The sequence below is a fragment of the Schistocerca americana genome, chromosome 1 (assembly GCF_021461395.2).
Source record: "Schistocerca americana isolate TAMUIC-IGC-003095 chromosome 1, iqSchAmer2.1, whole genome shotgun sequence".
Lineage (NCBI taxonomy): Eukaryota > Metazoa > Arthropoda > Insecta > Orthoptera > Acrididae > Schistocerca > Schistocerca americana.
In genome coordinates this window covers 1,170,564,084-1,170,636,172 of record NC_060119.1, presented here as the reverse complement: position 1 = coordinate 1,170,636,172, position 72,089 = coordinate 1,170,564,084, and the positions used below count along the sequence as shown (strand labels likewise).

The window sequence follows — 72,089 nt, the reverse complement described above, 5'->3', positions numbered from 1 at the left end:
GCTGGTGTCGATCGCCATTCTTTGCCACTACGTGCTGGTGCGTTGAAGATGGATTTTTTTAAAAAGAAGACCTTCCTTGTAACCTCCTCCCCTGTTTGTGGTAGACGTTATTCTGTTCTTTACTGACAGGGGAAACGCCTGTAGTGTTGAGTGGCGAAGGGTTTTTCTTTCTTTTTTGTGGTGTGGGACTTTTTCTTCGGTTTAGGGCACAAGTGGCGGTGGCATTACCTTATCCTTTTTTACTTAATCTTAGGTATGTTCAGGATTGCGAGGAACTTAGTAAAAGAAGTCCGGGTCCGGCACTTATTTTCACTCGTCGCCGCTGATCAAACATGAAGTCCCGTAACAGCTGATACTCCCATCAATAGTTCCTTCCCTTTCCTTTCCTTTCTCCTCACTTCCACCTTAACTTACATAAGACACAGAGGAAGGTCGGGTGGTATGGCACACGTAAACTTTCACACAATCATAGATTTTTGGATGGTTTATTGCAACATCCTTCACACTAAACAATAGTTTGATAAGTTATTTAATAGAATTACCAATCTCCATGTCATACGTTAGTTCCCCATACGTTAGTTAATTTTTAAAAATTATTGCCACTCAGTGCAATTTGGTTGGTTATGTGTTTGGAGTATTGTATCGGAAATCAAATTTCAAAGTGCACAAACATTAGTTTTGTTCCAACCAAGTTTTAATTGTATTCAAATGATTACAAACGTGAACTTGTCCATTAGCTCACCAAGTTGATCAAAGAATCTTTCAGCTTTTTCCTTGATGAAACTTGCTGCTCGCTGAAAACTCGTGAATTCAGCTCTTCTCAATTAAGTCTTCCCGTCTTTTCAAGAAACCATGGTAAAAGTCACTGTAAGCTTTCATTTTCGTCTTATTGAACAGATCATTTTTCAGTTGCTCTCCATGCTTGTACATTAGATTTGAAAACTCATCGTTAATGAAAAGAGATAAGCTGGTGATCAAAACTTTGAACATGATCGTAAAATACTGTTTCCTGTTTATCACTGATTGTTTTCGGAAAAAAACATTACTTTCTAAACATGTTTCATGACTACCTCTGTAATTTCCCGTAAAACCTTAAATCTAACACCTGATGTATTTCTAGAAACTGAAAATTTCTCATTGGCTTCCTTGATTGACAGTTCAAGATGTCTCTCTTTTTCTACGGCTTCCTTAATTTACTTTCATTCTGTTTATATTCTGATTTCTCCATCGGAAAAATTAAGCGTTTATGCTGACTATTTGTTCGATACGAACCGAAATTTCTGTGCTGCCTGGTACAACTCGAATGTACTGTTGTGATAGCGTGACGTTCCTATTGTCTTTACTTCGGCTACACATTGTCACAGTCTGCAATACAACAAAAAATAGAGAGTAACGCCAGTTTCGTCTATGGATACCATAAAACTGGGACCTTACTTACATACCAACGAAAGCGAAACCGTTCAGAGCTAGATTTGTGCACCGGAAAACTTACTAAGAACGGATGGCTTGTCTCCACACCGAAACCACATTGTTGTTATAATTCAGAAATGCGTCAGTGGTCTCGTTCCCAACATAGTTCTCAGTACAGTCGTGCGACAGGTGCTCTCACTAGCGGTAGAGAATTGAAACAGATCCTGTAGTACTCAGTCCGCTCTCCGATGCTACGTGATCTTCCCCTACCGTTGAGAATACACTCCTGGAAATGGAAAAAAGAACACATTGACACCGGTGTGTCAGACCCACCATACTTGCTCCGGACACTGCGAGAGGGCTGTACAAGCAATGATCACACGCACGGCACAGCGGACACACCAGGAACCGCGGTGTTGGCCGTCGAATGGCACTAGCTGCGCAGCATTTGTGCACCGCCGCCGTCAGTGTCAGCCAGTTTGCCGTGGCATACGGAGCTCCATCGCAGTCTTTAACACTGGTAGCATGCCGCGACAGAGTGGACGTGAACCGTATGTGCAGTTAACGGACTTTGAGCGAGGGCGTATAGTGGGCATGCGGGAGGCCGGGTGGACGTACCGCCGAATTGCTCAACACGTGGGGCGTGAGGTCTCCACAGTACATCGATGTTGTCGCCAGTGGTCGGCGGAAGGTGCACGTGCCCGTCGACCTGGGACTGGACCGCAGCGACGCACGGATGCACGCCAAGACCGTAGGATTCTACGCAGTGCCGTAGGGGACCGCACCGCCACTTCCCAGCAAATTAGGGACACTGTTGCTCCTGGGGTATCGGCGAGGAGCATTCGCAACCGTCTCCATTAAGCTGGGCTACGGTCCCGCACACCGTTAGGCCGTCTTCCGCTCACGCCCCAACATCGTGCAGCCAGCCTCCAGTGGTGTCGCGACAGGCGTGAATGGAGGGACGAATGGAGACGTGTCGTCTTCAGCGATGAGAGTCGCTTCTGCCTTGGTGCCAATGATGGTCGTATGCGTGTTTGGCGCCGTGCAGGTAAGCGCCACAATCAGGACTGCATACGACCGAGGCACACAGGGCCAACACCCGGCATCATGGTGTGGGGAGCGATCTCCTACACTGGCCGTACACCACTGGTGATCGTCGAGGGGACACCGATTAGTGCACGGTACATCCAAACCGTCATCGAACCCATCGTTCTACCACTCCTAGACCGGCAAGGGAACTTGCTGTTCCAACAGGACAATGCACGTCCGCATGTATCCCGTGCCACCCAACGTGCTCTAGAAGGTGTAAGTCAACTACCCTGGCCAGCAAGATCTCCGGATCTGTCCCCCATTGAGCATGTTTGGGACTGGATGAAGCGTCGTCTCACGCGGTCTGCACGTCCAGCACGAACGCTGGTCCAACTGAGACGCCAGGTGGAAATGGCATGGCAAGCCGTTCCACAGGACTACATCCAGCATCTCTACGATCGTCTCCATGGGAGAATAGCAGCCTGCATTGCTGCGAAAGGTGGATATACACTGTACTAGTGCCGACATTGTGCATGCTCTGTTGCCTGTGTCTATGTGTCTGTGGTTCTGTCAGTGTGATCATGTGATGTATCTGACCCCAGGAATGTGTCAATAAAGTTTCCCCTTCCTGGGACAATGAATTCACGGTGTTCTTATTTCAGTTTCCAGGAGTGTATTAACTGCAAGAAGAATATTCTCTATGAACCCTCATTTCCCCGAGAAATATAGAGAACGAAATGCGAACGGCAGTTAGCAAATATGTAAGGAGTAACTGGGGAATAGATATATAAATGATCACTTGTATTAAAATTTTGATTAAGTGTGAATTCATCATTCGTATAAATAGACAGACTAGTTTAGTGGCAGTCTAAAGGATCAAAATATGACTAGCAATTTCAGTAATGTCGTAAGAAACTGGACATCTACGTTACTTACACTACTGGCCATTAAAATTTCTACACGACGAAGATGATGTGCTAGAGACGCGAAATTTAACCGACAGGAAGACGATGCTGTGATATGCAAATGATTAGCTTTTCAGAGCATTCACACTAGGTTGGCGCCGGTGGCGACACCTACAGCGTGCTGACATGAGGAAAGTTTCCAACCGATTTCTTGTACACAAACAGCAGTTGACCGGCGTTGCCTGGAGAAACGTTGTTGTGATGCCTCGTGTAAGGAGGAGAAATGCGTACCGTCACGTTTCCGACTTTGATAAAGATCGGATTGTAACCTATCGCGAATGAGGTTTATCGTATCGCGACATTGCTGCTCCCGTTGGTCGAGATCCAATGACTGTTAGCATAATAAGGAATCGGTGGGTTCAGCAGGGTAATACGGAACGCCATGCTAGATCCCAACGGCCTAGTATCACTAGCAGTCGAGATGACAAGCAACTTATGCGCATGGGTGTAACGGATCGTGCAGCCACGTCTCGATCTCTGAGTCAACAGATGGGGACGTTTGCAAGACAACAACCATCTGCAGTGATACTAGGCCGCTGGGATCCAGCATGGCGTTCCGTATTACCCTCCTCAACCCACCGATTCCTGATTATGCTAACAGTCATTGGATCTCGACCAACGCGAGCAGCAATGTCACGATACGATAAACCGCAATCGCGATAGGTTACAATCCGGTCTTTATCAAAGTCGGTTACATGATGGTACGCATTTCTCCTCCTTACACGAGGCATCACAACAATTCGACGACGTTTGCAGCAGCATGGACAATCAGCTCGTAGACTATTGCTGCGGTTACCCTTGACGCTGCATCACTGACAGGAGCGCCTGCGATGGTGTAGTCAAAGACGAACCTGGGCGCACGAATGGCAAAACGTCATTTTTTTCGGATAATGGTCGCATCCCTGTTTGGCGACATCGCCCTGAACGCACATTCGTAGCGTGTATTCGTCATCGCCATACTGGCGTATCACCCGGCGTGATGGTATGGGGTCGCATTGGCTACACGTCTCGGTCACCTCTTGTTCGCATTGACGGCACTTTGAACAGTGGACGTTACATTTCAGATGTGTTACGACCTGTGGCTCTACCCTTCATTCTATCCCTGCGAAACCCCACATTTCAGCAGGATAATGCACGACCGCATGTTGCAGGTCCTGTACGGGCCTTTCGGGATACAGAATATGTTCGACTGCTGCCCTGGCCAGCACATTCTCCAGATCTCGCACCAATTGAAAACATTTGGTCAATGGTGGCCGAGCAACTGGCTTGTCACAATGCGCCAGTCACTACTCTTGATGAACTGTGGTATTGTGTAGAAGCTGCAGGGGCAGCTGTACCTGTACACGCCATCCAAGCTCTGTTTGACTCAATGCCCAGGGGTATCAAGGCCGTTATTATGGCCAGAGGTGGTTGTTCTGGGTGCTGATTTCTCAGGATCTATGCACCCAAATTGCGTGAAAATGTAATCACATGTCAGTTCTAGTATAATATATTTGTCCAATGAATACCCGTTTATCATCTACATTTCTTCTTGGTGTAGCAACTTTAATGGCCATTAGTGTATTTTTCTTCAACCATCATCTTCACTTTCATGTACATGAACTAAAATTTCAGACAGTTCACTTCAAAGCTTTTTCTTCACTGGGCATGCCGGGACGCTCATGAAATGGCCATCGTGCGGAGGGATCTCCTAGCAGATAACCGTTGAATGAAGTGAAGCCACCTAACCACTGCTCCTCTGCAGTCGCTCGCTGTAAAGAGCAGACTCATCACCACTAATCTTGCAGAAATAAAAAACGGTCTCACTTCCTGCCATTCGGCACTTGTGTTGGCACCTGTATACAGTGCTGGGGAGGACTACATATGTCCTTCCACCAGGACTGAGATAATAAAAGTACTAATGTGATTATATTGTGTCCCAGTTTGGTCATACGGCTCATTTGCCTAGTTCTTCATGTTTTGTTTTGAAAGTTATGTACCAGTTCTGATTCAGGGTCGAGGAGCGTACGTGCAGTGCTCATTATAAAACAAACCTTTGATAATGACAGTATTATGAAAAGGATAGACTGCTAGTCGCCATATAGTGGAAATATTGAATCGCAGACAGGCACAACAAAAAGACTGCTAAAGAGATAACTCTGGCCTCGGCAGCCAGAGGCAGTGATCATGTGTGTGAGAGTTGCATTTGCGTGAATGAATGTGTGTGAGTGTGTGTTTTATAATTCAGAGACAGGCTTTTTGGCGGAAAGCTTACTTATTTAGCAGCATTTTTATTGTGCCTGTCTCAACATTTCCACTATATGACGAGTGGCAATGTATCCTTTTCGTAATACTGTCATTATTCGATCCTAGATTTTCCAATATTTAAACGTTTGATCATATAAGATGAGCGAGTGCAATGCTTGGTCTTTTCTCTGATTTCTTAAAATCACTGGTCGTTGGGATTGGCCACAGTGAACAGCAATAACGCCGTCACACTGAGAACAACAAGCTTAATTGAGCACCAGATTATGTTTATTACTAGTTGGTTGCCTAACCATGTGACGGTTGTAGGACATTGTAAGAGATCTTGGAGTCTAAGTTAACACTAACATTAAGCGATACTTATTTGTTCTGGCAAAAATAAATTGTGTCTAACTTTAGTACTCTGTCAGTACAGGCTTTCCTACAGCTATACAACATCTACATCTACATGACTACTTTGCAGTTGACAACTAAGTGTGTGACAGAGGGTTCTTCGAACCATCTTCAGACTATTTCTCCACCATTCCACTCTCCAAGAGAACCTAAACCGTTCCGTAACAGCCCTGAGTTCTCTTATTTTATTGTGATGATCAGTTCTCCCCTATGTAGGTGGGCGACAGTAAAGAATTTTCACACTCAGAGTAGAAATTCGGAAAAAATATCCCGCCACCGTTGCGCTTTTGTTGTAATGACTGCCATCCCGACTCGCTTATTATACTCGTGACACTCTCTTTCCTATTCCGCGTTAATTCAAAACTAATTGCTCTTCTTTGAACTTTCTCGATAACCGCCGTCAATCCTATCTGGTAAGGATTTCAAGCAGCACAACAACACTCCAGCGTAGTACACTCCTGGAAATTGAAATAAGAACACCGTGAATTCATTGTCCCAGGAAGGGGAAACTTTATTGACACATTCCTGGGGTCAGATACATCACATGATCACACTGACAGAACCACAGGCACATAGACACAGGCAACAGAGCATGCACAATGTCGGCACTAGTACAGTGTATATCCACCTTCCGCAGCAATGCAGGCTGCTATTCTCCCATGGAGACGATCGTAGAGATGCTGGATGTAGTCCTGTGGAACGGCTTGCCATGCCATTTCCACCTGGCACCTCAGTTGGACCAGCGTTCGTGCTGGACGTGCAGACCGCGTGAGACGACGCTTCATCCAGTCCCAAACATGCTCAATGGGGGACAGATCCGGAGATCTTGCTGGCCAGAGTAGTTGACTTACACCTTCTAGAGCACGTTGGATGGCACGGGATACATGCGGACGTGCATTGTCCTGTTGGAACAGCAAGTTCCCTTGCCGGTCTAGGAATGGTAGAACGATGGGTTCGATGACGGTTTGGATGTACCGTGCACTATTCAGTGTCCCCTCGACGATCACCAGTGGTGTACGGCCAGTGTAGGAGATCGCTCCCCACACCATGATGCCGGGTGTTGGCCCTGTGTGCCTCGGTCGTATGCAGTCCTGATTGTGGCGCTCACCTGCACGGCGCCAAACACGCATACGACCATCATTGGCACCAAGGCAGAAGCGACTCTCATCGCTGAAGACGACACGTCTCCATTCGTCACTCCATTCACGCCTGTCGCGACACCACTGGAGGCGGGCTGCACGATGTTGGGGCGTGAGCGGAAGACGGCCTAACGGTGTGCGGGACCGTAGCCCAGCTTCATGGAGATGGTTGCGAATGGTCCTCGCCGATACCCCAGGAGCAACAGTGTCCCTAATTTGCTGGGAAGTGGTGGTGCGGTCCCCTACGGCACTGCGTAGGATACTACGGTCTTGGCGTGCATCCGTGCGTCGCTGCGGTCCGGTCCCAGGTCGACGGGCACGTGCACCTTCCGCCGACCACTGGCGACAACATCGATGTACTGTGGAGACCTCACGCCCCACGTGTTGAGCAATTCGGCGGTACGTCCACCCGGCCTCCCGCATGCCCACTATACGCCCTCGCTCAAAGTCCGTCAACTGCACATACGGTTCACGTCCACGCTGTCGCGGCATGCTACCAGTGTTAAAGACTGCGATGGAGCTCCGTATGCCACGGCAAACTGGCTGACACTGACGGCGGCGGTGCACAAATGATGCGCAGCTAGCGCCATTCGACGGCCAACACCGCGGTTCCTGGTGTGTCCGCTGTGCCGTGCGTGTGATCATTGCTTGTACAGCCCTCTCGCAGTGTCCGGAGCAAGTATGGTGGGTCTGACACACCGGTGTCAATGTGTTCTTTTTTCCATTTCCAGGAGTGTATAAGCAGTCTCTTAGGTAGAGCTGTTTCATATTCTTTTCTGCGAATAAAACGTAGTCTTTGGTTTGCGTCAGCCACATTATCTGTATGATCTTCCAGCTTAATTTGTTTGTGATTGTAATTCCTAAGTATTTAGTCGAATCGACAGTCTTTAAATTTGTGTGATTTATCGAGTTATCGAAATTTAGCGGATTTCTTTTTGTATTTATGTGCATGACTTCGCATTAGTCCTTATTGAGAGATAATTGCCACTTATCGCACCATTCAGATATCGTGTCTAAGTCATTTTTCCATTGATTTTGATTTTCTGATGACTTTGGTAGTCGGTAAATGACAGCATCTGCAAACAAAGAGTGTTGCTCAGATTACCTCCTAAAGTCTTTATGTAGATTAAGATCAACAGAGGTCGTATAAGATTTCGTTGGGAGTCGCCGAATACTACTTCTGTTATAAAAGGCTCTGAGCACTATGGGACTTAACATCTATAGTCATCAGTCCCCTAGAACTTAGAACTACTTAAACCTAGCTAACCTAAGGACATCACACAACACCCAGTCATACTTCTGTTATACTCGACGATCTTCCGTCGATTACTACGTACTGTGACCTTTGTGAGACTAAATCAGGGGTCAAGTCGCACAACTGAAGCAAAACTCCGTAGGCACGCAATTTGGTTAATACCCTCTTGTGTGGAACGGTGTCAAAAGTCCTCTGGAAATCTAAAAGTATCGATTCAACTTGACATCCCCTGTCGATAGCACTTATTACTTCGTACGAATAAAATGTAGTCGTATTTCACAACAATGAAATTTTCTAAATGCATGCTGACTGTGTGTCGATAGACCGTTACCTTCAGATAGTTTATAGCACTCGAACACAATATATATTCCAAAATCCTGTTGCAAATCGATGTCAGTGATATGGGTCTGTATTACAGTGGATTACTCCCATTCCCTTTCTTGAGTGTCAGTGTGACCTGCGCAACTTCCCAGTACGGATTGTGTATGATCGCTAAAAATGTGGCTTTTGTATCAGTATCGTCTGAAAGATATCTTATTGGTATGCTACAGGGTGTTTCAAAAATGACCGGTATATTTGAAACGGCAATAAAAACTAAACGAGCAGCGATAGAAATACACCGTTTGTTGCAATATGCTTGGGACAACAGTACATTTTCAGGCAGACAAACTTTCGAAATTACAGTAGTTACAATTTTCAACAACAGATGGCGCTGCGGTCTGGGAAACTCTATAGTACGATATTTTCCATATATCCACCATGCGTAGCAATAACATGGCGTAGTCTCTGAATGAAATTACCCGAAACCTTTGACAACGTGTCTGGCGGAATGGCTTCACATGCAGATGAGATGTACTGCTTCAGCTGTTCAATTGTTTCTGGATTCTGGCGGTACACCTGGTCTTTCAAGTGTCCCCACAGAAAGAAGTCACAGGGGTTCATGTCTGGTGAATAGGGAGGCCAATCCACGCCGCCTCCTGTATGTTTCGGACAGCCCAAAGCAATCACACGATCATCGAAATATTCATTCAGGAAATTAAAGACGTCGGCCGTGCGATGTGGCCGGGCACCATCTTGCATAAACCACGAGGTGTTCGCAGTGTCACCTAAGGCAGTTTGTACCGCCACAAATTCACGAAGAATGTCCAGATAGCGTGATTCAGTAATCGTTTCGGATCTGAAAAATGGGCCAATGATTCCTTTGGAAGAAATGGCGGCCCAGACCAGTACTTTTTGAGGATGCAGGGACGATGGGACTGCAACATGGGGTTTTTCGGTTCCCCATATGCGCCAGTTCTGTTTATTGACGAAGCTGTCCAGGTAAAAATAAGCTTCGTCAGTAAACCAAATGCTGCCCACATGCATATCGCCGTCATCAATCCTGTGCACTATATCGTTAGCGAATGTCTCTCGTGCAGCAATGGTAGCGGCGCTGAGGGGTTGCCGCGCTTGAATTTTGTATGGATAGAGGTGTAAACTCTGGCGCATGAGACGATACGTGGACGTTGGCGTCATTTGGACCGCAGCTGCAACACGGCGAACGGAAACCCGAGGCCGCTGTTGGATCACTTGCTGCACCAGCTGCGCGTTGCCCTCTGTGGTTGCCGTACGCGGTCGCCCTACCTTTCCAGCACGTTCATCCGTCACGTTCCCAGTCCGTTGAAATTTTTCAAACAGATCCTTTATTGTATCGATTTTCGGTCCCTTGGTCACATTAAACCTCCGTTGAAAACTTCGTCTTGTTGCAACAACACTGTGTTCTAGGCGGTGGAATTCCAACACCAGAAAAATCCTCTGTTCTAAGGAATAAACCATGTTGTCTACAGCACACTTGCACTTTGTGAACAGCACACGCTTACAGCAGAAAGACGACGTACAGAATGGCGCACCCACAGACTGCGTTGTCTTCTATATCTTTCACATCACTTGCAGCGCCATCTGTTGTTGAAAGTTGTAACTACTGTAATTTCGAAAGTTTGTCCGCCTGAAAATGTACTGTTGTCCCAAGCATATTGCAACAAACGGTGTATTTCTATCGCTGCTCGTTTAGTTTTTATTGCCGTTTCAAATATACCGGTCATTTTTGAAACACCCTGTATCTGTGCTAGAAGTTTTGCCTTTATTAAGTGCTTTAAGCTGCTTTGCTCCATCGATGATATCCACTTCTACAAGGGTCCTTCAATAAGTAATGTAACACTGAGCTGTGCTGTGGCCCACGTTGGTGCTGTTTGTAGGTTTCCGTCCTCTGTTGGAGCCAGACGGTATCGTTTAGTTGTCTTGGTTACGGTTCTTTGTCTTTTTCTCGTGCTGACTGGCGCCACTCGGTTCCGCAAGCGTTGCCTGTCCGCCAGTGGCAGCAACGGCGGTTATCGATGTGTAATAACTGTTGCCCTATCTTTGGGGCGACGTGGTTTTTTTGCCGTGTCGTGTGAGTGTGGGAGTTCGGCTGGGGACTCAGGAGAAGCCAGGTCAGCGTAGTGCGAGAAACACGCCGGGACCGCCGAATGGATTGGCTGTGGTCACGAGGATGCACGACCTCATCGTAAACCGGGTCCAGCAAACTTTAAGATGGGTGCATTTCAATTGAACTAGAGAAACCTCCACCATTGTGAGATCTCGCGATTCTCCAGTGACTTGGGTTCGTGTTGCTGCTCGTCGTGTCGCTGAGGCGAAGAGCAGCGATTGCAGTGCTTGGGGATGGCGGATCTGATTAGCTTTCCCCGGCTTCTTATTACTATTTACTGCGTTCAACTTGTTACAATTTGTTAAGTTCAACTAGCGGTATTTTTCCTTTCCTGGTGGCCGCTAACGCCGCAGTTACCTGCCCTGGGGGTCAGTGTATGTAACGCTTGCGTACATTTCCTCGTCTTGCCGATGGTGTCCGGTAAGGCGTGTAGTTTTCACGGTTTTCTTGATTGTAGGCTGGTTGGTAATGATAATGAGCGTATGGCATTGGTGGCCGGGAGACCCCTCGCGGGGCGGTTCGGCCGCCGCTCCACAAGTTCTTTAACGCCTCTTCGGCGACTTGCGGGTGAAGGAGGATGAAATGATGATGAAAGACACACAACATCCATTAATCTCGAGGCAGAGAAAATCCGTGACCCCTCCGGGAATCGAACCCGGGATCCCGTGAGCGGAAAGCGAGAACATTACCGCAAGACCACGAGCCGCGGACGGCTGGTTGGTGATTCTTCTACTCTGGTGATATTGATTTCTTTCTCGTTCTGGGCGCTCTAAACACAGTATTCTGGACGTAGTGCAGACAGCCGATTGCGGCTTTGGCGTATTGTTCCATAGTTGCATTTGGATTATCGGACGTCAGGTAGCTTCAGCAAGATTACCATTAGTCATTCGTTAGACTGCCACCAGTCTGAGTTACCATCTTGTGAAGTAAATGCAACACTTGGCTGCCTATCTAATCGCGAAAGTGTGTGTTGCCGGAACTTCTCAGAGGTTGATTCCTGGAGCACCATCTGGGTCAGTTGCTTGTTTTTTTAATTAACTTTTGCTATGGTATTTACTATTTTACAGCAGGTTTCTAATTTTTTTATATTATTGCCGTTCCTGGAGTCTAAGGCCTTCAGCCGTGATTGTGGTCATTTGCCTTAAAATTTTAGTTTAGTATTTGTATTTTAGCAAATACCCATAAAACCTTATTTACTGCCATTCCTGGCGTTTGATGCTTTTTGCTGTGTTTGTGGCGACTTCCCTTTAACATTTCAATGCCTGTAATTTGTAAGTTCCAGCGAGGTTTAAACAATTCTTAATTTAATGCCGTTCCTGGCGTGAAAGGCCTTCTGCCCAGACCACAGTGGCTTATCTGTTGCATCTTTATTTAATGGTGATTTGCTAAATTGTAAGTCACTGAGAACACTATTATTTACACTGTTGTTTATTCCTTCGTTAATAACGTGTGGTATTTTTATTTATTGTTGAGTCTGGAATTACTGGTTTAAAATAAATTATGTGTAATTGTAAAAGGCAACCAATAGTAACTGATTACGGCGCCGTCCACAGTCGTAACCGAATCCTGCCTTCCCTTGACCACAACCACATTTCAAACACTTTTTTTCTGAAAAGAGATTGTTTTCATTCAGGATCCCAATGCAGCGCATTATTCGTTACTTTTTTGGCTACGAAATCCTGTTTTTCAAAGTAATCTCCGTTCAGTGCGACGGCTTTACGCCACGTTACTGGGAGGGCCTGTAAGTTCGCATAGTTCCACCCTACTGATCGATGCTGGTGCCAACATCTTGCTGCATTTATATTCGCCCTATAAATCACGTACTGCTTCCCGCGGAGTGCACCCTTCATTGGGCGAAACAGGTGGAATTCGGAAGGTGGAGATCCCGGCTGTAGCGTGAATGACGAAGAACAGTCCAGTGAAGTTTTGTGACCTTCCGAGTGCCCATACTTGGGTGAGGCCTTGCGTTGTCGAGAAGTAAGAGAACTTAGATTGCATTTTTGTGACAGCGACTACGCCGAAGTACTTTCTTCGGTTTCCTGAGGATAGAAAAACACAAATTCAGAGTTGATGGTTGCACCGTGAGGGAGGACATCAAACAGAATAATCGATGCAGATTGCCAAAACACCATCGACATTACTTTACCAGCTGAGAATCGGACATTGAACTTTTCCTTCGAAGGAGAGGTGGCGTGGTGGTACTCCATGGATTGCCGTTTTGTTTCTGGTTCGAAATGATGAAACCTGCTTCATTTACTATGACGATGTTCGTTAAAAAACATCACGGTCAGGCTCTTAAAGTACAAGCAATTCCACACTGATGCCACTTCGTTGTTTTTTCTGGTATTGTGTAAGGAAGTGAGGAATCCAACGGGCACACACCTTTTGGTACTCAACTGATGGACGAGTTTCTCACCACTACCAGCACAGGTGTCCAGCTATGAAGCGAGGTGTTTGATTTTGATCCGTCGACCACCTCGAATGAAAGTGTCCGCACCCTCCAACACTGCAGGATTCACAGCTATCTGTGGCCGGCCAGCGCGCGAGAGATCGGAAAGGTCTGCGGGACCTTGTTGTGATGATGACATTTGCCTCGGCCAAAGACACACGGTGCTTTGTCCAGTTCCAAGTCTCCGTAGACATTCTGTAATTGCTTACAAACATCTGCCATGCTGTCGTTTTTGGCCTAAAGAAACTCAATGATAGCTCCCTACTTGTAACGCACTTCCGTACCAGACGACATTTTGAGGGCTACGTGTAGCGCCTCCGCCTATCGGAACTTCATTAAATTATAGGGGCTGAAGCGGGAATATTCGACGATGTCCCACAGGAAATGCAACACTTTTGCAACTGTATTCGGCTGAGAAAAGAAACTGTGTTGCATTAATTATTGAACGTCCCTCGTAAGTTACTCATGTTGGAAGATGTCCTCGATTCGAGTTCTGCAACATTTATTTAGTCATCTTTGGTGGAGGAACTTAAGAAAAATGTGTTTAGCAACTTCGTTTTGGTGGCACTGACGTCGGTTATATTACCATTGGCATCACGCAGTCAAGGTACAGGTTGTGTCTTACCGCTGGTGTACTTTACATGTGACCAGACTCTCTCCTATATTTTTGTTGCGTTCTGTCGTGAGAGAAAAAAAAATCTTTTACCATTCGAGCTGCCCTCCTCCGTATCCGTTTAGTGTCCCGTGCTATTCCTCATTGATATAAGTTGTTGTTCAAATGTGTGTGAAATCTTACGGGACTTAACTGCTAAGGTCATCAGTCCCTACGCTTACACGCTACTTAACCTAAATTATCCTAAGGACAAACACAAACACCCATGCCCGAGGGAGGGCTCGAACCTCCGCAGTCCATGACTGCAGCGCCCCAGACCGCTTGGCTAATCGCGCGCGGCATTGATATAAGTCCCACACACTTGGGTGACATAATAAGATAGGGCTACAAGTGATTAGCAAGCTGTCCCGTTTGTTACCCTACTGCGTTTTCGTAGTGAAGCCTGCCGTACAAATTGTTGTACCTAGGTGCCTTTATTAGTTAACTTGCTCAAACTGTGAATCCTTGATACTGAAGTCACACCACCTCTCCTCACATCATCTTCCACAGTGTATAATTTCACATTTCGTACACCATTTTACCTACTTGAAAATCTTATCAACATGTAACTGAATATTTCTGCAGCTTTTTTCAGGCACTTTTTTCTTACTGATACAATAAAAACAGAATAAAGGAAAAATAATCGCACGACGAAGGAACTATCCGAATGAGACAGAAGTCGGTACAGGCATACAAGTAATTATTATTTCAGAACAGTTGGATGATTTATTCCAGTAAAAGAGCCTCACAATTGTTCCACATCTGGCCCTTATGCAAGCAGTTATTCAGTTTGGTATTGATTAATAACGTAGTTGGGTGTCATCGTGAGGCCACATCGTGCGAAATTCTGTCAACTTCACGTGTTAGATTGTCAAAATCGCTAGCTGGTTGGGGGGCTCTTCGTATAATGCCCCAAAACGTTCTCAATTGGGAAGGGATCCAGTAAACCTACTGGCCAAGGAAGGGTTTGTCAAGCACGAAGACAATCAGTAAATACTTCCTCCATTTGCAGAAGGTTATTATCTTGCTGAAATGCAATGCCAGGAAGGCTTGTCATGAAAGCCAACAAAAGGAGGTGTAGAACATCGTCGTCGTAGCGCTGTGCGATGAAAACCAAAGGGTTTCTGCTATGAAATGAAAGGGCACTCCTGGTTGTGGGACCGCATGGCAGGCAACAGTCAGGTTGGCAAAACATGGGAACGACGGGGTTCGGTGTGGACGGTACCATATGCAGGTACCGTTGGTTGCTCAGTTATGTTTTGTAACTTCAAATTATTTGTCGGCTGAATGCCCAAATGTAATAACTGAAAATTAAAATATTAAAAAAAATCATCAAAATCTGATTAAACCAAGAGAGAAGTGGGCCTCAGACACTGCTCCAAGGATAGGACTCGGAGAGTCGCTCAACTTCGCAACCCATGAGACAGGCAGCCAAGAGTTGTATTCACTTGACCTGATGGCAACTCAAACGAGTGGCAGTTTAAACGCAGACCAACACTCTTACAAAATCTACCTAACGTCTGGTAACCAACACAACGATGAATAACCCAGGCAAGGCTTAACCAGCGGACAGCACTGCATCTTCATAACCCGGTATATAGAACATCCAAAAGCAGAAGGAACCACTACATCCAAAGCAGTCCCACAGAAACAACATATCCAAACCACAATCAAGAAGACTGTCTAACTGCATGCCTTAATGGACAGAAAAATACCACTGGTTGAACTTCACCAATAAACACAAGGAATTCAATGATCAATACTAAGAAGCGGAGGATGGCTAACTAATTTCGCCAACTCCAAACACTCCACTCGTTGCTCTTCGTCTCAGTGACCTTGCAAGCAGCAGCGCCCGAAGAAGCGGCGTGATCTCAAAATAGTGGAGGTTTCACTACTGGGTTAATGTTCACTCAACTCAAAAGTCTTGGGTCCGGTGGACAACGAGGTTGCGGCCCTCGCAACTACAGCACCTTGATCCGGCAGTGTCTGAGTGCCGCCAGCAGTCCCGGCACATGCTTGCGCTGCCAGACTCCACTGCTGCTCCGACACAACCGAACTCACTGACGCTCCCTTACCATAAAACACTTGATGATCCTCCAAAGATAGTACCACCGTACTAGATATTGATAATCGCTGCTGCTGCCACTCGTGGACAGACAACGCTAGCAAATGTAGTGGCGCCAATAAACACAAGAAGAAAACGAGACGCCACTATCCCTATTACACGATGCCAACCTACCAATGGTACCAACGCGAGCCACAACACAGCTCAGTTGGTATCCCACCGCTGTCTGGGGCGTCGCGAGACCGTGACTGCCTGGGGGGTCATTGCATTTCATAGCAGCAACCCATTTTTTGTCGTCCCTGACACCCTTACAGCACAGCGGCACTCCGGCGATATTCTACACCTCCTTTTGTTTCCTTTCCTGGGCGTCTATTTCAGCAAGATAATGCTCTTCCACAAACGGCGAGAGTTTCTGCCGATTGTCTTCGCGCTTGCCAAATATTACCTTGGCGTACAACGTCACCGGATCTCTTTCCTGTTGACACCGCTTGTAGCATTATGGCCAGCGCCCTCCAACCAACCCAGGATTTTTAAGATCTAAGATGCAAAGTGGACAGAATTAGGCGCGATGTCCCACAGAAGGACATCCAACAAGTCCATCAATACTGAGTCGAATAACTGCTTGCATAAGGGCCATATGTGAATCAATGCGTTATTCACTTGCTGTATTTGTGGAGTTCTTTGTCTTGAACAAATCAACCAATTTTTCTGAAATTGTAATCATTTGTTTGCCTATAAATATGCGTCACATACACCGACTTCCATCCCATTCAGATAATTCCTTCCTGGTGAGTCTTCTTATTTATTTATTTACTTATTATTATTTTTTCTCAGATTGTGGCTACATTATGTGCTAAAAGTATGCTATGAATATTGTCCGCCAGGTCTCAAATGTACAGCGTAAAAAATGGGATGCGAATAGACTTCTTTGGGACAAACCTGACGACGACCATCCACCCAAGAAAGATAACACGCTGCTTTCATTAGGTTTACCAGTCTATCTAATGGAAATGAAGAACACATTGGTAAAAAATGTAGGACATTTATCAAACATGTAGAACATTATTGCTCAATGAAAACCATTATGTAAGTTTCAAATTTAAATGCTATTTATAATACCCACTGGCATATAAATTAATACTTTTTTAATTCTGATACATACAATGTTAAATATGATAATCATCAGCAGTCAGTTATATTTTTCTGAAGAACTAATCCTGTGCAAAAACATTTAGCTTGTTTGAAATGCAATCAAAAAATTCCAAACAACTGAAGTTTTTAAAATTATACTTTCAGAAACAATACCTGTGACCGAATCAACAGATAATCTGTTCCTTTCATCTGTCCACTGCGCTCTTATTAGTGAAAATACTCTTTCAACGTTAGCATCATGTGCAAGAATATTAAAAAAAATACGGTTCAGAATGGCAGTCCTCATGCTTCCTACCACTAAAATGTCTAACCCACTTATCATTACAGATCAATTTCTCAAGTTCAGAGTTATGATGCTGCAAAAACTGGTTAACATTACATATCTCATCACAACACTTGATATCATCTATTACAATGCCTTTATCACTAAAGAACTGTACACACTTTTGTACATCATCAATGCATATTTTATCATTTAAATTTAACCACCTAAAACAACTGAGTTCTGAAAAGGACACATGCCATTTATCTAAATAGCCGAGACATTCACCATACAACTAAACAGCCTCCTGCTCAAAATTGTCAGCTTCTTTATCAAGGCCCTCCTCCCTAGCACTTATCAAGACCTTTTTCGTCTATAGTGAAATGAAATTACTCTCTACTCTATTCTTAAGAAGAGAACGTACATTATCTTAAATTGCAATCATTTGAACAATGCATGTTTGTTCAATTTCAAGTTGTTGTATCCCATGGTGGAACACAGACATCAATAAATGTAAGTGATATAAATAAACCTTACTCAAACTGTTTTCAAAGAAAATCTTAAGAACCATAGGAGCATTGGATATAGACAAAAAGTAAGATTTTAAAGCCTCATACACTTCAATTATTCTGTCAAGTGCAGGGAACAGAGATAACCACCTGCTTTTACTGTGACTAAGAAGCTCTTTGTAACCAATTTCTACAAACTCACAATAATGCTTGAGTTCTTACTGTATATGTAGAAAAGTAAGTGTACAGCTTGAAAACAATACACTCTAAATTTACACTTAAAATATCCGACCCATGCTGAATGGCATTGTTAAGAATGTGAGCTGGGCTACCCACTCCAACTAAATTTTCGTTAATATAGGACTTTAGTTTGGTGAATACATTTTTGCTCTCTGGTCGACTTATACCACCAAAATTTGTGTTCGTATTGTCAGCACCAAATGAGACACATTTCTTTTCTATTCCTGCCCCTACTAAAGTGTCTCGAACATATGATGATATTGTGTGATTCTTCAGTTTCTCCCGGCGTATTTGTTGCTCGAACAGTTCACGGGTATACTGCCGGTTTATAGTGTCCAACGGGCACTATGAACCGGCAGTATACCCATGGACTGTTCGAGCATATGATGATATTGTTTCTGCACTTTGATGCCGTTTTAATTTCGATTACTTTTGTCTGCATACCGCCAGCCTTAAGGTCAAAATATTGTATTAAAATAGGGAATACTTTCTGGGAACCCTGATTGCTGCTGTCAATACTAACCTCAAAAAAAGAAATTTCTTCTAGACGTTGTATCGCCACATCAACAGAATGTGGTGCAAGGACTTCGTTAATAATCACTTCGGTCTTTGTTCTTGCCCACTAAACTTTCTTCGCAATTTGAGAATCACTGTATAATTTTACGTTTAGTTTCAGCATGCAGGCCATGAATTTGTATGATACGTGGTGATTAACAAGGTGAAATGCAATCGTTGCCTCTTTAGCGCTAACACGATATTCTGAATATATGGCCTGAGCAAATAAACCTTTAATATTTGAAGTACTGACAGAATTTGGAGATGTTTTATGTTTCTTGGCAGACAGGTGTACTTCCAAATCTTGTTCACCCACAAGTGAAACGTTTCCGTCTTAATATAGTGATAATATACCAAAACTGGCAATTATAAATTAAAACTCTTTAAATAATCGCCACAGCAATATGCCGATCAAAGTCAGACGAAAGATAAAAAAAGAAACTATTTGATAACCTTATCTTTGTGTGCAACAGGAACATATGTTCCTCGAGGAAAAATAAGGCATTGTGCTTCGTATTCGCTTCTTCCTGTCTTGAAACACTTCTGCTTTAACGACAATGCGTCACTGAATTTGCATTTTCGTTTCGGCATTTCGGCTTGTACAAAAAAAAAAAAAAAAAAAAAAGCACTGTGAATTAACTGTTGACTTTCCACAATCTTAATCTTCGATAACCAGACTGCAAATGGAAGACAGAGAAAATCAAGTCATAGGCTCTTCACATCTGTATTATGATTCGTTGTCTCTATTTCCCGTCATTCATTGCACCGTTACCAACATCTGCACAGCACGCAGACACCGCTGACACCGAAGTCATTTCAACCCAGAATCCAAATGCTGTGTAGCCACATCCATCGCTTTTTGTTACTGTGGAATGTATAAGCTGTATCACTGTAGCTGTGTTGCTATAGCGACTCGCAGTTGCGGCAAATAACCAATAATTCGTTTCTATTTTCACAGCTGCAGTTCATTTCTAACGATCACTGTTTGTTACTGAAAACGTGGGACATTGGAGACTATTCAAAAATCCGTCCCGGACGCCGGTCAAACGGTTAAAATGTGCGGCATGTCCTGGAATTTCCGAATGTCTGGTAACCCTATGCGTTCTGCTTACAAAGAAAGACTCATTCCCGATACCAATTTTGACGGATACCCCACACAATCGTACTGTTGTTCGTTCAAGCTGCTGTGGTACAATCGTACCGTTGTTCGTTCAAGCTGCTATGGTACCGAGTCAAATGCTTTCAGAAAGTAAAAAATACTGCATTCACTTGATTATCTTGATCCACGGGCTTGACGACATTACGCGAGAAAAGTGCAAGTATGATTTCGGACGGTTGTTAATTTCGAATTACATGCATCGAAGAGGTTATTCTGTTCGAGAAATCTCGTTACCTTTACACTCTGAGTATTTTGTGAGATTCTATAACAAAAGATCCTCAATGAAACTCGACAATAGTTTTGTCAATCACTCCTGTTAACTCTCCTGAAGTGTGAAATGCATACTTTTCCGATCACTGGGGCACAGTTTTTGTTGAAGAGGTCTGCAGTGTACAATGCTTGAATGGGAACCTACCTCAGCTGGAGATTTTCTATACAATCGCGAGTGTTCCCATCGGTGAACGGAGCCTTGTTCAATTTTAGCAACTGTAGCTGTTTCTCAAATCCTTTGCATTTGTGCGAGAAATCAATGGTGCAGTCCATATGTATCTTCAGCGGTAAAGGAACATTGGAACATTTGATTGCTCTGTTTGTAATCATTCTTTTTCAAATAATAAGAATGAATACAATAATTACAACAATTAAGGCAGAAGATACAATGCTTGGTAATACATTTCATGATATTGCATCTGGTATTCGGAGTATCGTCGTGGTATGCCTGTTATAACTCTAGCTCAGAATTTCCGCTTTCGCTTTTTTACGCTCAGTTTCATCCATGGTTGTCTGCACGCTAACTTTGGTCCCACTGAGAGTGTTTGCATATGATGAGAAGTTCTCGTCAATCGCTTCTGGCTATAGATCTACCCTCGCCGCCCCCCCCCCCCCCTTTTTTCCATGCGCCTAGCTACAGAACTCCCCTCCCCCCCCCTCCGATACGCCACTGCAAGCTGCCGATCACGAAGTTCTTTTATTCGCTCTGTAGTATTAACGTGCTACACTAAAAAGTCAAATGCCGACTGATATGAGATGTATCTGTGCTCACGTCATGCATAAGGCATCTATTATTATGCCATGGTCAAATTTGCTGTGGCCACACTTCTGGCGAATGACGAAGTGCGAACTATACGACAATCTTACTAAGGCAATTAACGTTGCTAATTATTCCTTGCGTGCAGAACAAAAATGTATTTGAATTATGAAGGTGTACCCCACTTTATCAAAGAGCGGTGCTGTTCTTGTTTTGACTCGTCTAGGGTTTTGCTACGGCAGGGCGTGGAGAGTTCAGTAAGTACTAAGACAGCAGACATTTACCTGTAGATAAACAAAAATTGATATCCACAGTTTCATTATTTAGAGGTGATAATAAAACTCTATGGCTAGCTGTTGGAACATGGCCAAAATTACTTTTTCCATCTCACAGTTCAAAAAGCAGTATAGAACAGACATAAAGTAATAAATGAATTATAAACTGAACCAAAGTAATATTGTCATAACTTTATTTGCTGGTCTCCATAGTTATAAAATTTGAGTTAATTTTGGACTAAATCTAGTTCCAGGCATTGTGTGCGGATCTTAAATCTGACCAGAACGATAATGGAATTCCACTACAATAATTTTAGTTATTTTTAATCATTTAGCAGTCAAGTACCAGCAATATTTTCCGGATTCCCTATACATAAATATGCTTTTGAGTTTCTTGCTCGGCTGGAAGTATCATAGACGTTTGCATTGTGGAGAGTATCTGCAGAATGGATTCACGGGGCCTCAGTCGTAACACGCCGTGTTGGGGAAACCAAAGGTTTCAAGATCTATGTTTACTAGGATTACTTTCTTGTTCCCTTGCCCACTACTCAGACCTTTTGTTTGTACCTACGCCCTGTATCCACATTTTGCCTTTTTTCTCAGGATTCACGGCAGAAGTGTCCAACGACCCCTCTGACGTTTCGGCAGCACAAGTGGGTGGCGTCTTCATAGGTTCATCGTCCATTGCTGGTGGCATTGCTAGATAAACCCCATCCATTCGAGCTGGCGAAACGTCAGAAAAATCGCTTAACGACAAATGCAAAAAACCATTGCACCAAATAATTACCACGACAGATTCAACAGTTTTGTATATACACTTAAATATGACGTCTGGTGTTCATACCGTATCAAATGCAGGCGCATAAGCATGTTTCTGCTATCCACACAAATGCAGTACTGTAATTGGAATAGTTAGCCATCTGAAGTTGAGAATCATAGCCCGAAACCGTAAATGGCGTAAAATAAAACTTTTCAAATATATTTGTGGCTGGCTGTGATCATCGCCAACAATAATTAACAGTCGCAGAATTCAACAAGGGGTTTGTGCGAACTACCCCTCACCGACTTGAGAGCCGTATTAGGAATTTGTCGTATGTGTACCGGAGTTTGAAAATTATAGGCGTGTACCCTATGTATGGTCGCCAATAATCCAGGAGTTGTAGCCGAACGAGTAACCTCCTAGTTTTTGGATCTCATCTCGCTCCAGGTAGCTTTATTTTGCATTCACAGGTATTTCTAACGACAAATTTATTATAATTGCCCAAAGTATCAGTATTTAACTATCCATTTATTATTTTCACAAGCTTTATGATGAGAAAGAGGAAAATATTTTTCGTAAGGAAATTTAAAATAAAAAATCAATGGCAACTTTCAATAAAATCGTTATAGGTTCTGCATGCACAACTGCGTATTCGTAGTCTTTCCTGCATTATTTCTTTGCGATTAACGCTAGGAATTTCAGACAGCACTGCACAATCGTGCCTGGAGGGTTTTGACTTAGTTCAAAGATTCGTCACTGGATGGCACCAGTTATGATGGCACGAGTTATGATGGCTGTCAGGAAGTGCATGTTAGACTGTGTGTATCCACTGTGGTAATATAAGTTTGGTTTGGATCGTTTTCATGGCGTAAATCTCCTTTAAATAGATTGTTTTACGTAAATATCTCATTATTAGTTTATTTGAAAACTAATGTAGACGTAAACTGAAACATTAGCATACACACAGTTGTGCATGTTGGGCGTAATATCATATTTTTAAGACAGTAGCGTGTTGACAAAGTGACAATGACCTCATTTGTTTGAACGGCTGTACCTATCATGTCTGACGACCTGTTGATTTTATATGATCCAGTAATGTTGTTTTCCCATTAATGTGGTTATATCACCCTGTCTAATATTTATTAGTAATCGAAAAAGAAAATTAAATTTGTGGTGCAATTTCAGCATCTCTGAGAGATTCTGTGATCGCTGCTTTCCAAATCCTGTCAGATACAGTTCATTTAAGCAGTGATGATAATACTTCTGGTTCTACTTGACTCCCAACGGCAAGAGAAATGCTGGAAACTGCTGGAAAATTTTGCCTGGGCCGCCGTTCTCAGGTGAAGGCTTTGTAGAAGCACCCACTTCACAGTACAATGAAGATCACTTGCAACAACATTAAAATGGAAACCTGGAGGAAATGAAATAACAACAACAATATAAGCAACAGCAAGATGAACAAAACACACTTGTTCTGGTGACAGCTGCAGGATAAAATTGTGAAAAATCTAGTCGACGACACATCTGGGGAAAGAAGCCTTTGCTCAGCTGTCACTACCTTCTGAAGATAAGACAGAGCTGTATACCTTCCGTTCACTTACATTAAAGCAGAGATTTTATGTGTGCACAATCTTTTTTAGGAAAAGTTTCATTTCATTCGTTTCAGGGTGTTATCGGAGTTACAAGTCCAGCATCTTACTTCCTAAATTATTGTTCCAAGATGCTCCAGCCTGTACAGACATTTACTACGTGACTTAAACAGGACAACAACTGGTAACAAGTTTACGGGAAATCAAGAAATTGTTCAGTGTGCACACCAACTGCCTGCGAGTACAATCAATCAGTGGAAGAAATTGATGTGTGTGATCAGCAGCATATCGTATACACATAAAAACGAAGAGGTGGATCATAGAAATGAATGTACATCTGATGGATGTGGCACATGTGAGTTCAGTGTGCAAATGATAGTAAAGCTAATAAAGTTCTAACAAAAGACATATATTATCTTCTTGCATCCAAGACAACACAGGTGGGAGCCCATACAGGGATTGATGATTTGATGGAACAGAAAGAGAAGAACATTTAATGATAGCTGAAACCGAAAGATATATACCATAACGTTCACCATGTACTGATAAGAGGTTAGACAAATTTGATCAATTTTGCAAGTCATTGCTACAAAAACACGAGCCAAATAGTGTGCAAGAACAAAACGTGATAATTTTTATGTTGATCTGGAATTATCAAAAGACACCAACTGTTTTCGCTTATATGAAATACAGAAATTAGAAAGAAAAAAGTTATAGATTGTGTACATCATAAAAAGTTGCAGTAAAAGCACAACAAGCACAAATGAGTGGTTGCCAAATTTCTAAATTCCTTTTTATTTTCCTAATAAATTTAAATTGCAAAAGCTCGTATTTAAAAAAAAAATGACACATAAAATGCAACTTGGGTCTGAAAGGGATAGAAATTTTATTTACATTATTGTATCTACGTTTGTGGCAAGTATAACTTACAACCTTGGAGCACTGCACGAATCAGGGTGCTGGAAAATAATAATTATTGCTACATAGAGCACAAGTAATGAGCATTGAAATTTTGCATGAACACATTTTCCAGTGTGTCAATTGTGAAACAAACTTGGTTTACATTCATAAACGTTTCTCAGTCATCACACAATTGAGAGGCGTGCCTCGCATATCGAATCACGTCGCCGGATGTCGCTCCAGACCACTGACGGTGTACGATTAATCGAATCTTTATTCTGTCTTGTATGGAACCTATCACACCAGTCTGTAAACGCAGTTTTGTAGTCGTTTTATAAAGTTCACCTGCCTTCTTCACCGGCTACGGAATTCGTTGCAAATACCTGACACTTATAAAACTAAGGCTGCGGATTCTCCGACTCTTCGACCATACGAAGTATATAAGCACGCACAAAATTTTTAAACTAAATGGTTTTCAAAATCGATTGACAGTTGCGTCATTCTGTATACGTATACGGCAAAGATAACCACATCACCAAAAAATTATCAATGAAGAGTTACGAAACTTTGGGAATACACTTGTCTGGGTAAGGGATTCACATTGCTAGATAGCTTGATCATAGGTTAATGTGAGAGCGAAATAAGCTATTGGAAATGTGAAATGCTGGTAGATAAATAACCGCCGTAACCGGCAAAATGTTGAGTGCAAGCATACAGACGTGCATGCATTGATTTTGTTGTACAGAAGACGGATGTCAGTTTTTGGGATGGAGTTTCAAGCCTGTTGCACTTGATCGGTTAGTACAGGTACGGTAAATTCTGTTTGTAGATGGGGCTGAAGTTGTCGTCCGATAATGTGCCCTAAGTGCTCAACTGGAGACAGATCTGATGATCCAGAAGACAAGGGCAACATCTCGACACTCTCTAGAGCATGCCGGGTTACAACAGTGGAACGTGGGTGAACGTTATCCTGTTGGAAAACATCCCTTGAATGCAGTTAATGAAAAACAGCACAGCTGCGCGGGATTAGCCGGGCGGTCTATGGCGCTATAGTCATGGAATGTGCTGCTGGTCCCGGCGGAGGTTCGAGTCCTTCCTCGGGCATGGGTGTGTGTGTTTTTTGTTCTTAGGATAATTCAGGTTAAGTAGTGTGTAAGCTTAGTGACTGATGACCTTAGCAGTTACGTCTCATAAGATTTCACACACACACACACACACACACACACACACACACACACACACACACAAATAGCACAACAAGTCGAATCAAAAGACTGACGTACAAATTTACAGCCAAGGTGCGTGGGATAACCTCGAGAGTGCTCCTGCTGTCTTAGGAAATCACATCCCTCACCATAACTCCAAATCTAGGTCGAGTGTGTCCAGCGCGCAGACAAGTTGATTGCAGGCCCTCAATTGCCTTCCTCCTATCCAGCACATGGCCATCACTGGCACCGAGCCAAAACCAACATTCATCAGATAACACAGTAGACCCCCAGCCTGCCCTCCAATGAGCTCTCGCTTGACACCACTGAAGTTGCAAATGGCGCTGGTTTAGGGTCGGTGGAATGCTACTACAGGGAGTCTGGCTCGGAGCTGTCGTTGAAGTAACTGATTTTAATGCTTCATTGTTTCACTGTGACAACCACTGCTTAAATTGCTGCTGCAGAGGCAGTATGATGCTCCAGAGCCATACACCGAACACGATGCTGTTCCCGGTCGGTAGTGCTACGTAACTCTTTGGAGCCCGGTCTTCTTGCGACAGTACATTCTCATAACCATCACCGCCAGCAGTCATATACAGTGGCTACATTCCTAAGTGTCAGGAAGTGGTTTCTGAAAGTATTTGTATGGAGTGTGGCCATGTATGGAAGTGAAACGTGGATGATAAATAGTTTGGACAGGAAGAGAAGTATTCGAAATGTAGTTCTACAGAGGAATGCTCAAGATTAGATGGGTAGATCACATAACTAATGAGGAGGTATTGAATAGAATTAGGGAGAAGAGAAATTTGTGGCACACCTTGACTAGATGAAGGGATCCGTTGGTAGGTCATGTTCTGAGGCATCAAGGGATCACCAATTTAGTATTGGACGGCAGCGTGCAGGGAAAAAATCGTAGAGGGAGACCAAGAGATGAATACACTATGCAGATTCAGAAGGATGTTGGTTGCAGTAGGTACTGGGAGATGAAGAAGCTTGCACAGGATGGAGTAGCATGGAGAGCTGCATCAAACCAGTCTCTGGACTGAAGACCACAACAACAACAACAATCCTACCAAGTCTCTTTGCAGTATCGCAGAAGGGACATCTAGCTTCTTGTAGCCCTATTACGCGACCCCGTTCAAGCTCCGTGAGGTGTTGATAGTGGCATGTTTGTCGGCTCAGTGGCATTCTTGATTAACATCAACTCACCACGTCCCATCTCGGAGGTAACTAACGCTTACGACCGTTACAGCGTGTATTTAAAACAGACCTGATTTGCATCCTCATAGCGGCGCTACTAACGTCACTCTCATGTGACTGGCGTGAAATTTGAGAAGACATCATCTATCAGATGTAAAAACAGGCCTGCCAAGTTTCGTTTATGTCGCAAAACTCCTTCTTGGAGATGGGATTTTTTTCCGCCAGTGTATACTGAAACTCTAAATGGTTCAAATAGCTCTGAGCACAATGGGACTTAACATCTGAGGCCATCAGGCCCCTAGAACTACTTAAACCTAATGAACCTAAGGACAGCACACACATCCATGCCCGAGGCAGGATTCGAACCTGCGACCGTATCGGTCGCGCGGCTCCAGACTGAAGCGCTTTGAACCGCTCGGTCAGAAAGGCCGGCTTATTGAAACTCTAGTCGTGCCCTAAATACACTGTCAATGTGAATGAATCCGGTGAAGAGCGTTCGTACGATCTCTTTGTAAATATCATTTATATTCGAGTGAAGACCGTTATAAGGATGCACATAATTTAAATACCATGTTGCCGCATGAGAACAGCCCAGTAACAGGGTAATTCCGACTTGGGCGGGGTATTTCGTGCTAGCTGGGACCATCAATGGGTCCCTCCGTCGTCCTTTAACCATCCGGCGAAATACAAGCATACGAATAGCTCAGTATATGCGACAGCGGCTGTAGAACTGAATAGCTATCTTCGCGGAGCAAGAGGGACGAAAGCGAGGAATTATGCGGAAGAATGTCGGCAGCGCCATACAGGCAATTTAGTTGCAAATAAGGTGGAGGCTGCGACGGCGCGGGGGACGGCGCCAAATCTGTGAGTGACGGCAGTGTTTAGCCGCGACCATCGCCCACAAGTGTTATGGCGGGTCCATGCTGCTGCTGCCGCCACGGCCTCCCTGACTCGAGACAATGCACTGGCCCGGCTCCAGGGGCGCGAGCAGACCTCCGCGCTTAGCTGGGGTCTTCTGCCACTGTGCTGTGTGCCCTGCATGCAAGTGTAATGCTGTACATTTCTAGTACAGGGTTAACAAGGTCACCCAGTGTCTGGCAAGGAGACGCGGTTTGCTGTGTAGTGTCTCGTTTGAAGACTTCCGCATACAGATTAACCAAACAGGGATAAACCAAATGCACTTTAATAAACTATTTCAAAAGGTCCCATTTAAAAATGTGAGTTTCATTTTCAAGAAGAACACATGGCAATCGGATTTTTGTAATTTTTTTATATATATTTATGGTATGTGCTTTTTAGAACGTAAATATCAAAGTCACGAAGCTTGTACATGCGAGCATCAAAAATTCTTGAGAAATACGAATTTGAAGTTTGCCGAACGTGGTTAATAATCTAAATTAACGTCCGCCCCCGGTAACTGAGTGGTCAACGCGACGGACTGTCAATCCTAACAGCCCGGGTTCGATTCCCGGCTGGGTTGGAGATTTTCTCCGCTCAGCGACTGGGTGTTGTGTTGTCCTAATCATCATCATTTCCTCCTCATCGACGCGCAAGTCGCCGAAGTGGCGTCAACTCGAAAGACTTGCACCACGCGAGTGGTCTACCCGACGGGAGGCCCTCGTCACACGACATTTATTTATCTAAATTAAGGTCTCTTTTTAGACAGGCAGTTTTCTTGTGTGGTTCAGCCTGCTTTCAGATGTACCAGGAGGAGGACGTCTGCTTCGTTCCGCCAGAGGCCGTGCGCGAGTAGTCTGTGTTTACATCCACGTCGCTCATGGGTTAGTTTTGTTCTTTATGGCACATTCCTATGGGCAGGACACGATGAAGATCACTTTATTCCGGACCACCTCGGATCATGTGCTTACAGTGCTGAACACTAGCTTAGAGACCAACTCAGAAAGGATCCATTGTTTACTGTCGGAATACATTTTTTATCACTCCCAGTATCGTTATGTAAGGATGATATCTGTGGGCGCGTGTACTGACGTGGTCAATAAAGGCTCTGAGACCCCAAGTTCAAAAACTGCAATAGTCACATTGTAGAAGTGAGTCACACGGGACTTGGCCCACAGATGCTGCGAGTATTTGAGCTTCCTTTTCAGGTGGTTTTCGACAGTACGGCAATGTGATTAGCCACATGCCGGAAAAATGACAAATTTTCGAAATGTACAAAGTCTGCATTGGGGTGCACCAGAGAAAAATCACCCTCTCTAAAGAAGTACCACCCTACCTGAACATAGGTAAGATATCATATCATCATGATATATGACGGCCAACCTCGAACATGTTCGGCTGCAGAGCAGACGGCATGGTAGGTCGGCATGCCTGCAGCGTCGTCTTATGAGGCCTTCAACACAGGATGTTTTTGTAACTTTGGAGACCACTATTCTCTACTTCCACAATATCAAGTCTCGCACACTGCTCTTGATGGGCAGCGAAAGGGATGATGTGCTGAAGGAAACAGTAGCAGCAAGGGGGCACGACTCCACAGCGCCAGAGCTTTCGACGGTCCTGATGACGTCTACTGGGACAAGGGTTGGGGTTGGGTTGTTTGGGGGAAGAGACCAAACCCCGGTGTTATCGGTCTCATCGGATTAGGGAAAGAAATCTGTCGTACCCTTTCAAAGGAACCATCCTGGCATTTGCCTGGAGCGGTTTAGGGAAATCACGGAAAACCTAAGTCAGGATGGCAAGAAGCGGGATTGAACCGTCGTCCTCCCGAATGCGAGTCCAGTGTGCTAACCACTGCGCCACCTCGCCCGGTGTCTATTGCGATGAAGACCACCACCACCCACCCGTGGTTGTATCCCAGGAGAAGCTGGACATGGACGCTAGGATCACGCCAACTATGGCCTGCCTTACGGATAGCGAGCTACTAGTGAAACGCCAACCGCACACCGACATAGACGCCCATGTCCGTAAGCAATGCTCACCTCGACGCCAGAAGAAAGGGGAATGCGCTCTCTCTGACGAAGGCCTCCTCTGCACATCTGTCCTCAAAAAGGACGACGATGCATAACATGATCTGGAAGATACGCCGAACGACAATACTAGGCGGCCGATTCGGACCAAGGTCATGACACTGATATCCCATCACTCCCAAGATAGATGACCAGAACGACAAACGTGCAGTGCTGGCCAATGACACAGCAGTCCGTGAGGAATGGAATGGCGAGTCATCCCTCAAACTTACACCAGCTCTTGTCCCGTGGGCTGATGACACTGATGTGTCCAATGATGTGGTGATGGGGAAGGTTGAGATCAGTGTCATCCTATGTGCCACCCCGTTAACTGGGCTCGACATTCAGGAACTTTCTCTCACCCACTTATCCTCTATGACGACACCTCCAGCCAGTGGGTCTAGACAACAGACCTCCCGTCTATCCACCATTAACATCAATGTAATCTGGACGCAACGTAAGCTGTCCTTGCTCTGACAAATGTTCACTGCAGCAGATATCAATGTTATTTTCTTACAAGAAGACCATGTAGCAAGTTTTCTTGACTACTCTGGATATATAACCTGTGTCTCTAATGTGTACCCCAGACACAGTAAGATTTCCATCCTCCTCTGTGAGGGTTTGATGGCCACCGATATGCAATGCCTCCTGAATGAGAAGGCTATTGCCATTACTGTCAATGCCATGTAGCTTTTTAATACCTATGCTCCTTCTGGCTCTGGAAGACGGAGAGAACACTCGCATTTCATCATGAAGGATACAGCGCAGCTCTGTCATGGTTGACTGGATAACTTGATGATAGTTGGCAACTTCAGCGATATGCAGATGCCTACCAACCAGCTGCTACACCGTTAACCTTTGCCGGAACTCGATAACCTTAAATGCGATCTCCATCTGGTCGACATGAGGCACATACACATGGTAATCCCCCAGACTCACCCACGTTACCAGTAGCTCGTCAAGCAGGATAAATCGGTTTTATGTCAGATGTATCCTAATAGCGACGATAGGTGCATGGAAGTATGACTTACAGCGTTCACAGACGATGTGGTGTACACCTGTGCTATTGCTCTCTGTCCCTTCCGCATATAGAGAACTCGACTTCCCTGGAAGATGAACACCGACCATCTCATCTCAAAAGCCTGCAGGGTTGCAGTGGGCAACACATGGCACCAAGCTGTCGGCCGTTGCACCCGCTTCAGATTGGATTGCTGGATCAAATGTGCCAAGCCTGCTCTCCAGAGTCACTGATGATGTATGCCAGGAATGCAGCAACATGACACATGGTCGACTTTTATCATGCCATCCTAAGAGAATGTGTCACAATTCCATCCTCACCAGATCACCAGATGCTGATCAGTCACGCCAAAGCTAAGATCGTCGCCCTGGTGAGCCTTCAGCTACATAATTCCAGGTAAACGGCATGAGCTCAGGAATGGCCATCGATGAACCACGTTAACTTGGAGCGTAAAAAGCGCATACCTTGGTTACTGATGATTTCTGACTCGTAGCGGTGGAATTTGAAACTGTTGGAGTCTTCCATGAGCATTACCTGCACCTCTACGCTGCATAGCGGGATTATCCTGTGACGGAGTAGCTAGAAAATCGCTGGGACCCGATAGGCAACGATTGTAGTTGTACAGCACTTTCCAACGGCTGTTGATACCATGTTGGACTCAGGTTTGTAGAGATGTACCATCTCTCGACAAGTGCCCACCTAAGGTTTTCTTCAGAGATCTGATAGTGCCAATACGCAAATCTAAAGGTGGGAACCGAAAATAAGTCTACCGACCTCGTTTCACAGTGACAGTGATATGCAATGGTCAATCTGCCACGACATCTACGAAGTCTAAACCTCCCTAGGAGGTCCACAAGTCTTCTTTGTGTAAATATAGGGAGTTATTCTCTCTAGCACAGACCCAGCGCCTCCCATGCTGGCCTCACAGGAATTTTGTCAAGTGTTCCATCGTGCCGACCACACCCATCTCACTGCAGTTCTACGCAATACGTTTCTGCTACACGGGGCGCCGTCACAGGTATTCGTCAATGGCCTCCTGACGGGAACCCTCCACAACAGCCGTGTTGTGTGCCAAGGCTATCGTTTATCTATGGTCCTTTATGCTTTGGCCTCCCAACCTTTTCTGTGGGGCCTGCACCAACGATTAAGAGGACTCCAGTTTAGCGACAGAGCTTACCGTTGCACTGTGTACGTCAATGAAGTGACGCCCATGGTCCGTGGAACCAGAGGCGATGTCCAGCATTAACACATACAGAACGGCATCAGGAAGTAAACTCAACACTGTCAAGTCGATGCCCATAGGGTCGACTTTGTAACGGGAGGGTGTTGCCCTCTATGGGCGTACCGACACACTACGACGCCTAGAAATGCACATCAGAGTCGACATCCAGTGCTCATTGACAATGAATAATAGACGCTTATTGCAAAAGACGTGGTCCAGGATTCTGGATCAGCGCTTAAGGTTCCCCAATATCGTTCAGTGAACACAATGCGTCAGTCTGTAGTTAGCATTGTGGCTTCCATACAACATACAATCACTGTCTATCACACACCGACTGGCTCGTAGCATTATGGCTGCTGACAGTTCCTTTGTCAGCAGAGCGATGTTGTTTAAGATTAGATAAAACTGCCTTACCAAACCTCTCAAAAGTGAGATCGATAGGAAGTGCAGAACGACTAAGCAGGAATGGCCAGAGGACAAATGTAAGAATGTAGAAGCATAAATCAGTAGTGATATGATCGATGCCGCTTACAGAAAAATTAAAGAGACCTTTAGAGAAAAGAGAACCACCTGCATGAATATCAAGAGCTCATATACTAAACCAGTCCTAAGCAAAGAAGGGAAAGCCGAAAGGTGGAAGGAGCATATAGGGTGTCTATACAAGGGCGATGTACTTGAGGGAAATATTATGGAAATGGAAGAGAGCGTAGATGAAGATGATATGAGAGGTGTGGCACTGCGTGGAGAATTTGACAGAGCACTGAAAGACCTAAGTAGAGACAAGGCCCCGGGAGTAGACGACATTCCGTTAGAACTACTGAAAGCCCTGGAAGAGCCAGCCACGACCAAACTCTTCCACCTGGTGGGCAAGATGTATGAGACAGGCAAAATACCATGAGGCTTCAAGAAAAATATAATGATTCCAATTCTAAGGAAAGCAGGTGCTGCCAGTTGTAAAAATTACCGAACTATCAGTTTAATAAGTCACAGTTGCAAAATACTAACACGAATTCTTTACAGACGAATGAAAAAACTGGTAGAAGCCGACCTCGGGGAAGATCAGTTTTGATTCCATAGAAATGTAGGAACACACGAGGCAATATTGACCCTGCGACTTATCTTAGAAGGTAGGTTGAGGAAAGGCAAAGGTATGTTTATAGCATTTGTAAACTTATAGAAAGATTTTAACAATATGACTGGAATACTCCCTTTCAAATTCTAAAGGTGGCAGGGGTAAAGAGAACAAAAGGCTATTTATAATTTGTACAGAAACCAGAAGGTAGTTATAAGTGTCAAGGGGCATGAAAGGGAAGCAATGGTTGAGAAGGGAGTGAGACACGGTCGTAGCTTATCTCCGATGTTATTCAATCTGTACATTGAACAAGCAGTAAAAGAAGCAAAGAAAAATTTCGAGTAGGAACCGAAATCCAGGGAGAAGAAATAAAAACCTTTAGGTTTCCCGATGAGATCTTAATTCTGTCGGAGATAGCAGAGTGCTTGGAAGAACAGTTGAACGGAATGGGCAGTGTCTTGAAAGGGGGTTATAAGATGAACTTCAATAAAAGTAAAACGAGGATAATGGAATGTAGTCGAATTAAATCAGGCGATGCTGAGGAAATCAGATTAGGAAATGAGACACTTAATGTAGTAGATAAGTCTTGCTATTTGGGTAGCAAAATTACTAAGGATGGTCAAAGTAGAGAGGATACAAAATGTGGACTGGCGACGGCAACGAAATCGTTTCTGAAAAAGAAAAATTTGTTAACATCGAGTATAGATTTAAGTGTCAAGAAGTCTTTTCTAAAAATATTTGTATGGAGTGTAGCCATGTATGGATGTGAAACATGGATGATAAACAATTTAGACAAGAAGAGAATTGAAGCTTTTAAATGTGGTGCTTCAGAAGAGTGCTGAAGATTACATGGGTAGATCACGTAACTAATGAGGAGGTACTGAATAGCATTGGCGAGAAGTGGAATTTGTTGCACAACTTGACTAGAAGAACGAATAGGTTGGTAGGACACGTTTTGAGGCATCAAGGGATCACCAATTTAGTACTGGAGGGAAGTATGGAGAGTAGAAATTTTAGAGGGAGACCAAGAGAAAAATAGACTAAGCAGATTCAGAAGGATATATGTTGCAGTAATTACTCGGAGATGAAGGGGCTTGCACAAGATAGAGTGGCATGGAGAGCTGCATCAAACCAGTCTTTTGACTTAAGACCACAACAACAACAACAACAAAAACCTTACCCTACGCCAATACAGAAAGGGAAGGGGGGGGGCTAGGCTAATCTACGTCTGTGATAGGGCGGTGGCCCTCTACATCAGTGCCCACCTAAAGCTGCAGCGTAGATGTAGGTTGAGCCTTCGAAGTCTTTACTGACGGAACCGGCCTGCTCTACCCTCCAACTATGTTAGGAAACCTCCAGCTCCCTTCAATCACTTCGCACGATTCTGTTTGGACCACAGTTATCTGCACAAAGTAACCCCTATCGCACTTTTGGCGACGGCGAAGCGACTCTATGGTGAATGCAGCGGTACCGCCGGCCTAACGTGATAGACTTCCAACATCTATATAGGCAGTGAAGAGTGGTGTGGAGAATGTTACACTATCCCTGTACATCCCTGACACACAAGCTGCGATGTGTGTGACTGTCAACCGGAAGTATGTGACACACAAACTCCTTTATTTGATCCACCTGGCGGATTAGCCCACTTGCCTGACATTCCACGGACTGGATACCGACTAATACTGCTGCAGCTGCGGGGACGCGGGGCAGGTCTGGTACCTTCTACGCCAGATTTCAGGGCATATACCACGTGCGGCACCGCACTATATCCTTTCACACACGGTTCCTCTAACGATTGAACCTATTATACAACAGGGTTCGGACGAATGCAGTCTTGTGGATCTGCGGCCAGGCCGTGAAATATCTCTACCGTGACGACTCCAAACACGCTGTTGATTTCTGGTGTTTTTTTCAAGAGCGACGACGTGCCGTTGTTCACCACCCACAATAAGGCGACTTTTTAAAAATTACTTAAGGAGTGTTTTGCACCATCCACCGACTATTTGGAACGTCCCTGGTGAGAGAAGTTAGTATGACTGATTATACAGCGCGATTCACGAAGATATGCAAGTAGTTTAACATGTATTCTACAAGTAAAACTAAAGAAAAAAATCATATAAACATAGGTTCGCAAATGTTTAGTTACGGAGTTACGGCTAATAAAAGATTTTGCCTGAAATTTAGCAACTTCGCTAATATGAAGTCATCGCAAAACTGTACGAGGTTAAAGTAAAGCGCGATTTCTATTTATTTTGATGTCATTGATCTGGTGAATCTACTAAAACATGTCCCAGACGTGTATCTGCAGCAGTTTTCCACAACATCTAGAGAAGCAAAGATTGTAATAGAAGTAAATTTGTTTACTTTCCATTCATAATGTAGAAACGCTTAGTCATTGTTGGCAATCGTTAGCGAATTGTTCCAGTTGTTTCCTAACCTTTTTTCTTTAGTTTTACCTGTAGAATAACATATTAAAATATTTGCGTACCTTCGTGAAATAACATAAGAACAACAGTGTATTTAAGTGAAACCATATAGTAAATGTTGTAGTTTGTAGATTATTTATGAAATAGGGATGCTTTTCTAATTTACGACAGAGGAATACTCCAATACGGTGTTTACTTATGGATAATGTGATGGTAATGCTACGGTTGCTGTTAACGAATATCGCGTACGATATCCAATTCGGAGGATTCCGAATGCACGAACCATCAGCGCAGTATTTCAAATGTTCATACACGTGAAGCTAAATGCACTGAACTCGGTGGAGACATATTTGAACATTTATTGTGACTATATTGTGAAGTTGTATGTACACTTTACAACTTCATTAACACTAAGCTTTGTTTTTTCCGGTTTAACATGAGTTCACGTGTGCTGTGGTATTAATAAAAGCAGATTATCTGACACATTCATACAGTCTCAGTTAACGATAATACCACCATTTTTCCAAAATTAAATTCTCTACAACTTCTGTTGAAAATTTTGTGCAGTTCTGTGGAATTTAAAAAGCAAATTGGGCCAATTAGTAACTAAAGTAAAAATTTTAAGAAAATTGCGTCTTTGTTTCTCTGGATGTTCTGGAAAACTACTGCTGATACGCGTCTGGGACATGTTTTATGAGATTCACCAGATCAATAACAACAAAATAAATGGAAATCGTGCTTTATTTTAAGCTCGTACACTTTTGCGATGGCATCATATTAGCGAAGTTGCTAAATTTCAGGCAAAACCTTTTATTAGCCGTAACTCCGTAACTAAACATTTGCGGAGCTATGTTTATATGATTTTTTTCTTTAGCATTGCTTGTAGAATAAAATATTAAAATATTTGCATATCTTCGTGAACCACCCTGTATACATTAACGAACGAACGTGGTACAACATGGACTAAAACGAGAAGATACGCTAGGTGACCCGACGTCCGGTCCGGTGGTGTGTCACTTACGCCGTGTCTTTCACTCTTTTATTTTTCAGTTTTCTTCTCAGTGCCTATCACGAGCTAGAACCATTGTTCAGTTCTCCATTCCACTTAGCACGGCGTATTATAAGTCTTCCCTTTCGGTACCACATGAAAAATATGTTGCTCATTGGCTGTAGACAACGATATTTTTCTTTGTTTTTGGTTTGCCGCTCCGTTTTCCGCAAGGTGTAACGGGGAAACAGTGGTCCGGTCTCGGGTTGCGACCCACTCTCCCCATGACTCCCAGATTGGCAAAATTAGTGGTAGAATATTCGTCAGTCACGTAGAGGACCTATGTTCGTTTCCCAGCCGATGCACATTTTCAAACAGAGGTACATATTCTGAGAGCATTTCGGCGAAGCGTAAAATACATAAAGATGGAGAAAATATCATTAGTGCTCGAGATTGGTTTCGTTTTGATCATTATTTCCGTTTTGGTTCAGACACTGTCATGCAAACATAAAATTCATGAACTCACATCGAATTGTCATTTTTATGAAAAGTGTACGTCCTCCCTCCCTCCCCCCCCCCCCCCCCCCCCGCCCCATGAACCATAGACCTTGCCGTTGGTGGGGAGGCTTGAGGCTTGCGTGCGTCAGCGATACAGATGGCCTTACCGTAGGTGCAACCACAACGCAGGGGTATCTGTTGAGAGGCCAGACAAACATATGGTTCCTGAAGCAGCAGCCTTTTCAATAGTTGCAGGGGCAACAGTCTGGATGATTGACTGATCTGGCCTTGTAACACTAACCAAAACGGCCTTGCTGTGCTGGTACTGTGAACGGCTGAAAGCAAGGGGAAACTACGGCCGTAATTTTTCCCGAGGGCATGCAGCTTTACTGTATGGATAAATGATGATGGCTTCCTCATGGGTGAAATATTCCGGAGGTAAAATAGTCCCCCATTCGGATCTCCAGGCGGGGACTACTCAAGAGGACGTCGTTATCAGGAGAAAGAAAACTGGCGTTCTACGGATCGGAGCGTGGAATGTCATATCCCTTAATCTGGCATTAGATTAGAAAATTTAAAAAGGGAAATGGATAGGTTAAAGTTAGATATAGCGGGAATTAGCGAAGTTCGGTGGCAGGAGGAACAAGACTTTTGGTCAGGTGAATACAGGGTTATAAATACAAAATCAAATAGGGGTAATGCTGTTTGTAGTAAGCTACCTTAAACAACATAGTGGACGCATTATTGTGGCCAAGATAGGCACGAAGCCCACGCCTACGACAGTAGTACAAGTCTATATGCCAACTAGCTCTGTAGATGACGAAAAAATTGAAGAAATGTATGATGAAATAAAAGAAATTATTCAGATAGTGAAGAGAGACGAAAATTTAACAGACATGGGTGACTGGAATCTTATAGTAGGAAAAGGAAGAGAACGAAACGTGGTAGGTGAAAATGGATTGGGAGTAAGAAATGAAAGAGGGAGCCGCCTGGTAGAATTTTGCGGACAGGGCACAACTTAATCATAGCTAACACTTGGTTCAAGAATCATAAAAAAAGGTTGTATACATGGAAGAAGCCTGGAGATACTGACAGCTTTCAGATATATTATATAATGGTAAGACAGAGAGTTAGAAACCAGGTTTTAAATTGTAAGACATTTCCAGGGGCGGATGTGGACCCTGACCGTAAAGTATTGGTTATGAACTGTAGATTAAAACTGAAGAAACTGCAAAAACGTGGTAATTTAAGGAGATGGGACCTGGATAAACTGAGTAAACCAGAAGTTGTACAGAGTTTCAGGGACAGCATAACGAAACGGTTGACCACAATGGGGGTAAGAAATACCGTAGAAGAAGAATGGGTAGGTTTGAGGGATGAAGTTGTGAAGGCAGCAGAGGATCAAGTAGGTAAAAAGACGAGGGCTAGTAGAAATCCGTGGGTGACAGAAGAAATACTGAATTTAATTTATGAAAGGAGAAAACATAAAAATGCAGTAAATGAAGCAGGCAAAAAGGAATACAAATGTATCAAAAATGAGATCGACAGGAAGTGCAAAATGGCTAAGCAGTCATGGCTAGAGGACAAATGTAAGGATGTAGAGGCTTATCTCACTAGGGGTAAGATAGCTACTGCCTACAGGAAAATTAAAGAAACCTTTGGAGAAAAGAGAACCACTTGTATGATTATCAAGAGCTCAGATGGAAAGCCAGTTCTAAGCAGAGAACGGAAAGCAGAAAGGTGGAAGGAGTATATAGAGGGTTTATACAAGGGTGATGTACTTGAGGGCAATGTTATAGAAAGGGAAGAGGATGTAGATGAAGAAGAAATGGGAGATATGGTACTGCGTGACGATTTTGACAGAGCACTGAAAGACCTAAGTCGAAACAAGGCCCCGGGAGTAGACAACATTCCATTAGAACTACTGACAGCCTTGGGAGAGCCAGTCCTGACAAAACTCTACCATCTGGTGAGCAAAATGTATGAGATAGGCGAAATATCCTCAGACTTCAAGAAGAATATAATAATTCCTATCTCAAAGAAAGCAGGCGTTGAGAGATGTGAAAATTAGCGAACTATCAGTTTAATAAGTCACGTCTGCAAAATACTAACGCGAATTCTTTACAGGTGAGTGGAAAAATTGGTAGAAGCCAACCTCGGGGAATATCAGTTTGGATTCCGTAAAAATAGAAGAACACCTGAGGCAATACTGACCCTACGACGTGTCGTAGAAGCTATATTAAGAAAAGGCAAACCTACATTTCTAGCATTTGTAGACTTAGAGATAGCTTTTGACAATGTTGACTGGAATACTCTCTTTCAAATTCTGAAGGTGGCAGGGGTAAAATACAGGGAGCGAAAGGCTATTTACAATTTGTACAGAAAGCAGATGGCAGTTATAAGAGTCGAGGGACATGAAAGAGAAGCAGCGGTTGGGAAAACTACATTCTTAAGAATCTCTTAACGTTAGTTGACGCTTTGGTAACCATCTATTAGTTCCTAGATGCGTATTATTATAAAATACGGTTGACAACCGTGGGCCACACGAAAACCTAATTCGGACGACATGCAGACCGTGGACTTGGCGACGACTGGTCTAGAGGATCCCTGCTTCCTGCAACTTTGCAAGAGGTAGTATACTGACACTTCTGAGTCAATATGACACCCACAAACAAAGCGAGACTCATCTCTGAGCACTACAGTTGATTCTGGTTGTCCTCCATGAAAGTCTCTATTGACTATAGTATGGCGTCAGCGATAAAAGAAGCATGCTGACTAGAAATCTAAAACCAAACTTCCAATAATTCGTTCCCGACGATTCTTGGTGACCCTGCCTGTATCCTCTTTCAGCTGTTGTCATCCACCTATTCGTAAGACCCATCCGTAGAAACGTACGATCTTCTCGTTGATTAATTTTCCTGGAACGACCCGTGCCCGCTCTTCTTGACACGCGATTGACGTAAGTGCGTCAGAAATGCGTTATGTCACACGCTGCGTATTTAAAAATTAACAACAAGCCTGCTATACCCACGTGCTAACGGAAGGATGGAACGGGTATATTAGACTACAGGTAAGATGATAAGCTATATGTGAACAGTCGTCATAACGATTGGGATACTTTCTTACCAACTTTGGTGGCAGCTTGTAGTTGGATGCCCCAAGACAGCACAAGCCTGTCAACATACTAGGTGGTGTTTGGTAGGAAAAGCCCGTCCTTGAAATAATCAACTGGAAGGTGAGAAATTACAGTGTCCCTATACGAAATATCGTGAACATGTTTAAAGTAGAGTGAAAATGGGTGCAAGAAGCAAACACCAAGGCATTAGAGCGTCAAGAAAGATTGGGTCAACGCAATGCTAAATTACCGGAATATCCCGTAGGTGAGTGGGTGATATTGGCAAACCTGTATGAAATGGAACAAGCGTGTAAGGACTGTGGCAGTGAAGGTGAATGGTTGACTTCTGTTTATTGGGCGAATTTTAGGAAAGTGTGGTTCATCTGTAAAGAAGACCACATATAGGACACTAGTGGGAACCATTATTGAATGTTTCTCGAGTGTTTTGCTGCCGTACCAGGACGGATTGAAGGAAGACATCGAAGGAGTTCAGAGGCGGGCTACTTGATTTGTTACCAGTAGGTTCGAACAACATGCAAGTATCAGGGAGATGCTTCAGAAATTGAAATGGAAATCCGCGGAGGGAAGACGACGTTCTTTTCGAGGAACACTGTTAAGAAAATTTAGAGAAGTGGCGTTTGAAGCTGACTGCAGAACGATTCTACTGCAGCCAACGTACGTTTCGCGTAAGGATTACGAAGATGAGGTAAGAGAAATTAGGGCTCATATGGAGACATATAGACAGTTGTTTGTTCCCTCGCTCCATTTTCGAGTGGAGCAGGAAAGGAAATGACTTGTAGAGGTACAGGGTACCCTCCGTCACGCACCGTAGGGTGGCTTGTACATATATGAAGTAGATGTAAATTTACCTCAGAGGGTAAAGCGAAAATGTTTGTCACCCGATATCAGGTCTGTATGAGGTGAAAGCTGGTGGTCGTCAAGGGAAGGCGGGACTCGGTTACGATTGTGGACGGGGCCGTAATCAGTTACTAGTGGTTGCCTTTTACAATTACACACAATTTATTTTAAACCAGTCATTCCGGACTCAATAATAAATAAAAAATACCACACATTATTAATGAAGGAATAAACAACAGTGTAAGTAATACTGTTTTCAGTGAGTTACAATTTAGTAAATCACCATTAAATATTGACACAACAGAATATGTTTTAAAAGCAAGCCACGGTGATCTGGGCAGAAGGCCTTAAACGTCAGAAATGGCTATAAATTAAAGATTGTTTAAAACTCGCTGCAGCTTACAAATTATAGATATTGAAATATTAAAGGTAAGTCGCCACAATCGCAGCAGACGGCATCAAACGCCAGGAATGGCAGTAAATCAGGTTTTAAGGCTTACTGCTAAAATACAAATACCAAATTAAAATTTTAAGGCAAATGACCATAATCACGGCTGAAGGCCTTACACGCCAGGAACGGCAATAATATAAAAACTTTGACACCTGCTGTAAAACAACAAATACAATAACAAATGTGAATTAAAAAGGAAAAATAAGCAGCTGATCCAGGCGATGCTCCAGGAATCGACCTCTGAGCAGGTCTGGCAACAAACACTTTTGCGAGCGATGAGACAGGCAGCCAAGAGTTGCATTCACTTCACAAGATGGTAACTCAGACTAGTGGCAGTGTAACGAATGACTAATGATAATCTTCCTGAAGCTACCTGACGTCTGATAAGCCAAATGCAACGATGGAACAATACGTCAAAGCCGGAACCAGCGGTCTCCACTATGTCCCCAGAATACTGTGTTTAGAACGCTAGGAACGAGAAAGGAACCACTGCCACCAGAGTAGAAAGCACTCCACTCGGTAGTCTTCACCTCGACAGCAACACGAACACAAGTCACTGGAGAATCGCGAGATATCACAGTGGTGGAGGTTTCTCTACTTGGATTGAAATGCACTCATCTTAAAGCCTGTAGGACGTGGTTTACGACGAGGTCGTGCAGTCTCGTGACCACAGCCCTTCCATCCGGCAGTCCATGCTTGCCGCGAGCGGTCCTGGCGTGTTCTGGCACTGCGCGAACCTGACTCCTCCTAAGTCCCCAACCCAACTGGCCCACTCACACGACCCGTAAAAACAACGACGTCGCCCCAAAGATAGGGCAACAGTTACTACAACGCTGCTGCCACTAGCGGACAGGCAACGCTTGCGAAACCGAGTGGCGCCAGTCAGCACGAGAAGAAGACAAACAATCGCAATCATGCCAACTAAACGATACCGTGTGGCCTCCAACAGAGGGCGGAAACCTACAAACAGCACCAACACGAGCCGTAGCACGGCTCATGAGGTTACTAAGATAACGCCGCAAACTATGTCCTTTTTTGGAGGGAACAGAGTACAGTCGCCTGTGATGGCAGTAGCCTCGCATAAGGAGGGTAAGAAGGAAGCGAGAGGAAACTAGATGCACTCGCACAAACTGCATGCAAAATTCCAGATGCACTTAGGTCATGTAAGGAGGAGGGGTATATCCAGATGATTCATTTTTAGTTGTATTTATGTTACAATAGCTAGGAACGTCAGATGAAAGGAATAGAGTTCCTTTCTCAAGGTATCATCATTCACAAGGATGGCCATGGAGTGCATCATAGTTTTCGAAGAGCTGCGCGTTTGCAGTTGCAAGGAGGTATGTGCATTGCCAAACTGACCCCTGTAGGGAAGGGTAGTTTTCTCCAGACAGGAGCACGTCATCGTAAACAGTCACTAGCAATTCAAAAGGTTCAAATGGCTCTGAGCACTATGGGACTTAACATCTGTGGTCATCAGTCCCCTAGAACTTAGAACTACTTAAACCTAACTAACCTAAGGACATCACACACATCCATGCCCGAGGCAGGATTCGAACCTGCGACCGCAGCAGTCGCGCGGTTCCGGACTGAGCGCCTAGAACCGCTGCACCACCGCGGCCGGCAGTCACTAGCCGACGCTAGACTTAGTATACAATGTGGTGAAAGTGAGAAATGAGGTATGGAGGGTGGAAGAAATGGTCTCGTAATTGTCTGAGAAGAAGATCTGAGAGGAGATCTGCTGGTGGTCTTCTACCGACTTCAGGATAGCTACCTGGATGTTCGTGGTTCATGGCTGGGCTCGATTAACAGCCAAGCTGCCGCCTACTTTATGCAGACACGCACTACTACTGTTGGCTTGCACTGCAGGCCATTATCGCTGAACTTTATTATAAGTCCTTGGTTCAACTCTGTGTGCTCGAGTACTTTTTTACACTTCAGCCAACATACCGACTGCGTAGTCGGTCATAGAAGCGTTTTGCTTGGGATCCTGACACTGTAATCCTCTGCCACAGTGCCAACTACTTAGCCTCGCCTCAGCTCCTGCTCCACGCGGCGACGCTGTTAATGAGGCTACTTCCTGAGCTAAGCATTTTTACCCGAATGTGACCAGCCTGCGACTCGCGGGCGCTGACTGCCACCTGGAAACACTGTGATTAGTCAGTGTAATTGTCTACCTTGACTGCTGCTTATTTAAATACATGTTAACGGGTTTTGGGCACAACCATCATCAGAATCATATTAAAAAACCTCGATGCAGTGTATCTCATGTCCGACCCGGTAGCTGAATGGTCAGCGAGACGGAATGTCAATCCTGAAAGCCTGGGTTCGATTCCCGGCTGGGTCGGAGATTTTCTCCGCTCAGGAGCTGGGTGTTGTGTTGTCCTAATCATCATCAATTTATCCCCGTCGACGGGCAAGTCTCCGAAGTGGCGTCAAATTGGAAGACCTGCACACGGCGAACAGTCTACCTGACGGGAGGCCCTAGTCACACGATTGTATCTCGTCGGTTCACACGTACACTTGTGTCATGATTTGTACAATGAGTCGTCACGATACAAGGGCACTTCTGATTTAGGAGAGACAATATATCGAGATTCTTAAGTAAATGTTCTTCTGACGACGGCTGTAGCCGAAACCGGTATATATATTTAGAAAAAGCTATAATAGCGATGAAGCAGCCATTAGCGATAAAGTTCGCTGACTAGTATCGCCGACTACTACAATTATTTTATGTTATTTATCAACAAAACACTATGACTGTGGTATCGTTCGCTCGGAATAAAAATATTTATGTAAACAATTTTTTTGTGCTACCTACCCAGCTCCATGAACCTGCGCCCTACTAACTGACATTCGTCAGCAATTCGTGGTCTAGTGGCTAGTGTTTCTCCCTTGCCATCAAGGGGTTCCGGGTTCGATTCCGGGGCGAGTTACGGATTTTCTTTGCCCGGGAACCGGGGTTTTGTGTTGTCTTCTTCATTTCAACATCATCATTCGTGACAATGGATAGATTGGATTGAGTAAAAAATATGTCTGTGTAAAAACTGGGACTTTTTACGGGTGCTGATGACCGCACAGTTGAGCACCCTAAATACCAAACATCACCATCGACTAATTGGCACTCAACTCCGCCTCTACCTGTTGTAGGGCACGTGACTCCACCAGTTAGCCTGACACCCCGCTACACGTTATTCCTGCTGGCTCTATCATAATAGCGAAGCAGTCGTTTATTTTATCAAACCGAAACAGATTAGCGAACCCGCAGGCTGACGCATTAGGGCGCTTCTCGCCTCCTTTGTTGGGAAGGAGAGGCGGCTGGTGCGAATGACAAAAGGGAGTTCAGGTAAAGAGACCTTCCTACAGAGCAGGTGGCGTTAATGACTTCCAGAGGCGAGAGAACAATCTGATGGTTCTCCCAGGGAGGAAACGCTCGTTTAACGGCTCAATTAGCCTTCTATGGGCACAAACAGATTCCACCCCAGATGCCAGAATCTCAGAGAGAGAGAGAGAGAGAGAGAAAGAATGGAGGGGGGAGGGGGAAGGAGAGGACATAAATCTCTCTCCTATTCTCTCCTTTTCTAAACATTACAGCATTCGTATTTTAAAACTTATGAATTCAGTCTAGGAAAAAAATTGTCGACACCAAAACGTGCTTTTAAGATCTCCCTGCTACATTGCTCTTGAGAGAGAACGTAAACTATTCTGATACAGAATACACGTTGGCTAACAATAATGAAATATCGTAAGGCGTTTACTGACTATTCAGTAACAGCCTGCCTTGACCCTGCACTCGGAGGTACCATTTTAGAACATTTAAAGTTGTAAGTGCCTAACATTTGACGCTAGTAGTATTCTAGCCGAGAACATCAAGATGGTAGGTGGATTTGGTGTCCCATCCAACGAAATAGCCAATAATTTCTTATACATCCCCTTACAGCATGAAGCATGGTCAGTATATCCTATGCTAACTCAAAAGTACCTAAAAACTTTCCAATAATTCACACATTTGTCCAGTCCATCCTCTCTGTTCTGTACCGTTTCTCTTTCCTCTATCTCTTCCCCCCTCCCACCCCTTCCCTCCCCACCACACTCTTCATTCAAGACCACACTTATGTAAATAGCAGGAAGTAATTACCAGGTTAGTTATAACTAGACATCAGTTTCTGATGGCTCAAGATGTTTAACAATAATGATTATCAATTAATTTTATGTTGCGTACTGATTTCCTTAAATTTTCGTCTTATTTCTTTAATATATGTGACGATGGTCGTCTTGTAAGTGAGATGTGGAATTAGTGAAAAAAGGGTACTGAAACTCGCACACCAATAAGTGGCCCCTTGCTATGGGTATAGAACGTTTGACTGTAGAGAACGTCTAAAATCAGATGCAAATCTTAAATGTCTGTCCACAGAGCGAATACAATAGACTGACAGCATGCCTTACATAGGATAGTTCCTCCTACCACAAAATCTTGCATCTGCTATAGACTTGGGTTTTATTTAGTTTTTTATGCCTTTTATCAGTTCATCGTAGGTAACTTTCATAAAGCTCTATATTTTTGTTCTTTGAATGGGGCTCCATAGTTGCTAAGTAATTTTTAACGCTGTTTTGATTATGTCAGTTGACGAATTATGTTCTGTGTTTACTTTTGCCGATTTTTGTTCTTATGTTTTTTGTCATATTACTTATTCCACTGTACGTTGATTTTAAACATTGCTGAGAAAGCCACTGGAAAAGGGCCTTGGATCCGCATCGGGTCGTGGCAATTAAAAGAAAAACAAAAGAACAACTGCAGTGTTTATTTTATTACAAATCAGTACTACAGCTACGGTATCTGCAGCACAATGCTCCATGTGCTGGACAGGAAATTGCTTCTAAAGGTGTTTAAAATTTTTCGTGTGGCTGATCTAGAGACTTTTCTTTAAGTGTTCGTGGACTCAGAAACTTTTCCCACACTAGAATTTGCAAACTTCAACTCTGAAACACGGCGTGGTGTTACAGTAGATTCCTGAATGAGTTTGAGGTTTAGTCTGTCGTTCTCTCACCAGAGTTAGGCACGTGTGGTAGAAATAATTTATTAATAGGTATGTAGCCACGCTCCTCTCAAGAGATTTTATTTCGCCAACCATACATAGCCTGTAGTTCAATCAATTTCCAGGAAGTAATAGAACAGGAACACGGCAGTGCAAACTGGTGTGTGGCCAACACCTAGACACAAAATGACGTTAGTGAATTTCGTTTGGGACCTGTGGAACGGCCGGCCGCGGTGGTCTAGCGGTTCTGGCGCTGCAGTCCGGAACCGCGGGACTGCTACGGTCGTAGGTTCGAATCCTACCTCGGGCATGGGTGTGTGTGATGTCCTTAGGTTAGTTAGGTTTAAGTAGTTCTAAGTTCTAGGGGACTTATGACCTAAGATGTTGAGTCCCATAGTGCTCAGAGCCATTTGAACCATTTGAACCTGTGGAACGGTACATTAGCTTATTTGTTTTAGTTGTAAATATTTGTCATGTATTATTGTTTTTATGACATGTTCTACACCCTGGAGGACCTCCTCACTATGGATCCATTGGAATGAAAGTAAATCTAATCTAATCTAATCTAATCTAAAAAAAGCCGCTCATTGACTTTAAATAAGTTCTCATCCATCGCTGTTTACTATTCAGGTTGATTCGAAAGTCATGTCTCATAGGACACAGCCCACACTAGTGATTCAAAAGCCTTTGTCCACTGGTCAAAGACGTATTCAGTAAATATGGACTGTAAATTGCATGACTTAAGAGCTCTGTGTATGAATTCATCTTCGATACTGTGAAACGAATCTCTTGTACTGCCAAATATTTGCTTTTCATGTTCTGATGGAGGATGTAGTGTTGACAAAAACAAGAAGGCAATGTCCAGTAAGTATATGCTCTAAAATGCACATCTTGATCTATGAGCACTTGTTCAGTTGAAGAGATGTCTCACAGCGTCGAAGACGAATAAGTGATCACAGCTCTTCAGGTACGTATTTCAGAGCCCATCTTAGCTGGACATTTTTCCGTTGTTTAGGTCCATACTACCACTTGTCAAAATATGGAGAGCAAAGAGCTTTCACAGAATCGAAGATAAAGAAGTGCTCGTACGTCCTTGCCTTAAGGTGTGTGTTTTATAGCCCATATTTACTAGACTTCGTTCCTTCGAGTAGCAGTTCCTGTAATATCCCTGAACACGACTTTGTCCAATGGCCCAAGACCACTGAATCATCAACGTAGACTTTGTACTCTGGGACATCACTTTTGAATAACTCTCTGCGAAGGCAGCTAAAGAGTCGCTTAAAGCTTCGTTTGCACACTGTGTAACTGTGTCTGTCGTGTACATATTTAGAAATTGTTTTTGATCTTGGGAATTGAAGCGAGAACTTCATGGATAAGTACGTCAACCTGTTACAGGGCTGGAAAACGACCTCCGAGCGACTGCCGGTATCGGCTCTGTCAGAGAGTCTCCAATGCATTTTGAACCAGCCACCGCCCACGTGGAGAGCCTTTCACAAAAGCGCGTTCTCCGACATCCATTGTGGGCGCCATCACGTAAAAGCGCTGCCTGCTTTAACGGTTAACGCTCTAAATTGCCCAACTTTTCCTGCTGGGAGCGCTGCAAAGAGGCTGTAACACGCCAACGTAGCGGCAAATTCACAGGAGACCACAATGTCCCTGAGAGATCGCAACTCATGGACAGCAAATAATTGTAATTCCTTTCACACGCGTAGCAACACTTCTAAACGAACTGCAGTTTGGTGTTTGTCTGCATTTCGTACGTAGTTAATTAAACACGTCATGCGGCTAGAAAACACACAGCTGAGGTTTCTCCGTCCTTTCATTGGCTTAATCCGGTTTCCGCCTCACTCCAAAGTAGTTACAAGCAAAATATATACAGGGTGAGTCACCTAACGTTACCGCTGGATATATTTCGTAAATCACATCAAATACTGACGAACCGATTCCACAGACCGAACGTGAGGAGAGGGGCTAGTGTAATTGTTTAATACAAACCATACAAAAATGCACGGAAGTATGTTTTTTAACACAAACCTACGTTTTTTCTAATGGAACCACGTTAGTTTTGTTAGGACATCTAAACATATAAACAAATATGTAATCAGTGCCGTTTGTTGGGTTGTAAAATGTTAATGACATCCGGAGATATTGTAACCTAAAGCTGACGCTTGAGTACCACTCCTACGCTGTTCGATCGTGTGTATCGGAGAGCACCGAATTACGTAGGGATCTAAAGGGGTGATAGACCTTAGGTACAGAAGAGACTGGAACAGCACATTACGTCCACATGCTAACACCTTTTCATTGGTCTTTTTCACTGACGTACATGTACATTACCATGAGGAGTGAGGTACACGTACATATGTGGTTTCCGTTTCCAATTACAGAGTGGAATAGAGTGTGTCCCGACATGTCAGGCCAATAGATGTTCAATGTGGTGGCCATCATTTGCTGCACACAACTGCAATCTCTGGCGTAATGAATGTCGTACACGCCGCAGTACATCTGGTGTAATGTCGCCGCAGGCTGCCACAATACGTTGTTTCATATCCTCTGGGGTTGTAGGCACATCACGGTACACATTCTCCTTTAACGTACCCCACAGAAAGAAGTCCAGAGGTGTAAGATCAGGAGAACGGGCTGGCCAATTTATGCGTCCTCCACGTCCTATGAAACGCCCGTCGAACATCCTGTCAAGGGTCAGCCTAGTGTTAATTGCGGAATGTGCAGGTGCACCATCATGCTGATAACACATACGTCGACGCGTTTCCAGTGGGACATTTTCGAGCAACGTTGGCTGATCATTCTGTAGAAACGCGATGTATGTTGCAGTGGGTGCTCTCCGGTACACACGATCGAACAGCGGAGGAGTGGTACTCAAGCGTCAACTTTAGGTTACAATATCTCCGGATGTAATTAACATTCTACAATCCAACAAACAGCACTGATTACATATTTGTTTATATGTTTAGATGTGCTAAGAAAACTAACGTGGTTCCATTAAAAAAACGTAGGTTTGTGTTAAAAAACATACTTCCATGCATTTTTGTATGGTTTGTATTAAACAATTACACTAGCCCCTCTCCTCACGTTCGGTCTGTGGAATCGGTTCGTCAGTATTTGATGTGGTTTACGAAATATATCCAGCGGTAACGTTAGGTTACTCACCCTGTATAGTACACAGGCTTACATACAGTTTGTCGCTTTCTTGTAGTTTAGCGGAATGAACAATAGATAAACAGCACGCTAATGAAATATGTTTTTAAAACACAAAACATTTCTTCGAATCATGCGATGACGAGGAGATTCACAGTACTTCCAAATCCCTGTGATTATTGGGATAGGTGAGACATTGGTTTTATGTCAAATTCAGAATTTCGACGGACATAATCATGTAGATACAATATGGGTAAAGCAGTTATCACATTCGTAAAAAGGATTACAGATAAACATATGTACAAATAATTGAATCCTGTGTGGATCAGGATGCAGAGGTATTTAATTGTGAGTTAATATTGCGGAATGTAATGTTTGAGATTATTATGACAGGTGATTTTTTGTGCTATCTGACAGACAGAAAGGAGGGGTTGTGGCACCTTGTGATTTAAAATACTCATTTCTTGAAGGAAGCTAACAGGAAATGTGGTGTAGAAGTGCTGTTAGCCACATGTCATTAAGTACCAGTCACAAATTTCCTTGAGGAGAAGCACTGACAGTAGTACCCTTACAGTTTATGTAATCATACAACAAGCGGAAATTGATGAAATGCAGGCCAATGTTGTGGTAAACGGATTGTCTGATTATGTTGCATCGTTAACCCATTTCGTAACTTAACTCCTCGTATAGTTCAGAGACACTCAAAGAAAACAGTGAGGAACATTAATAAATTTAGGATTTCAATAAAACCTTAAAAATGTCGACTGTGATGAAGTTTGCAGAGAATATGGGAAAGTTATGACGTCAACTCGCGTAATACAAGGAGTCTGCATGCTTTCTGCAACATGGTGCTGTCAGTCACGACTACATGATGGGAATTCTGTAACACTGTGGTCCATGTGGGTCGGTGTGTATGAACAAACCAGCATGTTCCATGTGATGCCTTGAGACTTTAATTACGTGTGATATGACGAACTAAGTTACATTGGGGGAACGTAGTGGCATGGGAATTCGGGAAGTACATTGGTCTCTTCCATAGCATTGCGGAGTATGTTCAAGGGATAGGAACATAGTTGAACAGGATGGGACGATTAGAGCCCTTAAGGCTGAACTGCATAGTTCTAGGGAGGAACTGGTGAGGTTAAGGGGCGAGGAGGATGAAGACAGGTGGGAAGAAGTAGCACAGAACGGGGGCCACAGAAAGAGAACAGTATATGACAGTTTCATCATTGGCACAAACAATAGATTTGCCTTGCTACCTCAGTCAACTAAGGAAGAGGCTCAAGTAGATGTAAGTGTCGTGAGCACTCAACAGACTTCACTAGAAAACCAACTGTTTCAAAAAAAGTAGAAAGTAGGAGGAAAGTTCTGTTGTTAGGCAGTAGCCATGGAAGGCGTGTGGGCCAGATCTTGCCGGAAAAATTAGGTGACAGGTATCAGGTCACAAGTATTTACAAGCCCAGTGCATGTCTTAGCCAAGTGATAGAGGATGTGGGATCACTGAGCAAGGGTTTTACTAAGTAGGATCATGTTGTGGTATTGATAGGGATCAGGGCTACAATATTGAGTGTGACATGGTGAAAATAGCATCACAAAATTCTCATAACAGTACAGTGAAAAATAATGTTCGTATGTCAAAAGATTCTCACAAAAACACAGTAAAAAATAATGTTAGTATATTGTATCAGAAGATCAGGAGATTAAACAACAAAGTAGATGTGCTTCTTGTTTGTTTAGAATATTTAGAAACTGAAGGTAAAACAGATGTACTTTGCCTGTCTGAACATCATATAGTCACAGGTATGGAAATGGTAAATGTAGATGGATATAAGCTTTCAACACATGTAAGTAAAGACACTATGGGGAGAGGAGGAGTTGCCAAATACGTTATAATTTGTCATAGTGTGAAAAATTTGGAAATGAAAAAACTTTGTATAGGGAATGTAAAGTGTGAGCTTAAACTAAATAAAGCTACTTTTGTAATTGTAGCCTTGTATAGGTCCCCATTGGGAAATTTTCATGTTATTTTTGAAAAAGTTGGATTCATCGTTGTGCCATCTGTCAGACACAGGGAAGCAAAATATTGTTTGTGAGGATTTCCATGTAGATTTTCTGAAAGAGTCTGATGGAAAGCTTGTCCTTGAAGTATTACTTGGTTCTTTCAACTTGACATCAGTTATTGATTTTCCTACTCAGGTGGTACATGAGAGTAGCACAGTGATAGATAATGTTATTAGAGACCAAAATAAATTTAATCAAATAAAAACTTTTCCCATTAAGGATGGTCCTGCTGATCATGATGTACAGCTAGTTACAGCACACAACATAGCGCCGTATACTAATGTGAAACAGTCCTCCAATACAGAGAATTCTGTTAACGATTTAACAATTGAAAATTTTGTGAAAAGTTTGCAACAGTTAGACTGGGATGAATTGTACAAGGAATCTGGTGTTAATTAAAAATTTAACCTATTTCGTGTTACCTTTGTGAGTATATTTAAAAACAATTTCCCTAAGAAAACAGTGAAGTATAATCGTAAAAAACCACCTAAAAACGAAGGCTTACTAAAGAGACAAAAATATCTTGTGAACAGAAAAGGGAAATGTATCTTACAGCTGGGGGAGTAATGATCCAGAAACAGTGAAACATTATAAAAACTAGGAAACTGTACTAAGAAAATTTATTTAAAAGTCCAGAAGTGCTATATGAATTATGTATGAGATTAGCACCTCTGATAATACAATTAAAACAATTTGGAATTTTGTTAAAAGTGAAACAGGGCAACTGAGAGCACAGGAAGACTGTATTTCTATTAACCTAAATAATAAGTTTGTTATAAAGAAGTCAGAAGCTGAAAACATTTTGAATAATCATTTTTTAAATATTGTAGAGAAAATAGGATCCAGCTATTCATTAAAAATGGAAGTCAGTATATGTAAGAGACAATACCTATGCAATTTGATAAAACTGAAATTCAACCCACATCTCTTAGCGAAATAAGGAAATAATAATTCACTCAAAAGTAAAAGCTCACATTGAATTAATGGCATTTCCAACAGAGTACTGAAGGCTTATTCCCAACAAATAAACAGGATTCTCAGCCACGTATGTAGTAGCTAACTCAAACAGGGCACTTTTCCAGACAGACTGAACTATTGTTAAAGCATTGGGTAAAAAAGGGGATAGGTCTGATGCTGACAACTACCACTCAATCTCACTTCCGACAGTTTTATCCAAAATTCTTGAAAAAGTAATGTTTCAAGGGTAGCATCACATATTTGTAAAAATGAAGTACCTACAAAATATTAGTTTGCTTTTCAGAAAGACTTTTCAACAGAAAATGGTATATATGCTTCCATTGATCCAATATTAAATGTAGTGACAACCGAACATCACCCATTGGGATATTTCGTGATCTCTCAATGGCTTTTGACTGTCTCAAGCATGAAATTCGTGTAGATAAGCTTAGCTATTGCGGTTTGAGTGGGACAGTGCTCAAATAGTTAAATTAATAATTAACAAAAAGAACGCAGAAGTTAGAAATTAACAGTACAGATAGCCTGCAAAAATCAGCAGAGTTCTCTTAATGGGGAGGTATCCAGAATGGTGTCTTGGGTCCCTTATTATTCGTAATATATATTAATGGCTTGCCACTCTATATCCATGAAGATGCAAACCTAGTTCTTTTTGCTGATGATACAAGTATAGTGATTACATCCAACGAGAATCAGATGAGGAAATTGTAAATAATGTCTTTCAAAAATTTATAAAGTGGTTCTCTGGCAATCGACTTTCACCAAATTGCTGGCCGCGGTGGTCTCGCGGTTCTAGGCGCGCAGTCCGGAACCGTGCGACTGCTATGGTCGCAGGTTCGAATCCTGCCTCGGGCATGGATGTGTGTGATGTCCTTAGGTTAGTTAGGTTTAGTAGTTCTAAGTTCTAGGGGACTGATGACCACAGCAGTTGAGTCCCATAGTGCTCAGAGCCATTTGAACCATTTCACAAAATTTTGAGAAAACACATAATATAGAATACTGTACAGTAAATGGCATAACACCATTGATAACTATAGACTGTGAACAGAAGTCTGTTGCTAAGGCAGAATATTCAAAATTTCTGTTAATAACCCATCCCAGTTCAAAAACAACAGCGAAGTGCGTAGCTCCGATACTTGAAGATCTTCTCAATTCTGGGTTAAATCTGACTTTGCTACAGAAAGGGATGAATTATGCTGACACAAAAATCTTTGGTCATTTGCCAAATACCTTTAAATGTCTAACAGATAGACAGCTAGGATTCAAAAAAAATTAAAAGAATTTCTGAATGATAACTAATTCTACCCAATAGATGAATTTTTAGGTATGAAGTAGTAACCATAAAAAAATTAATTATTCTCTGAACTCATGTTAAAGTGACATGATCATTAGGAAATACTGTATTCATGATCTACAGAACAAGTATTAATGTATGCATGTATGTATGTATTTATGTTCCTATCACATTTTTTACCCAGCAATGTAAATGTGAATACAGTGAGCTAGTAAAATGAAGCAGTGTGACTTCAAGTGCGTTCAAGTCTGGATATTCCACATTCACAGATATTTATGTACAAAGATTTATTTACTTATGCAAACTGTTTGCCCCTTTCTGGTTTTCTTTCTTCGTTCCTGAACCTACTAGCTTTTGACATTTATGGGACTGACACTGAAATATAATGCATTGTGTGTATATTTTATTTTTGACGTTATTTCTCTTGTTACACAACAGTGCAATGATATGATTATGCCTTCAGTGATAATACTGATTACTGGATCATTTTGCCTCATTATACGTTTTGCTGTACATACTGAAATTAGTTTAGAAAGGAAGAGCAAGATTTGATGATGTACAGTTTATTAATTTCTTCTGCAAAAACATGTTTTAGGAACAAGCTAGATGAAAGACCAATCTATGTTACATTGTAATTGTTACACAGTCAATTAACTTTATGTGCCTCTTTAAACACTTTGTTAAGTATATTACATAAATGGCAACATTTCTTAAAAGTTTATAATTGTGTACATGCGGTTGTTTTTATGAAGATATAGTCGAGGATTTTCACACTAAAACGTGCATTTCGATCAATACTTATCTTCATATCCATTGCTCCAGTTGCATGTGATGGACAGATTCTATAAATAAGTGTTTTTTCTTGAACACCGTATTTTCGCGATTTTTCCTGATACTGCTTTTTAACGTTATATTTTCAGGTAGTGACGTTTGTAAAGTGTAAATAAAACATGTAACTGTTAATTTATCTTCGTATAGAGTTTAACCACAGTCCCTTTCTATTTACTAAGGACCTTTTTCCTAGTTTATTTCTCACTGAAATTTTATGTTGCCATAAATTTCCAGGTAAAATTTGGTTTTTGAAACCCTGGGCATGTAAGGCTTCTATGTCTTCTTATTCGGAATATTTTTTATAACTCTTTTTCGTACGTTTATTGATTAGAGTTGCTATAGAGTGTGTGTTGTATTGCGGTAGCTACCGCTGGTTTACCTGTGCCCGCCATGTGAGGGATCAGCACGAAAGTAATTACGTAACTAGATATTTCATGTATGTGGGAAATCGAGAATGTCGAAGATGTTACCCTGTTATCGACACTGACAGTGGCAAGATATTAATCCCAGAAATTCCAGACTATCGAGACAAAATAAATATTATTTGTGTGTGATAAAATTACAAATTAACAATTTTCAGATATTTTCCTTTATGTGTACAGTGAAACATTGCTTACTGCCAAGTTTCATAGTTCTATGTCAACGGGAAGTACACTACAGGTTTTGATGAGTGAGATTGTGAGCATCAAAATATGAGACCTAAATGGCCATATCTTTTGACTGCATTGACGTAGAAGCTTTATTTTTACACCGTCAAGTGAAAATAGACTTGATACGTCGACTGGCTTCTGAGAAAAGGGGTTTTTAACAATCGAAGAAGCAGACAGACAGATGGACAACAAAGTGACCCTGTAAGGGTTCCGTTTCTTCTGAATGAGGAACTGAACCCTAAAAAGGACAAACAGTATCAACAAGTAGGTGGCTAAATAATTAGATATGAAAAAGTAGACTAAGCATTGAAAAATTAAGAAATCCTGTGAAACAACATCCATACCGATACCAATTTATGGAAGTAAGGCTTGGACAACCACGGAAAAGAAGAAACAGCCTATGCAAAGATCGGACACTAGGTTGCAGGTGGGACTAAACTTACAGACACAAAACGAAGATATCGGAAGACATTACAAAACAACTGTAATCAATGACATAATAATTTTCAAACAAACAAAAAAATGGCTCTGAGCACTATGGGACTTAACATCTGAGGTCATCAGTCTCCCAGAACTTGTAACTACTTAAACCTAACTAACCTAAGGACATCACACACATCCATGCCCGAGGTAGGATTCGAACCTGCGACCGTAGAGGTCACGAGGTTCCAAACTGAAGCGCCTACAACCGCACGGCCACTCCGCCCAGCCAAACAAACATTGGCGGCACTTGTCAGATAACAAATTACCATTAAATTTACTGTACTAGAGACTCTTGGAGAAACATTAAGTGTGGAGACCGAGACAACACTGGGCTGAACAGACATAATACATGACTGATGACGATGACGTTGATGATGACGATGATGATGATGATGATGTTGATGATGATGGCGATGAAGGCGAAGAAGAAATTTGTAGCATTTTAGAGGCTCAGCATCTGAACTGTCGGGCATTCCTAACTAAGTTAACAATGTAACCAAGTATATTATTTCTACACCACAATTTTTTTCTTTCTTACATGTTCCGTAGATCATTTTCACGATAATCTTCATGATGCAAAATTTGTAAACAGTGTTCGCCAAACTTATGAAGCATGTGAGATACTGTGAGCCAAGTCTTACTGTGAGCTACAAAAGCAATTAGGACAGATATAAGAACTTAAACACTCTTGTAATACATTTGCTTATTCTTGAAAGTCTGTCCCAGTTTGCTGCCGTATCCTAAAATCAACTTAACTCGATATTTGGGCGATCCAACTGGTCGCCGTCTTCAGAAGAATGCTGCTTCTGCTGATGAGTCCCGCTGAGAACTGACGCCAGGCTGCAAATCGACGTCCTATATAGGCCACCGTTCAGTACACGGCGCATGCGCCGCCCATCACGGTTGCTGCCCTCCAAGACAGGGAGGTGGCGCCGCCCTTAGTAGAACGCTGATGGCAACGATACATCGCACTCAAGGCCGCACCGAAAGCGTTCAGTTTTGATGCGAGATAATACAGGATTCCACGTCTTGCTAATAGGAAACCCATTGTCTCTGTTGATTAAACTATCCGAATACCCAATATCAGTCGCCTCTTTATAGACACTGTTCCGAAAACCGGAGATGTTGGCAACTACCACAGTTTCGTCAAATTTCATACTGTGTCCCTCATTTAAGCAGTGTTCTGCTACTGCCGATGTCTCCGGCTGTTGTAGCTTCGTATGACGGCGAGGTTCCTCACACCTGTCATGAACTGTGCGAAAGGGACCGATGACCGTAGCAGTCTGGTCCCTTTAATCCCCCCAAACCAACCAACCAACTCTGCGAATCGAACGGCCAATGTAAGCCTTCCCACACTGACACGGAATTTTGTATACACCTGGTTTCCTAAGCCCCAAATCATCTTTCGCAGAGCCGAGTAGTGCCCTACTGATTGCCGTTTTAGCTCCCAAATACAACAACATACACGAAAGGCCATTAAAATTGCTACACCACGAAGATGACGTGCTACAGACGCGAAATAACCGACAGGAAGAAGATGTTGTGATATGCCTATGATTAACTTTTCAGAGAATTCACACAAGGTTGGCGTCGGTGGTGACACCTACAGCCGGCCATGGTGGCCGAGCGGTTCTAGGCGCTACAGTCTGGAACCGCGCGACCGCTACGGTCGCAGGTTCGAATCCTGCCTCGGGCATGGATGTGTGTGATGTCCTTAGTTTAGTTAGGTTTAAGTAGTTCTCAGTTCTAGGGACTGATGACCTGAGAAGTTAAGTCCCATAGTGCTCAGAGCCACTTGAACCATTTGACACCTGCAACGTGCTGACATGAGGAAAGTTTCCAAACGATTTCTCGTACACAAACAGCAGTTGACCGGCGTTGCCTGGTGAAACGTTGTTATGATGCCTCGTGTAAGGAGGAGAAATACCTACCATCACGTTTCCGGGTTTGATGAAGGTCGGATTGTAGCCTATCACAATTACGGTTTATCGTATCGACACATTGCTGCTCGCTTTGGTCGAGATCCAATGACTGTTAGCAGAATATGGAATCGGTGGGTTCAGGAGGGTAACACGGAACGCCGTGCTGGATTCCAACGGCCTCGTATCACTAGCAGTCGAGATGACAGGCATCTTATTCACATGGCTGTAACGGATCGTGCAGCCAAGTCTCGATCCATGAGCTAACAGATGGGGACGTTTACAAGACATCAACTATCTGTACGAACAGTTCGACGACGTTTGCAGCAGCATGAACTATCAGCCCGGAGACCATGGCTGCGATTACCCTTGACGCTGCATCACAAACAGGAGCGCCTGCGACGGTGTACTCAACGACGAACCTGGCTGCACTAATGGCAAAACGTCATTTTTTCGGATGAATCCAGGTTCTGTTTACAGCATCATCCGTGTTTGGCGACATCAGGGTGAACGCACATTAGAAGCGTGTATTCGTCATCGCCATACTGGCGTATCACCTGGCGTGATGGTGTGGGGTGCCGTTGGTTACACGTCTCGGTCACTCGCATTGACGGCACTTTGAACGATACATTTCAGATGTGTCACAACCCTTGGCTCTGCCCTTCATTCGATCCCTGCGAAACCCTACATATCAGCAGGATAATGCATGACCGCATGTTGCCGGTCCTATACAGGCCTTTCTGGATACAGAAAATGTTCGACTGCTGCCCTGGCCAGCACATTCTCCAGATCTCTCACCAACTGAAAACGTCTGGTCAGTGGTGGCCGAGTAACTGGCTCGTCACAATACGCCAGTCACTACTCTTGATGAACTGTGGTAACGTGTAGAAGCTGCACAGGCAGCTGTACCTGTACACGCTATCCAAGCTCTGTTTGACTCAATGCCCAGGCGTATCAAGGCCGTTGTTACGGCCAGAGGTGGTTGTTCTGGGTACTGATTTCTCAGGATCTATGCTCCCAAACTGCGTGAAAATGTAATCACCTGCCGGCTGGTGTGACCGAGCAGCTTTAAGTGCTATAGTCTGGAACCGCACGACCGGTGTGGTCGCAGGTTCGTATCCTGCCTCGGGCATGGATGTGTGTGATGTTCTTAGGTTAGTGTGTGATGTTCTTAGGTTAGTTAGGTTTCAGTAGTTTTATGTTCTAGGGGACTGATGACCTCAGAAATTAAGTCCCATAGTGCTCAGAGCCATTTGTAATCACATGTCAGTTCTAGTTTAATATATTTGTCCAATGAATACACGTTTATCATCTGCATTTCTTCTTAGTGTAGCAAGTGTATGATATGGCTGCTTCCTCCACAATCAATAACCAACTAACGGCATGGTTTCTCCTCAAACAAATAATCACTGTGAGGAAAGAATAAGGGGAGGTACAAAAAAAATAAAAAAATAAAAAATAAAAAAACGAAATAACATTGCCGTGGGCGGATCTTGAGTAGTACGCATTTCTCCCGCTAGGTGTGTACAGCGCAACTCATTGCCATGTCAGTGCCGCCTGTGGCGTCGACCTGGCTTGCTGTGTTCATCTGCAGTGATTCTGCTAGCGCAAATTTTTTCGTGTTTCGTTTTTAATGGCAAGTTTAAGTTAACAACGTGCACACGTGAAATTTTGTTTTCTACTTGGAAAAAATGTTGCTGAAAATGTTTTAATGTTGAAAACAGCTGAACAAGATGACTTTATGGGAAAAACTCAAGTGTACGAGTGGTTTCCTCGAATTAAAAATGGCGACATGTCGAGTAATGACAGATCTCGTTCTGGACGTCCATCAGCTGCCAGAATCGACGAAAATATTGAAAAATTTCGAGAGCTTGTACTCACAGACCGTCTACAGAAAATTCATCAACTGTTTAGTCAGTTATCTTGGAGCTCGGTTCAGCGAATTTTAACGGAAGGTTTGGGAACGAAAAGGGTTGCTGCCAGGTTTGTTCCTTGGGTTCTGACTGACAATCAAAAGGAACGTCGTACTGAAACATGTCGTGCTTTGTAACAATAGTTTGAAACTGATCCATATTTTTTGTCAAAGGCCGTTACTGGTGATAAGTCTTGGTGATACGGTTACGACCTAGAAACAAAGCAACAGTCAAGCCAATGGAAGACTTCACTGTCACTCTGTCTAAAACATGTCGACAAGTCAAATCGAACATCAAAACAATTCTGATTTGTGTTTCTGATGCAAAGGGCGTAGTTCATTCAGAGTTTGTTCCTCCCAGGTCAGACAGTCCTTCAAACCTTTTATTTGGACGTTTTAAGAAGATTGGGCAACAGTGATCGTCAAAAAGGACCTGATTTGTGGCAAACAGGAGACTGGTTCTTCCTCCACAACAACGCACCTGCACTCACATCTGTTTCTGTTAGACAGTTTTTGGCTTAAAAGGCATGGGTGCGCTGCCCCATGCACGTTACTCGCCTAACCTTGATCCGTGCGATCTTTTCTTATTTCCACTCATGAAAGGGGGCGTGAGAGGACACCGATTTGACAACACCGAAGAAGTCAAGAAGAAAACCAGGGAGGAGCTGTCAGCCATTTCTGCGGATGACTACAAAAAAAATTTCGAACAGTGGAAGCACCGTTGGGATAATTGTGTTAGTTGTAGCCGAGAGTATTCTGAATAAACAATTGGAAAATATATAGATTTTAAAAAGTAATTCCAATATTTTCGGGTAGCCCCTCGTATCTTACAACAGGGTGGCAGGTAATGTTCTCAATCCATACGCCAAACCCGACCGATTCCGTTGGATTGCCATATGGTGTAGAGTGACTCAGCTCTCCAAATCACTCGTTTGCAGTCGCCCACCGTACAGTGGCGTCGGTCTTTATACCACCTCAGGTATCGCTTAGAATGACTACAGATATCTGAGGCGTACCAGAAGCTGCTCGACCACTTTACCTCATTTTTTTAACTCTCTACGGGTAGTCATTGTACTACATGAGCTGCTGGTAGCAGTTTTGTAACTCACGAGTAATACCTTCCACTGATTTATGAGATTTATTACAGCCACCCGCTGCATTACTCGACATCCCTGTCCGTCAGAACATGAGGTGTGTCTGACCTTGGTTTCACAGTGGTTGTTCATTCGCGTTTGAACTCCACAACCACACCACCAAAAGTCGACTTTGTCAGTTTTAGAAGGATTGAAATGTGTCTGACGGATCCGTTAACCAGGAGACACCCAGTGACTAGTCAAAGTTCGAAGTCGCTGACCCATTCTGCTGAAACTGCTTCTCTACTGACAACAGAATATATCACCCCTCCATTTATATTGGTGGGTCCGTCTCGCGTGACATTTAGTGGTCAACACCGCGCTACCTCTGGGTGCTGGATACTTCTGATCAGATTCTCTAGAACGTGGCACAGAGACGTTTGCACAATCTGGTAGTCCAAATTCTATGGTATGCTGCAAATAGAATCGCACCATGTCAGTTGCTCTCTCGAAATCACTTATGCGTCTCGCGTATCTGACGTCGACCAGAGATTCTGGTCCTCAGTAACACCAAGAAGAGAAGATGTGAGGGCTTGTCGCGATACGTGCCTGGTTAGCTCTGTTGGTTAGAGCATTGACTGCGGAAGACAAGCTTCCGCACCCGAGCCCCAGTCAGGTTCCAAATGGTTCAAATGGCTCTGAGCACTATCAAAAAATGGTTCAAATGGCTCTGAGCACTATGGGACTCAACTGCTGAGGTCATTAGTCCCCTAGAACTTAGAACTAGTTAAACCTAACTAACCTAAGTACATCACAAACATCCATGCCCGAGGCAGGATTCGAACCTGCGACCGTAGCGGTCTTGCGGTTCCAGACTGCAGCGCCTTTAACCGCACGGCCACTTCGGCCGGCTGAGCACTATCGGTCATAACTCCTGAGGTCATCAGTCCCCTAGAACTTGGAACTACTTAAACCTAAGTAACCTAAGGACATCACACACATCCATGCCCGAGGCAGCATTCGAACTTGAGACCGCAGCGGTCGCGCGGTTCCAGGCTGTAGCGCCTAGAACCACTCGGCCACCCAGTCCGGCCCCAGTCAGGCCCAGAATTTTTATCAGTCAGAAAGTTTCAACACCGTGTTACTTTACCAATTTGTCGTGGGGGGAAACTAAATTATTCTAAAATCCTCTCCACTTTTACTGAGCGAGGTCGCGCAGTGGTTAGACACTAGACTCGCATTCGGGAAGACGACGGTTCAATCCCGTGTCCGGCCATCCTGATTTCGCTCCAGGCAGATGCCGGGATGGTTCCTTTCAAAGGGCACGGTCGACTTCCTTCCCCGTCCTTCCTTAATCCGATGAGACCGGTGAACTCGCTGTCTGGTCTCCCTCCAAAAACAACCCAAACCCCCCTGTCCACTTTTTCCGAATTTCTTTCAGTTAAACTGTAAGTACACTAACATTAGATTGTTTTACTATATTCTCACGAATTTGCACTGTCCAACCCACGGAATGCATACCTCATCCTCAAACTGCAACACTTTTTTTTTATTTTTGTCATCAGTCCTCTAACTATTCCGTGAGTTCCTTTTGCGCCAACCTCAATTTCTCAGAGTAGCATCTGCACCCTACGTCCTAAATTATTTGTTGAATGTATATTAACCTCTGTCTCGTCCTACAGTTATTACACAGTACTCTCAGGTTCCACAAATGTTATTCTCTGACATCTTAAAACACATCCTATCATCCTGTCCCTTCCTCTTGTCAATATTTTGCATCCAACACAATTGTCGCCTAGAGATTGTAATTTCATAATTGGAATCTGTCCTACGCAGATCCCTCTATTCAGATACATCGACTTTAGGTGCAAGGGTTCACACCTCCCTGCGCGTTATGAACTCTGCTATTCCCCACAATACACCACTTTAAATAACTTCAGAATATTCGTCTCTGCAGCTGTCGTGTGTATGACAGCCGATTGACACGCACCGCTGTTGTCGAAAAATCCAACGCGCGAGCTTTTCTCCAGCGGTACGAGGCGCTCTGGTTGCTAGCAGTAAAATATTTATATTTTAAGAAGTTGCATTCGCTCAAAGTTTGTTGCTAAATCTACTGACAGTAAATGTTGTCCAGCTGCAGAGCAATAGGCTAATGTCAACGGCCTTCCAAACGGAACGGGATAGTGTTGCAGCTGGAGGCAGCTGTACATGGGAACACATAAATGTTTCACGGTCGGTGTTTCAGTCTAATGACAGACATTAAAATCACGTGAATAAATGCACACTAGAGACCACCATAGTGATACCTAGAAATGAAATGAGTTTCGTTAATGTCGTAACGAATTTACTTATCTTGAATAATATTAGTTACTAATAGCTTCTATTCCAAAATACACACTACTCACCATTAAAAGTGCTGCACAAAGAAGAAATGCAGATGATAAACGGGTATTCATTGGACAAATATATTATACTAGAACTGACATGTGATTACATTTTCACGCAATTTGGGTGCATAGATCCTGAGAAATAAGTACCTAGAACAACCACCTATGGCCGCCTGGGCATTGAGTCAAACAGAGCTTGGACGGCTTGTACAGGTACAGCTGTCCATGCAGCTTCAACACGATACCACAGTTCATCAAGAGTAGTGACTGGCGTATTGTGACGAACCAGTTGCTCGGCCACCATTGACCAGACGTTTTCAATTCTACATCTACATCTACATTTATACTCCGCAAGCCACCCAACGGTGTGTGGCGGAGGACACTTTACGTGCCACTGTCATTACCTCCCATTCCTGTTCCAGTCGCGTATGGTTCGCGGGAAGAACGACTGTCTGAAAGCCTCCGTGCGCGCTCTAATTTTACATTCGTGATCTCCTCGGGAGGTATAAGTAGGGGGAAGCAATATATTCGATACCTCATCCAGAAACGCACCCTCTCGAAACCTGGTGAGCAAGCTACACCGCGATGCAGAGCGCCTCTCTTGTAAAGTCTGCCAATTGAGTTTGTTAAACATCTCCGTAACGCTATCACGGTTACCAAATAACCCTGTGACGAAACGCGCCGCTCTTCTTTGGATCTTTTCTATCTCCTCTGTCAACCCGATCTGGTACGGATCCCACACTGATGAGCAATACTCAAGTATAGGTCGAACGAGTGTTTTGTAAGCCACCTCCTTTGTTGATGGTCTACATTTTCTAAGGACTCTCCCAATGAATCTCAACCTGGTACCCGCCTTACCAACAATTAATTTTATATGATCATTCCACTTCAAATCGTTCCGCACGCACACTCCCAGATATTTTAAAGAAGTAACTGCTACCAGTGTTTGTTCCGCTATCATATAATCATACTGATATGTTGCTAGAGAAGGCCGAAATGCACGCGTTAAACTCACGCAGGCTGGCGTGAGGTCTGAAACAGGATACGTAATGAATGCTATAAAGAAAAGTACGTAGCTGCTGGAATACTTAACTTTAATCCATTATTTGTATACATCGTTCTTGACGGTACTTATAAAGAATATAACTGTTAATGGCGCCTTGCTAGGTAGTAGCCATTAACTTAGCTGAAGGCTATTCTAACTATCTTCTCTGCAAATAAGCGAGGCTTCGTCAGTGTTGCATCGCTAGCTAAGTCGTCCGTACAACTGGGGTGAGTGCTAGTACGTATCTCGAGACCTGCCGTGTGGTGGCGCAAGGTCTACGATCACTGACAGTGGCGACTCGCGGGTCCGACATGTACTAATGGACCGAGGCCGATTTAAAGCTACCACCTAGCAAGTGTGGTGTCTGGCGGTGACACCACACATACAATAAACGATCCTTCTTTCTATGTATTCGCAATACATTACATTTGTCTATGTTAAGGGTCAGTTGCCACTCCCTGCACCAAGTGCCTATCCGCTGCAGATCTTCCTGCATTTCGCTACAATTTTCTAATGCTGCAACTTCTCTGTATACTACAGCATCATCCGCGAAAAGCCGCATGGAACTTCCGACACTATCTACTAGGTCATTTATACATATTGTGAAAAGAAATGGTCCCATAACACTCCCCTGTGGCACGCCAGAGGTTGCTTTAACGTCTGTAGACGTCTCTCCATTGATAACAACATGCTGTGTTCTGTTTGCTAAAAACTCTTCAATCCAGCTACACAGCTGGTCTGATATTCCGTAGGCTCTTACTTTGTTTATCAGGCGACAGTGCGGAACTGTATCGAACGCCTTCCGGAAGTCAAGAAAAATAGCATCTACCTGGGAGCCTGTATCTAATATTTTCTGGGTCTCATGAACAAATAATGCGAGTTGGGTCTCACACGATCGCTGTTTCCGGAATCCATGTTGATTCCTACATAGTAGATTCTGGGTTTCCAAAAACGACATGATACTCGAGCAAAAAACATGTTCTAAAATTCTACAACAGATCGACGTCAGAGATATAGGTCTATAGTTATGCGCATCTGCTCGACGACCCTTCTTGAAGACTGGGACTACTTGTGCTCCTTTCCAACCATTTGGAACCTTCCGTTCCTCTAGAGACTTGCGGTACACGGCTGTTAGAAGGGGGGCAAGTTCTTTCTGTGAGACATCTGTAGAATGTGCTGGCCAGGGCAGCAGTCGAACATTTTCTGTATCCAGAAAGGTCCGTACAGGACCTGCAACATGCGGTCGTGCATTATCCTCCTGTAATGTAGGGATTCGCAGGGATCGAATGAAGGGTAGAGCCACGGGTCGTAACACATCTGAAATGTAACGTCCACTGTTCAAAGTGCCGTCAATGCGAACAAGAGGTGACTGAGACGTGTAACAAATGGCACCCCATACCATCACGCCGGGTGATACCCCAGTATGGCGATGACGAATACACGGTTCCAATGTGCGCTCACCGCGATGTCGCCAAACACGGATGCGACCATCATGATGCTGTAAACAAAACCTGAATTCATCCGAAAAAATGACTTTTTGCCATTCGTGCACCCAGGTTCGCCGTTGAGTACACCATCGCAGGCGCTCCTGTCTGGGGTGCAGCGTCAAGGGTAACCGCAGCCATGGTCTCCGAGCTGATACTCCATGCTGCTGCAAGCACCGTCGAACTGTTCGTGCAGATGGTTGTTGTCTTGCAAACGTCCTCATCTGTTGACTCAGGGGTCGAAACGTGGCTGTACGATCCGTTACAGCCATGTGGATAAGATGCCTGTCATCTCGACTGCTAATGATACGGGGCCGTTGGGATCCAGCACGGCGTTCCGTATTACCCTCCTGAACCCACCGATTCCATATTCTGCTAACAGTCATTGGATTTTGAACATCGCGAGCAGCAATGTCGCGATACGATAAACTGCAATCGCGATAGGCTACAACCCGACCTTTATCAAAGTCGGAAACGTGATGGTACGCATTTCTCCTCCTTACACGAGGCATCACAACAACGTTTCACCAGGAAACGCCGGTCAACTGCTGTTTGTGTATGAGAAATCGATTGGAAACTTTCCTCATGTCAGGATGTTGTAGGTGTCGCCACCGGCACCAACCTTGTGTGAATGCTTCCATATCACAGAATCTTCTTCTAGTCGGTTAAATTTCGCGTCTGTAGCACCTCACCTTCGTGGTGTAGCAATTTTGATGGCCAGTAGTGTATTTAACATGTAACTCGTTTTTTATAATATTGCTACTCAATTTGATTCATCTTACTTGTTGGTGTGTGGTAGAGTAATGATGTAACAAACAGACTAATAAATACGGAACAAGATTTTTTCGATTGCAGCACTTTAAATTTCAGTAGAATATTTGTTCCTAGGGTCATGGTCATGTTATACCTTGGATCATGTTTTCACATTTCGAGAAATGTTACTTTTCCAGCGCTATTGTTGCAATTTCAGTAAAAGCACACAAAAAGGAATGCTGTCATTTAGAATGTCTGAGCAATAACCCAAGATACAGCACACTATCCCAAGACAATGATGGTGATGACCAAAATCTGCCGGTGGTATTTATCAGTTATACTGAAATTCTGACGTGCCGTCCGTCTTTCCTCATCGTATTTTGGCACTTGCATGTCAGTGACTTGTGAGCAACTACGGCCAGTACAAGTAAAATTTGCTTGCATCCATCTACGCAGTCAAACGATTTTTCTATTCTTTTGAGCTAAAAACAGAATTTATCCAATAAACGAGTTGAGTTCTTCGGTCCAAAGACTGGTTTGATGCAGCTCTCCACGCTAATCTATCCTATGCCTGTCTTTTCGTTTTCCCGTAACTACTGCAGCCTACATTCATTTGAACAAGCTCTGGTCCTCCTCTATAATTTTCACCTTTACGTTTCCCTCCACTATGAAACTGACGATTCGTTGATGCTTCGTGACGTGTTCTACCAACTAACTGAGCCATCATTTCGTGAACTTTTGGCACAAACATCGACTGTTCTCAGTATGATTTAGTTTCTCAGTAGATTTCTTTGAGTCATCCGTCTTTTGACTGGTATGATGCGGGCCACCACGAATCCCCACTTCTGTGCCAACCTCTTCATCTCAGAGTAGCACTTGCAACCTACGTCTTCAGTTACCTGCTAGATTTATTCTTGTCTCTGTCTTCCTCTACAATTTTTGCCCTCTACAGCTCCCGCTAGTACCATGGAAGTCATTCCGTGATGTCTTAACAGATGTACTGTCATCCTATTCCTTTTCCTTGTCAGTGTTTACTGCATAATGCTTTCCTCTCCCATTCTGCGCTGAACCTCCTCATTCCTCCCCTTATCAGTCGATCTAATTTTCAACATTCCTCTGTAGCACCACGTATCAAATTATTCGATTCTCATCTGTTCCGGTTTTCCCACAGTGAAAGTTTTAATACCATACAGTGCTGTGCTCCAAACGTAGATTCCCAGAAATTTCTTCCTCAAGTTAAGGCCTATGTTTGATACTACTCGACTTCTCTTGGCCAAGAATGCCCTTTCTGCCAGTGCTAGTCTGCTTTTGATGTCCTCCTTGCTCCGTCCGACATTGGTTATTTTGCTGCGTAGGTAGTGGTATTCCTTAACTTCATCAATCCTGATGTTAAGTTTCTCGCTAGTCTCATTTCTACTACATCTCTTCCTCTTTCTTCGATTTACTCTCAGTCCATACTCTGTACTGATTAGACTGTTAATTCCATTCAGCCGATCATGCAATTCTTCTTCACTTTCACTCAGATATAAATGACATCAGCAAAGCGTATCACTGATATCCTTTCACCTTGAATTTTAATTCCCTCCTTAACCATTCTTTTATTACCGTTAATCCTATCTACCCATACAATTTTATTTATCCTGTCTACCCATACGATCTCCATTTTTCTCCTGTTTCACCACATGTCAAAAGCTTATACTCTCGCTTTGTTTTGCTTCTGCTCCATTCAGCTGCTCTTCCACATCCTCTGTAGTCTCTGCTGAAATTACAGTATCATCGGCAAATTTAAAAATTTTGGTTTAGTCTTTCTTCATTTTAATACCCTTTCCAAATTTATCCTTGGTTTCTTTCATAGCTTGCTCAATGTACGTATGGAATATCATTGGAAAGAAGCTACAACTCTGTCTCTTTCATATTCTTTGAGTCTCATAACTATAGTCTTCGGAAACGAACTTGAATGTCCCCGAGATTATTGACCTCTACCAGCTTTTTTCATTCTTCTGTACTGATACTCCTGTCAGTATTTTTCAGCCAAAGCTTATTACACGGATGTTTCAGTAATCTTCACACCTACTATCATCTGTATTATTTGAAATTGGAATTATCATCTTCTTCGAGAAGCGAGCTGGATGTATTTTAATTCGAGATAGTGACGTAATTGAAGATATAATCTTTCTCGATGAACTGAAGTAATATAAAATTCTCACACATCATTCCGAGTGAGACTGTGACATTTGATGTGCGTCCGCATCAAGATCTTATGGTGAAAACGTAAGAGAACTTTTTATTGTTGAAGATATATTTACAATGAGTCAATGTTCTTCAAAATATAACTATGCTGCAACAACATAGCGCTTTTCTCCCTCTTCATACTCCTCTGATGGTAGGAAGATACATGTACAGTGAGTCAATGTTCTTCGAAACATAGCCCTGCCGCAACAACGCACCGCTTTTCCTAGTCTTCGTACGCTTGAGAAGGCAGGAAAACGCGTGGCTTTAATGTATTTCGTTGAAGCCTTCAGCGGCGACTCAATCATCCTGCAATAGTGTACTGTCAAGCTATTTTGGCTTCTTTGCTTTGTAAAACTCACATAGATATTTTGTGATAATAATTTTGTAAAAGCTAACGAATGTAAAGTTGGTAGCATTTATGGATTACGCTCAGCAGATGGAATTTTCCTCAAAGTCTGCCTTCACTGCGATTATGTCCCTTCTTAACAAGTTCACTTGACGCTTTGCTGACTCATGACCAGGATGTCTGAAAGAAGCAAATCCATTAAAGCAACGTCAAATACGCTGCGCAATTATTCTGTGCATGAAGAAAATTACACCTAATTCACTCTTTCGAAATTTTCGCATCTACAAATATCACCAATTGTAACAATGTTTATACATATATACTGCCTGACAAAAAAGTGAAGAACCCAGAAGGAAGATGAGAACTGAATGAACCTTCACGGTTTGACGAGGTGTGTGAGGTTATTTCAGCGATTACAAAATCGGGTCAGATTTACAAGGAACTTGGCAGTATGAGCCTATTTATGCATATGACGTGGCTCTCCGCCCCTCCTCATCCGTGGCAAGGATATATGCAGTGATTCGGTTTCGAAGTGTGTCGTCAATGGTTGTGTCCTTTTCTGAGACATGCTGGCTCACAAGAGTTGTAAATGGCCCCTGAAACCCTGCATACTAGCAGTGGGGCGAAGTTGACATCCTGGTCCCTTGTATGTTCTACTCGGGACTGAAGTAATAATCTTGCTGAGGATCAGAGTGCGCATCACGCAAAAACACTCCTGCTCATAAATTAAGGATAATTGCAGAATGTGGAGCCACACAACGTGGCACTGCACAAAACTGGCGCTAATAGCATACGCACATAGGGAACACACACGACACATATCTTTAAGTCCACGGTGATAAGTTGAGAAAACCGTCCCGAAACATGTGCTACAAAACGCCACTGTTTCCTGCTCAGGTACCCTGACTTCAATATGGGATATGATCACACGTACACAGGCCGCACGACGGGTTGGCGTACTCTGGATCAGGTGGTCGAGCAGCTGCTGGGGTATAGCCTCCCATTCTTGCACCAGTGCCCGTCGGAGCTCCTGAAGTGTCGTAGGGATTTGAAAACGAGCAGCGATACTTCGACCGAGAGCATCCGAGACGTGCTCTATGGGGTTTAGGTCCGGAGAACAGGCAGGCCACTCCATTCGCCTGATATCTTCTGTTTCTAAGTACACCTCCACGATGGCAGCTCGGTGGGGCCGTGCGTCATCATTCATCAGGAGGAAGGTGGGACCCACTGCACCCCTGAAAAGGCGGACATACTGGTGCAAAATAACGTCCCGATACACCTGACCTGTTACAGTTCCTCTGTCGACGACCTGCAGGGGTGTACATGCACCAATCATAATCCCACCCCACACCATCAAACCACGACCTCTATACAAGTCCCTTTCAAGGACATTAAGGGGTGGGTACCTGGTTCCTGGTTCACACCAGATGAAAACCAGGCGAGAATCGCTGTTCAGACTATACCTGGACTCGTCGGTGAACATAACGTGGGACCACTGTTCCAATCACCATGTACTGTGTTCTTCACACCAGGCTTTACGGGGCTCTCCTGTGACCAGGGGTCAGTGGAATACACCTTGCAGGACTCCGGGCAAATAAGCCATGTCTGTTCAGTCGTCTGTAGACTGTGTGTCTGGAGACAACTGTTCCAGTGGCTGCGGTAAGGTCCCGAGCAAGGCTACCTGCAGTACTCCGTGGATGTCTGCGGGCACTGATGGTGAGATATCGGTCTTCTTGCAGTGTTGTACAATGTGGACGTCCCGTACTGTAGCTCCTGTCTGCTGGAATCGTTGCCATAATCTTGAGATCATACTTTGTGGCACACGAAGGGCCCGTGCTACGACCTACTGTGTTTGGCTAGCCTCCAGCCGCCCTAGTATTCTACCCCTCATAACGTTATCTATATGTGTTCTTTGAGCCATTTTCAACACACAGTCACCATTAGAACGTCTGAAAACGTCTGCACACTTACTCGCTGCGTCGTACTCTGACATGCACCAACACACCTCTGCGTATGTAGACTGCTGCCAGCGCCACCGGGCGACGACCGCAGGTCACATGCACCGCATGGTCATACCCTGAGGTGATTTAAACCCGCAAACCGCCCACCAGAGCGTTGTTTCACCATGTATCAACATTATGCTTAATTTATGATCATGAGTGTAGTTAATACAGATACGTGCCATGTGTGAAACAGCAATGTCATTTTGAAAAATGGCGCCACAATGCTGTCGCCTGAGAGGCAACACATGAGGACGCAGGACATACGTGACGTAGCGATGTGCCGGCAGAGTTCCCGTACTCACTACCAGCCGTGACCTGAAATAGTACCCGTTTGATTTCCCTTCAGGAGGTCTGGAGGAAGACTGCAAAACATTGGGAGAGTGGTGCCTCTCTCCAGGTCGCTACAGTACTATCCGGCGATGGTCGTCCAAGGTAGTGCAAAACTTCGACTCACGGCTGAACACAGCGCGACGCCATTTGTCAGTTGCCCGTGCTTCCCGGTCGCGGTACTACTCCGAACGTTGCCCTTTTGTGTTGTGGTGTCAACGGCAGCCTCCGCATATGGCGGTAATTCCCTACTCCGGCTATTCTCTGAACAATGCTGTGGGATGACAGAAAAGTGTTGCAGAGAGCCCACTACTTGTTCTCGGACGACAGGCACGAATGTAAAAGCGCTACGATGGTTTTGGTGCAAAATACGGCCAACTCCCTTGTCGTGGTCAGACGTGGTCGACTGGAAACTTGATGACGAATATACCTGCCCTCCACATTCCCATGCAGTCCAGCAGGCGAAACCGAGACCCTGGACGGGCTCCTTTCACACTTCACACTGCATCAGGTGCTGATAACGCTGCCTGAAACGAGTACACAGCATCTCCGTGTCCTTCACAGTAATCACTCAACATTTGACGCTATTCACACCCCAAAAATACCCTACCCGGAC

The 72,089-nt window shown here is 43.6% G+C and overlaps 1 non-coding gene across 1 annotated transcript; it reads right to left on the bottom strand.

The window, feature by feature from the left end:
• Positions 1-29,588: 29,588 nt before the first annotated feature.
• On the bottom strand, positions 29,589-29,661 carry Trnaa-cgc. Its single transcript has one exon. It is a non-coding gene; the product is annotated as a tRNA-Ala (tRNA).
• Between the last annotated feature and the right edge of the window lie 42,428 nt (positions 29,662-72,089).